Source organism: Eptatretus burgeri, chromosome 14, assembly GCF_056783735.1.
Source record: "Eptatretus burgeri isolate ZD-2024b chromosome 14, Ebu_testis_v1, whole genome shotgun sequence".
Lineage (NCBI taxonomy): Eukaryota > Metazoa > Chordata > Myxini > Myxiniformes > Myxinidae > Eptatretus > Eptatretus burgeri.
The window spans coordinates 64,728,615-64,800,703 of NC_140974.1; the positions used below are offsets into that span (position 1 = coordinate 64,728,615).

At 47.1% G+C, this 72,089-nt stretch overlaps 1 protein-coding gene, 1 non-coding gene and 1 pseudogene across 5 annotated transcripts; all 3 read right to left on the minus strand.

Annotated features, from left to right (window-relative positions):
* Positions 1-580: 580 nt before the first annotated feature.
* LOC147013433 (uncharacterized) lies at positions 581-22,988 on the minus strand. Of its 4 annotated transcripts, XM_085855265.1 has the most exons (3): positions 22,872-22,890; positions 22,349-22,497; positions 581-4,005 (listed from the first exon to the last, which is right to left on the minus strand). In XM_085855265.1, the coding sequence occupies exon 3, from the start codon at positions 3,888-3,890 to the stop codon at positions 3,426-3,428; it is 465 nt and encodes a 154-aa protein (XP_085711391.1). In that variant the 5' UTR covers positions 3,891-4,005; positions 22,349-22,497; positions 22,872-22,890; the 3' UTR covers positions 581-3,425. The 4 variants fall into 4 exon arrangements, with proteins under 4 accessions (XP_085711391.1, XP_085711389.1, XP_085711390.1 ...); XM_085855263.1 differs by lacking the exon at positions 22,349-22,497 and having other exon boundaries at positions 22,872-22,988; XM_085855264.1 differs by lacking the exons at positions 22,349-22,497; positions 22,872-22,890 and adding an exon at positions 22,297-22,319.
* A 2,652-nt stretch (positions 22,989-25,640) lies between these two features.
* Positions 25,641-25,817, minus strand: LOC147013434 (U2 spliceosomal RNA; annotated as a pseudogene).
* Positions 25,818-29,433: 3,616 nt separating this feature from the next.
* On the minus strand, positions 29,434-29,630 carry LOC147013435 (U2 spliceosomal RNA). Its single transcript, XR_015051448.1, has one exon. It is a non-coding gene; the product is annotated as a U2 spliceosomal RNA (small nuclear RNA).
* Positions 29,631-72,089: the final 42,459 nt, after the last annotated feature.

Consider the following 72,089-nt stretch of genomic DNA (forward strand, 5'->3'; position numbering starts at 1 on the left):
TGGGCGACATGCCGCGATTTGAGTAACGTGGCCGTTCGCATGCCGGCAGGCGCGAATTCGTAACTATATATATATATATATACAGGCGGTTGCAAAAGTAGGTATACAGTAAGGATTATACCAGTATTACCAGTATTATAATAGTGGTGCTAGGATTCATTTAATACTAGAATTCATTTGATTCATTAAAATCATTATTACCATTTTTAATATTTTTATTTTCGTAATTTTTTCTATAATACATCTTTTGTTTTTTTTTCTTTGTTTTGTGTGCACGTTTTGTTTTTCATTACTGTATACCTACTTTTGCAGCCCCCTGTGTATATATATATATATATATATATATATATATATATATATATATATATATATGTATGTATGTATGTATGTATATATGTATATATGTATGCATATATACATATATATGTATGTATATATGTATATATGTATGCATATATATATATATATGTAATATATATGTATGTATGTATATATGTATGTATATATATATATATATATATATATATATATATATATATATATATATATATATATATATATATATATATATATATATATATATATATATATGTATGTATATATATATATATATTTAGGGAAAATGTACCATGAAGCAGACACTGTACAACTTCAGTGAGCTGTTTCGTTAATTTGAGTGGAGGGAGCTCTGGCTTACCATGGGGAGGATCTGATTGGCTGTGAAAAAGCATGTGATGTAAATATGCATTTCACAACCAATCAGGGATCCACAAAACAAGAGTAGGCTGCCTCCACAAAAACAAATAGAGAATTCAGTATGATTTGTTACTTTAATGGTGTATTTGTCTTATGAGGGTCTTAAGTAAAATATAAAAACAATGGATGAATGATTATGAAACTGGTTACCGTATTTTTCAGCCTATAGGTCGATGAGGTGGACAAGTCGAATTGGCTAATTTTCCATTTTCTTTCCTTCATTAATAAATAAGTGGATTTGGAGTACAAGACAAAACAGAATGGACTATGGGAGTGAGAAAAACTGTCGTTACAGAGCAATTTCGACGTTAATTTCTCCATGATGCTCACAACGCATCACTGCCTACGGTATTTCCAGGGTCATGATATTAATGAGCCGTTTGTGCATATTCGTTGAATTACTTTGTCAGATGACATTTCGGATAAATTAGGAATGTAAGTAGTTTTTCAATATACTTTTAATCGTATCTAGATACGCTATCTAATACATAATCAGAATTTTTGTACATAATTAGCACTAGCTCATAGGACAATACATTTTTTCCAGTCCCGAACACATTTCTCGCTGACCCCGTATTTCCTGTGCGGAGCCATATCCCCACCACTTTCCTCTGCGAACCGAAAAATTTCCAACTTGAAAGCTGCCTTGTACAGCTTGCGTGACTTTACGGGAGGCGTTTTGAGATGAGGTAGGATTGATGGATACATGTTATTAGGATTGAAAGGGATGGATCAAACGTAAGTGGTGACTGCGTACTTGCTCAGTATTGATTGGATAATATCACAGGCATCAGTGAGTGATTAACATTGAATTGCTCACCTAATTGTCAAACGTTCCAGGCAATGATTTCTGTCGTGTTTCAAATTAACAATTACACAATTTATTTCAGAAAATATCACACTTTGTAATTGTTTTTCATTTCTGCAAATCAACGTCGTCATCCTTAGATAAGTCGATTCTGAGTATAAATCGAGGCTTGGACTTCTGGGAGGGGGACGTGCATCGATTATTGATCGAAATATAACTGGGTCCCTGATTTGCTGGAAAAAAAACAAACAAACACATGAAGTCACCAGCCGCCATCTTGGTTCTCAACACAACTGCAAGGGCGGCATGCACAATGCTGTCATTCATTGTTTCGTTGTATATTTCTTAAGTGAACATCAATTATTATTCAAAGGGAGAATGCAACACGATTCTGGTATTAAAATATGTTTGCATTGTTTATAATGGAACTTTTGGTCGGTGGCGAGTCCCAATATAGCAGCCGCATGGCCTCGTCAGCAAACGCACTCTCATTGACCGGTAGTTCCTCCATATTATTGTAGAGCTCAGTGGTATTGACTTGTACGGCGAAAAATACGGTAATTTGGTGTTTTTGGGTTTGAGTTAATTTTTTTATTATTATACAAGGAACTTCGACTCAGGAGTAGGCCATTCGGTCCATCATGTCTTCGTATTTCTACCAATATCCATATTCTATTGGATGGAGAATAGAACCCTTCTACGCCAATGATTCTAGGTACCTATCTTATTCCATTTGGAACTTGTGTACCGTTTCTGCTGCCATACCTTTCCAGGAAAACCATTCCATGCATTGACTACTCTTTGAGTGAAAGGTCCTAAACTCTCCTCCTCCTCCTCTTCACTTTTAAGCAATCATCCCAAGTCCTATCACTGTCTTATGATGAAAAATCTTCTGTACTTTGTCTATACTCTTCATTTCCTGAAACATCTCCGTCATATATCCTCGTAATCACCTCCTTCAAAATGTATAAAGCCCTCTCTCCTTCAGATTGGTCTAGCTAGCATCGGAATCCTTATCGCTGCTTTGAAGAGGAGAGCTACGACGACATGAATTTTAACTTTGTTTCAGTCAGATTAAAATGTCCCTTCATCATCGAACCTTTGACCTTTTATTGTATGCATATCTGCTTGTTTCTTCCGTGGACACAAACCCACCAATGTGTACCATTTTGGAAGTCCTCTTGCATCCAGCATACTGGCGAATGCCATCGTTTATTAAGTTGCCTTGCATGTGTGCAAATGTATTATGGAACCCACATCAATGTAGCCTTACAACATTCATCGTGGACCGTATCGGTCGAACAACAACTTCGAATGTGCACTATTCAAAATAGTGCTGCACCCTTAGGCTGGGCTCAGCACAGTACATTTCTAGGTTCATGTCGAAACCGATGAAACATCTTGGTACCGTTCAATATCACAGGCCTATACTCAAAGGTGGGTGTAATGATCGTGTCGTAACAAAAGCTTACGACGACCAGTATGACGGCTGTTTTTGGCCTCATTTTTACTGAAACTATAAGACATTGGAATGATACTAAACCAGCCTCATGTCCATTTTATAGGCCAAAAACATCGGTGCATTTACGTTTCGGCAATGCAAATGTAGCTACCGTAAAGGGAACGGGCAGTGATGGAAAGGGAAAATGGATGAGGAAAAGGAAAAATGAATAATATATCATGAAATGAAAGCAGAGATATAATCAGATAAGTGGATAGTGAACAAAACAGCACAGCCAACCACAAAACGTCAGTTTCAGAAAGACAAAGAATGCAGACACAGAGGCACTGAAAGATAGAGTCAAACATGGAAAGACAGGGTGCTGGCAAACATTCCTTTTGGTTTTTTATTTATTTATTTTTATTTTTTCCTCAATGCGACGGCCACTCCTACGGCGACTGCGAGCAAAGCCACTGTAAGGCCACCACAAATGAGTAGCAGGCCTGCTCCGGGCTTACCCTTGCCGTCATCGCATTTTCCCCAGAACCCGTGGCTCTTTTCTGAAGTTTCAGCGTCCCTTTGTTCCTCGGTTCCCGAAGCGTCTCGAGCTCGACCTGGGGATCCCGATCCGCTTTTCCCGAAGGGTTTTCCACGTTTTGTGGCCTTCTCTCGGACCTCGGGCTCTCCTTTTGAGAAGCGAGTTTGAATGACAGCCTCACTTGCAGAGCGCTGCCGCTGTCCGGGCTTGCCCAGTAACTCTTGAGGAGCTTGTGTGTAGGCCTCGGGATCAACCTTGCTTCTTGAGACGGTCCCAACTGGCACACTTGGGATCTCCTCCTTCTTCACGTGAACTATATCCGAGTTGAAGCTGTTTTCACTTGCCATTTTCGTGTCTTGCACGATGTTTGCGTACACCCGATCCACAAGATATGTTCTTCAGATTTAAATATATATTCTTCCAATAAGCTGTCTGCTTCAGAATGCTTGTTTGAAAGACTTTCTGTGGAGAGAAAAGCAATTATAGTCATAAGAATGGAACATTTCTCCAGAACATAGCAAAGCGGTGCACGTGTCTACATTTCAAGTCTGAAACGACAGCCCCTCTGATTTCTCGCTGATCTATACACTATAAATGGATGAAGTGTGGGTGTGTGTGTGTGTGTGTGTGTGTGTGTGTGTGTGTGTGTGTGTGTGTGTGTGTGTGGCATGTTTTTTTTTGTGGAGTTCTACTGGAGCTTTCTAATGTAGAAAGTGACACACCGAAATGATCGTCATTATCTCTTGAGTTGATGAGGCTAATTAACCACAAATAACCCGGAATAATTTCCATGTTTTAAACACACGACATGTTCAGGTGTATCGAGCAGCTCAATTGGTCCTTCCGTAGCATGGCATTCTAATTACAAAATAAATAACAAAAATAATGATAACATTGTAACAAAGCATACATTAATTAATATGAATAATAATAACAACAATACCAAGAATAGTAGCATCATATGGTAATAATAATAATAATGAATTTATAATCCCCACACTGACCCAAGCACATCTGGGGTTGCTGAAAGGCAAGCTAATGCTCAGGCAGTACAGCTGGCGGGTATGCAACAAGGCTGTGAAGACCAATAAAAATTTGGTCCATCGGATCAACGGGCCCACTAGTTACTAAATGGTGTGTATGTATGTATATGTATGTGTGAAGAAGAAGAGCAGGAATTAGAGCTTAATGTAGCAGTTCAAACAGCCTGGTGTTGGTTTAGTGGTTTTGGTGGTGGCTTGGGATCCTTGGGTCCTGAGTTAATACACCAGGAGGTTGACTCAGCCTGTCATCCTTCTGAGGTTGGCAAAATGAGTACCTGTGTACTGGTAAGGGGGACACTGCATCAGCGGCATAGCTGCGTCCCAACTAATGATGCAACCAGCAGCCACAGGCTGCATGAGAGAGAGAGAGAGAGAGATAGAGAGATAGAGATATTCAGATTCAAACGATAACATTTAGTATTCTACGACAACTGGAACCCCTACACAGGACCCAGAAGGAGTACACAGACAACAACACCTACTTGTTATAAAATATCCTTTTTTTTCAGGTGTTTCACTTCATTCTCCATCCTCATTGAGATTCATAGTTAGACATACAATATGTTTGTGAAGTTCAACATGTCTTTTGAATCATTATCTCAATGAAACAATGAGTATGGATACCTCGTGTTAATGAAAATAGACAGAACCTTAAAGTTGATATTAATAACAGGCGTAATGGATGAAATCGACAAGACGTTGATCGAGGAATGCAAAACACAATGGCAGGCAAGGAGAAGCAGATGTTTCTGGTGTTAACCCTTCGTTGGAGCGACAAAAGGTTCCGATGAAGGGTTAACATCCTTTGTTGCCTCCGACGATGTTAGGTTCTCCTTGCTTCCCACGGTGGTTTGCATACCTTGATCAACGTCCCGTTGATCCCATCCATCGCTTTCCCTGTCCACCAACGTAGAAGGACACTTGCCTTCATAAAGACTACTTTTCCATTCTACATTGAACATGCATAGTTAAAATGAACATGAGAGGTGCCAACCATAATCACCCTTACCACGACATGTACAACCACCTACAGGTGCCCGTACACATTGAAGCGACACCACAAAGACACTACAGTGACATCTTCCAAAACATCCTCCAATGAACAACAGAAACTACAAAAAAAACATGTCCACACCCACATCACCCGAAGCACAATGAACAAACTAGGCCCAAACAGTATCCTGGGCAGTAAATCCCCACACATCCATGACACAGACCAACTACTCTCCAGGTCCGATCGTGTTCATCTTGCACGCTTCCACTCTGGACACCACCCACAGAGCTCTTGCACTACAACCACAGACTCGATGACGCTGCTGACGACACCTGCAATCTGTGCGAGGTCACCCCACACACACACACAACAAAACACATGATGGAAGACTGCGCGGTCCTGGCTCCACTTGGACAAGAGCACAACATCATGGATGTGAGGGATCTCTGGGTCGCTCTTAGGAGATCGATCAGCTGTCTCTGTGCCAATGGCTTGTTCAAGCAGAACTGACAAAACAACAACAACAATGAACATGCATACATAGTTCAGGCTGAACATTTGTTCTGTTCCTTTTATTATAAATGGATTTAGGAATTCGGAAAACAAGGAAAAGGGGTTCAGGTCATCAAGTTGTAGGGTGCACTATTGATGGATATATGACTTGAACGCCTGCGATCTACTACCTGGAAAGAGGTTGTCCTTTTGCTGGCAATTTGTCCTATTATTTATTTTTCTTCCTCATTGGCAAATTCGAACAAGACAGCTCAAATATCATAACCAGCTTGGGCAGGAAAACGGAAAAGGATATTTTTGTTGTCTTGCGGTGGGGGGGGGGGGGCATCCGGACCCCTTGGGAACCTCCCCGTCTCAGATCTGTGTATGGTTTACGGCATACTCTCTCCGGAGCGTTGGTGTTCCCCAAAAAGTCACTTGGCAGAGGAAACTTACAATGGTTGTTTTTGCCATTGTTCTTTTCAACTGGTAGTCAGGTCAGGTCAGGTATGGGAGCATGTGCCAGAACAGCACGTCGCTGCGTCCACTTTCCACCGGTACTCCAGGGGCCTCCGTCTGGCCATCCCCCAGGCAGATGCCAGGCCCATCCCCATCTCCTTGAGATGATCAACCTGTTGCAACCATGAGGCACGTGGTCGACCCACTGGCCTCCTCCAATCATGAGACTCCCTCGCTGAGAGAATCTGGTGAGCAGGATCAGAGTCAGGAAAACGAGCCACATGTCCATACAGCCGCAACTGATGCTCACGGACTATGCAGGTAACAAATCTCATCCGAGTCTCTCTCAGCAACCGCTCGTTGGACACAAAATCCGACCAGCGATAGCCAAGGATTCTCCGAAGAGACCTGGTACCAAAGGAATTAAGTCTCCGTCTCAGATCCTTGGTCAGAGTCCAAGTCTCGCACCCATAGAGCAAGACTGGAAGTACCAAGGACCTGAAGACTCGGACTTTCGTCCTCCCGCACAGGTACCGGCAGCGCCACACCCCATGATCCAGTGAATCCATGACTCCCCAGGCCCGACCCAGACGTCTATTGACCTCTGACTCGCAGCCAGCAGAGACATGAATATCACTGCCAAGGTAAGTGAATCTCTCCACAATCTCAACATCCTCACCACAAACAGACACAGACAGGACAGCAGCATCCAAGATGTCACCGAAAGCCTGGATCTTAGTTTTGACCCAAGAAACCCGTAATCCCAGCGGCTCCGACTCCTCATTCAGCACCTCGAGGGCCCCCAAGAGGATATCTAAAGTCTCCGCAAAGATGACTGCATCATCTGCAAAGTCAAGGTCCGAGATCTTGACATTCCCAAATGACGCACCGCAACTTGATCTCTCCGACATCCTCCCGAGAATCCAGTCCGTACAAGTGCTGAAAAGTGTGGGGGCAAGTACACATCCCTGACGAACTCCAGTAACAACTGGAAATAAGTCAGAGGCGGTACCACCACACTTCACAGCACTCTCAGTACCAGAGTAGAGTTCAGACATCAGATCGATCAGTTTTGGTGGCACCCCACGAAGACCAAGAATCCTCCAGAGGACATCCCGATTCACTGAATCGAACGCTTTACAGAGATCAACATAGGCTGCAAGCAGCCCCTGCCGAAACTCTCGTCTGCGTTCGGTGAGGACACGAAGTGCAAGGATACGGTCAATCGTTGACCTCTTTGGTGTAAAGTCTGACTGCTCTGGACGCTGGTGCTCAAGCAGATGGTGGCGAACCCTATCGAGAATTATCCGAGCAAAGACCTTGCCCGGCACTGAGAGCAGCGTCACCCCTCGGTAGTTGTTGCAGTCTTGGCGATCACCCTTCCCTTTCCAGAGAGGGACAACAAGGCCCCTCTTCCAGTCAGTTGGGATGATGCCTGTGTTCCAGGCAGAGCACAAAACTGCATGCAACGACACGAGTGCAGCATTTCCACCAGCCTTGAGAAGTTCGGCATGGATGCCACAGATCCCTGGAGCTTTGCCCCGTTTCAACTGGTTCACCGCAGCCCGTGTTTCCACAAGCGTAGGTGGACCACAGTTGATTCGAGGGTCAGCAACAGGGATTGTAACACCCTTGACGTCCAACTCGACAGTTGGGGGATCAGCCTGGTACAACCGCTCAAAGTAACCGGCCCAGCGGGCCTTCACTTCAGACTCCTCTGTCAAGAGCCTACCACTCTCTGCTCGAACTGTAGTGCTCCGAGGGATGGGCTTGGATGAACGTAATGCGCGAATTCCCCTGTAAGCGGGACGAGAATCACCTGTCCACAGGTGATGCTCTACCCCCTCACAGATTCCTCGCACATAGGCCTCCTTGTCCACCCTCAGTGCACGTACAGTTTTACGCCTCAGCTCCCTGAACAGCTCAGCTCTGACATTCAGCCTGGCCCTGCGACTCTGGTCAATGGTATCCAGTGTCCCTTGAGAGACAAAATTCTTCTTTGCCCTGCGGTGAGCTCCAAGGCATCCACCGGCAACATCAAGGACGGTGGTCTTGAAGGCGCTCCACAACTCTTCAGGACCCCCCAAAGCACCCAGCCCCCCCAAGTGTCCACTCAGCCTGTTCGCAAACTCCTCAGCTACTCTCTCATCCCTGAGCTTGGCAACATCCAGCCTCGGCTGGGATGGTACCATTCTCCAGGATTTAAGGTGCAGCTTTAGAGTTGCTACAACAAGCCTGTGGTCAGTATTGAGGAACTGAGCACTCTGGTAGACCCTGCAGTTCTGGATCATCCTCCAACGACCGTCAATGAGGACATGGTCAATCTCCTTTGCCACACCACCAGCGTTGGAATACCAAGTCCAGCGATGAGCTTGTGGGCGCTGAAACCATGAACCAGCCACCCTAAGTCCATGACTTCTTGCAAAGTCAAGGAACTTAGTGCCATTCTGGTTCATAGTTCCTGACCCATGGGGACCAACACACACCTCATAACCATCCCTATCAGTTCCAGTCGATGCATTGAAATCCCCCAAGACTAGAAGTGTATCTCGTCTGGGGCACTGATCAACCACAGACTCGAGTGTGGCGTAGAATGCATCCTTCACGGTGAGATCACTCGCCTCAGTCGGAGCATAAACAGAGACCAGGGAAATGACACCTAAGGAGTGACGAATCCTTAATCTCATAATACGCTCGTTGACCGGTGTTACCTCAATTATCATTGGGGTCAGCTTATTGGACACAGCTACAGCAACTCCTTGGGTATGGTAACCATCAGAGCGACCAGACCAATAGTAGGTGTAACCACCCACCATGATCTCGCCGCAATCCGGTCTCTGAACCTCAGAGAGAGCTGCAATCCCGATGTCCAAACGCTTGAGCTCAGATGATAACAGAGACAGGTGATCATCCTCTCTTAGGGATAGGACATTCCAGGCACCCACCCGAAGGGATCGCCTCAGGTTAACCCAAGGAGACCGCCGTCTGGTGGACGACACCTCAGCACCACTCCGACACACTCTCCCGCAATCTGACCCAGGGATGTTACCCCGTGGTTTCCCTCCGATCAAAGATTGGGGGTCCCGAAGGCTTTGCCCCAATCCCGTCATCCGGTGAGCTGCCCTGCGAAGGGAAGCTGCACAGGAGGTACTCCCACGGAGTGGGTTTTCAGATTTTTTTGCGTTTTTGCGTTTTGCGGAATGAAGGGTTTTACGGTGGCCGGAGTGCAAATCCTGCCACCAACCTCCTAATAAGAAGTGACCCAACTGCAGGAGGACGTCCGCAGACACAGTTGGGCACTAGATATGGATGGCCGTTGGCTCACAAGGAGCTCCTCCGCCCTTTGACAGGTTTTGTTTTTAATCCTGCTGGGTGTCCATATCCAAACACCCTCCTCACCAGAAAACCTGGTGGGGGAGACGGTTTAGTCGCCGACAACCCGACCATGGAACAGGTTAGTACAGGTTTACATGGTACCTGTAGCAGGTCACAGATCGAACCTGACCTGACATGCAACTGGTAGTCAGGGTAGGAATTTGGCCACGGTACAGGTCTCTACCTGCAAATCACCTGTGTGACAGGTTTATAGTCGGGTCAGGAATCAAACCCATGCTGGACCGCTCAATGGCACGTCTGTGATCTCTGAGATGCCCCACCAGACCCGTTTAGACCATTTCTCAATGGAATTTAATGGTTCACTCTATTTATTTATTTATTTATTTCGTATGCAGAGGTCAAAGCTCTTATTTCCTCTCTTTTTCACACCAATGCCGTCATGGCTCCAACATTCAAAGCAACATCGACACAGCCGGAGCGTAAGAGAAAAATCAGTCTAAATTGAGCAAAAGCAGCTTTTGTACTCTCAGCAGCAGGATCATCTCCATGATCATCAAAATGATTTACAGAAAGAAAGGAAAAAAAAAAAACCCAGACTTTAAACAAGGCACTTCCTCCATTTCAAATAGATTATTTCCTCCCGAGCGGCTTGCTTTCATCGCGGGGAGAATGCCGCCGAGGCCACAAATATGTTCCTTCTGATAACTTTGGATTTAAAAAAAAAATAAACCCTTAGTGCTGTTCTGGTCGGTTCTAACATATATATATATATAGATGGTAAATTTTCTTAAATCACAACCTGACTTGATATTTTACCCAATTTGGCTCTCATTGTTTAACAAAACCTTTTTGAGGTTAGAGAGTGGTTTAAAAAAAAAAATGTGGTTCAAGGTAATAAAATACCTACTTTCTCCTTTTCGATTTGAGGGATGTTGTACAACCTGGCTTTTTTTTAATTTAATGCCATCTTTGTTTCCTATAAAGGGGGTTAAGAATCAACCAAGATGTATGGACTGGTGATATAGACCGCAGAGGATGTGCGGCAGGAGGAGCATGAACGAGTCAGACGAGGTCATTCCCTTGAGACTCTCATTTTACAGAAGCTAATTGAAACTAAACCCTTGGAATTTAATGCTGCTGCCTTCAGCTTGATTAGAAACCACCACCGATGGAATACCTATCGGTGCAGTGTTCTCACTATTCGATCTTCAATTTGGCAATTAATATCAAGTTCACAATAAAGACTGCAGTAGAAAAGGGGGCTAACAGGAGGGCTTGAGGTACGCACACTCTCCACTAAGCTGTCCAGCTTGGGTTTGAATCCCGATCCTGCTATAAACTGGTATTTCATCCAGGTATTTCACATGATGGGTGATCCATCAATGCGTGCGTCCTCCCTAGGATGAACGTTAAAATGGACGCCCCCATCTGATAGCGCGAGTTGGTGGACGTTGAAGATCCCACGGTGTCCTTCACAAAGAGTAAGCAAGATATCACTGGCATCATAAAGAAATTACAAATTCCTGCCCGAACTATGACTGGGAAGGTAATGGCAAACCACCCAGCATCAACGCAACCCAATCGATAACATAAATATTACAAATAGTAATAGATAGTGAAGGGATTAAAATTACACAGGAAGTAAATCAGAGCTGAAATCTCGGTTTAAATTTTGTGTTTGTGTTTGTGTTGAAAAAAAAAAATCCACATTTTGAGAGAAGATTCTCTTAAATTGCATCCACCTATCCCCTCCCCCACCCTTAATTTCCTCCTCTCCCCCTCCCCCACACCCCACTTCTCTCTTTCAAAAGATGTGACATCAGTTGTACCTCCATGGTACACCGAATCCCTGTGATTCCATATTTCTTTGCGGTAGTCCTCCATTTAAATATCCATGAAGCAGGAGATCATGTTACCCGAAACTGAATTTCACGATCTGGATAAGTAAACAGAATTTTTGGATTACTTAACAAATCACTGATAACAAGGGGTGTTCAAAAAACACTCCATACAAGGGGTATTGAACTGAGGACATACTCACAAGAGTCCAAGAAACACAAAAATACAAGGAAAAGGTGTCGTTACCTCCATCATTGAAGTTGGACAGAGGTTACGCTTTCACTGTCTTTATCTGTCTTTTTGTTTGTGTCTGTGAGCACGACATGTCAAAAACAATTACGGACGGATTTGGATGAAACTTGATTTGTTTGGCAGGTTGGGTTTGTGAAATGAACAAATTGTTTCGATTTCAGTGAAAGTCCAGATCCGTATGAAAATCTCTCAAAGCCGCGTCCCCTCACGAGTCGGAACGAGATTTTCCGGAGCCACGCCGCTCACCGTGTTGGGCGAGCGGGCCTCCCACGCTGCTTCCCCCTAGTGCAGGTCACTATGTAACGTTGCATTTTTTTTGCTACATTCTTGGAACCAATATTTTTTTTTAACATCCTTATACCCTAAACTGCAAAATTGGGGTTGGTTCCATTTTTTGTTCAGTAACCTCTATGGTGGCCATCTTAAATTTCAAAATGGCCACCATTTCAGCACGTTTTTTTGCAACATCTCAGCTACCGGAACAAGCAAGACTGTTTTATATGTCCAAATCCATATTTCTTGGGACACATAATGCAATAAATTTTCCAGTTGTACCAATGTCATCATAACATTATTATTATTTAATAATCTTCATCTGAGTCTTATTCCAGTTGCTGATATCGATAATTTAGTGTTGGCGCAGTCTTCATCAGCTTCAGCTTCACTACAGATAGGACAGGAACCGTCGTACCATCTATGGCATCTGACAAGCCCAACTTGTAACAGTCTGCAACAACTGGATTCATTACAAGGTCTTGGTTCCAAATAAATGTTTGCATGTGAGCTGTGAGTAAATGCTGGTGCCATGCACCAGTAGTTTGGTGGGGGGGAGGGATCTTGTCTATACCCTGATTAGCAAACTGGTTCTTGAAATTTTCCACCTTAGCCCTCCAGCTGTTTTTGTGGAGTCAGTTTTGGTATTCATCATCTGGCACAGAAACTGCTCATATCCCGAGGTGACACCTGTGGACGGTGTCTCCTCGGTTCCGAGTTGGGCAAATGCAGTGATTACAGCCGGTGTCGCTTCGTTGAAAAATCTTGAAAGCAGTCTTTTTACCTTCACCTCATACATGTCCACATGTACCGCATCTTGTTGGACTGTGAAATCCAGGAAGGGCTGTCATAACAAGAACAAACACATCTGTGTCCATCCATCCATCCATCCATTGGGACCATACTCTGTGCAGAGCGTTGGTGTTGCCAAAACAGTCCCCTTGGCCTATTGGGCACAATCCTGGACAGGTCACCACTCCGACACAGTATACCAGCAAGCTGTAACTCATTTTGCCGACCTCAGAAGGATGACAGGCCGAGTTAACCCCACCTAGTATTAATTGAACAACTGAGCGGGATTTGAAGTTAGGACCCAAGGATCCCAAGCCCGTCACCCTAACCATTAAGCCAACACCAGGCACCACATCTGTGTCTTGTGTCATGATGTGTACACTCTTTCCTGTTGCATAGAACATTATGAGTATGTCAGCTTCCTTATGTGTGCTGATGCCTGTCAATGGTTGAGAATCTTCCATGTTGCTTTGTTCATGCAAACATGTCACTGAAACCATTGGTATCTTTAGCTGAATGGCTTTGTCTGCCAGGTAGAAAAAGTGAGGGAGTCTTTTGTTTCATTGTTGGCCAGGAATACCTTCAAGTCAGTAATAGGCATTGTATCAACAACATGGAAAGCAGTTGCTGTTGGTGGGAGCCTTTGGCTGGCGACGTCTGGTGATATCTTTGATAGAGTTATGTCTGCTATGATTGTCAAACTCAGACAATCACCTTCGTAGTCCTTGCATCTGGATTATATGGTCCTTGCAAAGGCCTCTCCCAGTTCTTTGCAGGTTTTGCGTGACATTGAAGACATGAGTTCAGAACCACTGACATGCCATCAATAATGAAGGAGGTGTTTCTACAATCGACAAGACGTCCCTTCTCTATCAAGTTCATCTTCATCACGAACTGCAACGTCTTCAAGGACATGTCCGAGTTCACTCTTGCCGACATGAGGAATAAGGGAGCCATCATCGTTCATCAGAGTGGAATTGATTACTGTGAATTCGGGATTTGAAACCACATCTTCGAGGTCAATTGGGTGACTGGACTTGGCTATCATCAGCATTCCAGCAAACAGCCAAATTCGTAGACTATCAGTTCAACATGTCCTCTCACATCCTTCAACTTGATGGTTTTGCATGCATCCTCCTCGTTGAGAAACGTGACTTTCGTCATGCAGTCCCATCGGGTTGGACTTCGACAAATGTGATGTTCAACAAAGGATTCCATTGCTTGCTGTCCACGATCTTCCATTTTCACTATGTCCTTTTCAATACGCTCAGGCATCACCTGTTTTGCCATCAAATTGTACAGCCGAGGTGACATGTCAGCAAATGGATTAGAGTGCTGTAACACTGCCAACCGATGTTTCACACTCTTCTCCCGGTGGGGAAATTTGGTTGACGTCAAATGATGGTGACAAGCACTGCATGTTGCTGATATGCCAGTCATCTTGTCTATTTTTTCTCTCTCTCTCTCTCTCTCTCTCTCTCTCTCTCTCTCTCTCTCTCTCTCTCTCTCTCTCTCTCTCTCTCTCTCTCTCTCTCTCTCTCTCTCTCTCTCTCTCTCTCTCTCTCTCTCTCTCTCTCTCTCTCTCTCTCTCTCTCTCTCTCTCTCTCTCTCTCTCTCTCTCTCTCTCTCTCTCTCTCTCTCTCTCTCTCTCTCTCTCTCTCTCTCTCTCTCTCTCTCTCTCTCTCTCTCTCTCTCTCTCTGTCTCTGTCTCTCTCTCTCTCTCTCTCTCTCTCTCTCTCTCTCCTTTCCTTGATCATCCCCGGTGCCTGTGAATGGGATGTCATTCTTCGTCGGAGCAAAATCACCGACCAATAGTCTGTTCCAGGTGATCGGATCTGTGCCCTTGGTGTTGAAATCTCTTGCAACTTTACATGCCAAGTATAGGAACAGATTGGGCAGCCAGAGTGAACGTGTGAAGTCAAGTAGTGCCATCACTTGTTCCATGTACATCCGTGCCCATCGATACATTGGGAATTTGCTGTGACGCTTGTCAAACTCGGCTGGCTGTTCTTCCAAGTTCAACTGTTCAATTGCCATGAGAAGATGTTGATGGGCTTCCTGAATGCCTTCCTCTCATTTGCATGCTTCTGACAATCCATCCATGTTTGTTGGACAATGCTTCAGAAATTACAGTCGTTTATTTTAGGAATTCTGTAAATCAGATAAAAGAATATTTCTCATGTCCGGTAATAACCTCGACTTGAGCTTGAATGGCACGGTTGATGCGATTCCCATTCTGTATCCGATAGACTGTAAACAATATATGAATTATATTTTCAAGGCCATAATTGCAGGGATGGCTAATGAAAGGTGACACTCACATTATTTAAGAAGTTGATAATGAAAAGTTAATAATGAGCCACGGTGGACATTTTAATATCCAACTTAACACCAGTAAAGGATTCTTCGTCGATCTGACAAAATTATAACTTCTTTTATTGGATTCTCCGTACCAAAAAGATGTTGTGGTCGCAGAAAAGAAAAATCACAATTTCATGTGGTCTCGCTGGGTACAAAGATCTACAAAAGGTAAACAACCCCATGCAGCCATTTTGAAATTCAAGATGGCCACGACAGGGGATTTTTTATATTTTTTTTTACTGGAACCAACCCAAGTTCTGCTATTTAAGGTTCCCATCGTGTACAGCCTTTTTTGGCTGCTGATTGCAGCATTGGTTAGGTGTGCGGCTATGCCATTGATGCAGTGCCCCAGCACCAGTACACTGATGCTCATTTCGCCGACCTCGGAAGGATGACAGGCTGAATCAACCCCCTGGTGTTAATTCAGTGGAAAAAAAACAGGGCTCAAATTCAGGACCCTAAGATCCAAAGCCACCACCCGAACCGACGAAGCCGACGCCGGGCTGCTATTTAAGGTATAACGATGAATAAACATTGGTTCTAAGAATGCAGCAAAAAATTCCACAACATCAAAAATCGCTACGTGCTGGAGCAAAGGGAAGATGGGGCCACGAGAGAAGGAGAGGAGATTGGGACCGTACTCTGGCAAGAGCGTTGGTGCTGCTTAAGCAGTCTCCATGGCTATTGGTCACAATCCTGGACGGGTCGCCACTCCGACACAGTATACCAGCAAGCTGACACTCATTTTGCCGACCTCGGAAGGATGACAGGCCGAGTTAACCCCACCTGGTATTAATTCAACAGCTGAGCGGGATTTGAACTCAGGACCCTAGGATCCCAACCCCACCACCCGAACCATTAAGGCAACACCAGGCATATGAGAGGGCCACGAGAGGGATGTGAATTGAACTATCAATCAGAGAGCCAATAACCTTGACGGAAGTTGTTGAAGGTGCAAACGGGGTGCGTAGAGGTCCCCACCCTTTGTCTTTCACACTCTACATTCTTTTCCCCTCCACCCAACCTATGTGCATTTTTCTTCAGGTATCTGGATCCAATTCGTGTAAAGGTGTCGAGTGATTGTTAAAAGTTACCCGGGGCGGAATGTTCGTGAAGTTTTGGGGGAAAGGGGAAAAGTATATATTCCTGTAGATATCTTTGAATTGCTAGTGCTGCCCATGTCTGATTTTTCCCGCCATTTTTGAGTCCTAATTTTGACGCTATTTTTCTCTGAATTTCCTCGTTGCCATTCCTCCTGTCGTTTTCCGCTTATTCGCCTGTGTAATAAATTGATGAAACCGTCGACTCGTGTCCTGACTTTTCCTGCTCATGGTTCATCTGGGTTAACGGGAGTAGAAAAGATCATGGTTTTGGATGGAAAAATGAACAGCCGTCTTGACGAGCTGCAGGGAAGAATGAGGTTTTAGAGAATGTGGAAGTTGACTCCACAGGTGGGGGAAAAAAAAAAAAAAGAGGAACAAATGAGCGGAGGTGAGCAGTGATCCTGGATTTAGGTCGTTTCAGCAGAAGGGGGTTGATGGTGGACCGTGTGAGTCATGCAGAAACTTGGGGAAAACAAAGCACGGAAAGAGCAGAAAGGAGGCGGAAGAAGACGGAGAGATCACCGACCCGTGTGCGATGGTGTCGTGTTAGACCCATGGACTCAACTTGATCGTGGGAGATTCCAATAATCTTGAAGGTCTTGGAAGGTGTGAAGCTGAAAGTCCATCTTTTATGAACTATAACTACATTCTTATCATTAACCTAATCAAACTTAATGTCCACACCATTTTATAATTAACACGTTTCCAGGAAATTTGGTCAAAGTAGCAGCACACTATACCTTCTTATATCCCAGGGAAGGTGGTGGTGTTTTAATGTCCACGACCAGTTTAAATACATCAGATTTGGTCAGAATTATCTCTCATTATTGGAGGCCATGCCTTGATAATATGTAATACATGCTGTCGGCATCAGGACAACGATATTTGATCGCACGAGTGAACAACATCCCTCGACCACCACCCCACCCGAACTTTCACAAGCATTGGTGAATTTGAGGCGAATCCAGAGCGGACATGTTTCCAGGTAATAGTTTGTAGGGAATTGTTGTTTTTTACAGATAAGATAGCACAACGATGTGTAATTGTCATATGACACGCTCACCCAAATTCTATTGGGTCCGGGTGGTTGAATTCCAAATTGAGCTCAAACTTAAACTCTACATCTTGGAATCGGTTGACAACCGATTAATGACATGGCGAGGAAGTTCTGGTTGCTCAAATGCAATTTGGAATTCAGCGGTTTATAATTATCCACCATGTTTCCTGTGATAAAATGTCATCGCGTGGTCAGCTATTATGGTTCAACGAAAAGAAGGTAGTCACGTGGGAGGCAGCCTCCTCCGGAAAGGATGTAAACTATTCCCAAAGGTGTTTACAGCCCAAAGATGGCAAAATTAAATATGTTCTACGCAGGGCTTCGTCGAGCGGTTGTCGCAGACCCGCGGACCGGTGGGGTTATCCCCGCACTGTTTGTCAAACAAAATTACAATGATTTAACTTTCCAGAGACCCCGAATGAACCCGATTGTTCGTTTGACGGAATGGTGGCAACACAAGGTCCACCGTCAGTTCCAAAATCAATAATTTCGCCGATATGATACCGATGTTCCACCGAGGTGCCACACACAACCACTCGCATGACTCGGATGTGTCATGACTAGTCATGACTCGCATGACTAGTCAAAGGATGTGCCGGCATCAGGTGGGTCGGTGATGTCAGCAGAACATGTGGAAAGCGGGGAGAAGATGGAGCATGCGAAGGTAGTCCGGTGAAGACACCTCCGGAGCGAAGGAGCCGCCTCGGTATCCTTCAGCTTCTTCCTCCCTTCTCCCCCAAACAACTGAACAGGACCTTTCACCAATCTCTACCACAAGTCTTCCACTAATCTCTGCCTCGCAGACTTCAATAAATCATTGAATTTGCTAGTAAATACACTCTTCAACTGAAACCATTTTTTTTTCCTCCAACTGTAACAAATATCTATATTTACCTCCAGGTGGTATCTCGCAATATGATCACCTTATAACATAGAGGATGGTGTAAGCAAATTGTAGAGATTATACTGATGGTACTCACACGAAAGAGGAATGAATCCCGATTCCTCTCGGACCCTTGGATGAATACCACCACCCGACACCAACAAATGGTAGTATCGATACTTTCCATGCGGTCTTCATGTTGTTACGGTGTTGGGTAAATGAGTTGTTACCTTGTAGAAACGTACAAAGCTGGTGGTTGGCATCTACATATTACATATGCAAAAAAGTTTGCGTTGGTGGGGGTAAGGGTGTGGCGAGAAAGGGGGGGAAAATAAAGAGATTTTTAAGAGAAAACAAGTGGTGGAGTGGGGATGGGACAGAACAAAAAAACAAAAGAGGAGTGGGGGGGGAGGAGGTTTTGTGGGAAGGAGAAGGTGAAAGAAATGGATATCAGAGCAGGGTGGGGGATGGACAGCAAGAAGAGGGTGGTTATGGGTAAAAAGTATAAATATTGCTTGAGTAATACAGAGGTGGGCCCTCCCATAGTGGTGTATATATATATATATATATATATATATATATATATATATATATATATATAGATATATATATATATATATATATATATATATATATATATATATATATATATATATATATATATATGAGCCTGGTGTTGGCGCAGTGGTTACGGCAGCGGCTTGGGATCCAAGAGGTCCTGAGTTCAAACCCTGTTGGGCCACTGAATTAATACACCAGGGGGTTGACTCAGCCTGTCATCCTTCCGAGGTCGGCGAAATGAGTACCAGTGTACTGGGCCGGTGTATACCCTGGTTAAAATAGGTGTACCATATCCCTGTGTCGTAAGAGGCGACCAGGGTTGCGTCAGGAAGGGCATCCGGCGTAAAACATGTGCCAAATCACTATGCGGATCATACGGATGATCCGCTGTGGCGACCCTGAACGGGAGCAGCCGAAGGAAGAAGAAGAAGAAATATATATATACATATATACATATATATATATATATATATATATATATATATATACATATATACATATATATATGCTGTCTTCAGAGTTTAACAGCTGAATACGCGAATCTCTCCAGTGCTATGGTTCCCGTTCTTGAAGGCAGGCAAGATTTCATCAAAAAGTGGATTTATTACAGAGAAAATGGGGGAAGCCATGAACATGGCCACACTGCAGTGATCACAATTGAATAAATAAATTACAAGCAACGAGCCCCAAAACCATGACGACCTTAATTTCACCTTATTGTATTCATTTGGGGGGTAATACGAGACTCAGAAGGGGTTTCACAAGACAAAGACGCTGTCCTGTGCAGCACTACTCGTGGACGTGGTGTGGGTCTGTCGTCCAACACGGACTCGCTCTCCACTCTGTCTGGGCGTTGGATTCACTTGGGTGTGCAGTGGTTCAGTGCAGTTCTTGGTTGTGCTACACCTTGTTTACCTTCCCTCAGGGCTCTCAAGCCCATACACCAACAACAAACTCGGAACTCGTAACCAGTAGCAGTGCCAGCAGCCGCAACAACAACAACCAACCACCTTGCATCAGCCGCAGAAAGCAACCACACATCTCTATCTCTATCTCTATCTCTCCACAAATTGTTTCACACATTGTTTGTACTCTTTTGAAGTTCCCCAAAGCCCATTGAATCACGCTGTGGGGCGTGCTCATTGGGCCTCACAGACAGACAGACAGATCTCCATATATGAGCTGGTTCTGAGCCTGCTTGGTGACTTCACTCTGACCCTGCAATCACACCGTGGGCCACATTCATTGGATGTCACAGTCAGCCAGATCTACATACATGGCCAGGTTTTGGTCTGTTTGGTGGCTTTGTGCTGACCCTGCAATCACACCATGGACAGCGCTCATTGGCCGTCATGGGGAGGAAAATTGCCATTTTAACACAGACAGAAGAGAAAGGGAAAGATTTTATATTGTGGGGAGAGGAAAAGGCATGGAGACCAGAGCTTCCTTAACACATGCTCAACACGTTTTATCATCACAGGAATTACACCACACTTACCGTGATGACATCTATCTATAATTCCAGCAGTGTGTGTGTGTGTGTGTGTGTGTGTGTGTGTGTGTGTGTGTGTGTGTGTGTGTGTGTGTGTGTGTGTGTGTCTGTGTCTGTGACCGCTGTTTCTCGACAACCACTGGTCCGATCTAATTGAAACTTGCTAACTACATTGCTGGGGACCTGACGATGTGCCTTTTCAAGGTTTGATATTAATCGGACAAGTGCTTCCCAAGTTATGGCCATTTATTTATCAACCAATGACAGGACACATTGCTGCGGCCATTTATTTACCAACCAATGACAGCACACATTGCTGAGTGGGCGTGGCCGATGGGGAAAGGGAACCTCAGCCACGTTCACCATTAGGGGTTACAATATACGGACTTCGTGTATTTGAATAATTTTCGATTACTTATGCGCATTTATAGATAAACACAATGCCCCAAGTTATGATCGTTTTCATATTAGACGGTGCATACATTTCGGTAACATCAGAGTGCTGGTATGCTCCGAAACAGGAAGGATTTTTTTCTCTCTCTCTTCTCTTCTCTTTGTGTTTTTCCTTGCGACGACATTGCGAAAAGGCAAAATACGTTGGCACTAATTGAATAATTGGCCATTAAAACTAAATTGCAAATAATCGTAACTGCGATATCCAAACTTCCGGACCACGCATGTACAGGCACGCCAGAGCGAAGAAACAGCCCCTGTGTGGTTGTTGTTTCTTGCTCACAGTTTGAAAGTTTTTTTATTTTTATTTTTTACGGGCACGTACTAGTATTATAAAATAACTATTCCTACCCCCTAAACAATATATATATATATATATATATATATATATATATATATATATATATATATATATATATATATATATATATCAGACACATCTCCTGACCTTAATGTTGAGCATCACCGGATTATGTCTCACACGGTAAAACCACATAATCTGCACAGAAAAACTATCAGTCTGCCACCCAGACGATTGTTTCTGCTAATGCAAACCATTCAACCTGAAGGCACGTGATGTGATCGGTGGGAAAATCGAAACATGCGGAGTGTGACGAGCACTCCGCCTATCTGAGCACGAGCACTGCGTCCAATGGGGATCAGGGGAGTGCTCGTCACACTCTGCATGTTTCAATTACATATATATATATATATATATATATATATATATATATATATATATATATATATATATATATATATATATATTGATCTAGATTCTGCACCTCGAAGTACACACACTCACCTCCAAGTTGTCTAACCTGGGTTTGAATCTTGACCAAGCTATAAAGTGGTATATCATCCAGGTATTTCACATGCGGGGTGATCCATCAATGTGTGCGTCCTCCCTCGGATGAACGTTAAAATGGACGCCCCATCTGCTTGCGTGAGTTGGTGGACGTTGAATATCCTGCGGTGTCCTTCGCAAAGAGCAAGCAAGCTATCACTGGCATCATAAAGAAATTACAAATTCCTGTCCTAACTATTGCTGAGAGAGCGATGGCAAGCTGCCCAACATGACCCTTTGTCTTGGCCAAGAAAATGCTTTGGCGGAACGATTATGGTACATCAGTCATTTATATATTTATATATTTATATATTTTGTTCCCCCATTTTCTTACGGGGACGGCCAGGAACGTTTTTCTGTGTTCTTTTTTTCTTTTCGCCCCAGTCTTTCACGAAGTGACTGGCCAGGCCCGCCACGAATGTTGATGGCAGTAATTTGTAATTTGTTCAGGGTAGCCACGATAAATTGTCCTACTCTTTTCGAAAGACACCGTGGGGGTATTTAACATTCACCAACCGGTCCTGCAGCTGAACGTCCCCCCGACGGTCGACGCACATCGATGCCTCACCCCGTATGCGAAACACCAGGATATAGTTGGGTCGGGATTCGAACCCAGACAACACAGCTCAGCGGTGAGTACGGATACCTCCCTGCAATGTCAGCAGCACCCTGTCGTTGACCGTTTTTCTTTTTCAATTTCGCAACAATTTTTGTAGACTGTAACAAAAGTCACGTGACAACACTTAATGACAATAGGATAAAAACAAAAATCACCTTTTTTCAGCAAGAGCAAAAACACATTTGTTATGAATTGCAGTAAATTGCAAAGATTTCCTGCAAATTGCAACATTGTAGAGGACAACAAACGACCGTCTTCCTCCCACCAAATGATAATCCAAAAGAGCAAAATTAGCCCCAAATGCCATGACATGGTTAATTGGTGCTGCTATAATAAACGATTTCGTTTTTAACTATCTCATCATGACATAAAATACAATTTAACAAGACGTGCTTTCATTATAGTTCGTATTAATACTCAACACAAGACTGCGAGCAATCCATTGTACAGAGGAATGTAATGGGAGGCTCACCAGTCTGGAGCACCGCTCACGTCCAGCGAACCAGACCAACGCTTTTGCTGCTCTGCGGGATTTTAAAATTGGACATTCCGCTCACGTCCCGACTCTTCTTCTTCTTCTTCTTCTTCTTCTTCTTCTTCTTCCAAGCCACTCCCTCCCAATCTCGCATCCTGTGATCATGTGTCTCTCTCTCTCTCCCCCTCCCCCCACCCCCGACGTTCCACGTCCCTAACCTCCCCACTTTCTCCAGGCATGACTTCAACGTACATCCTCCTCTCTTCTCTCCATCCAATCCTCTCGCATTTTATTCTCCCTCCTTTTCTTGAACATCCCTTATTACCTCATCATGTTCCTCTTTTTTAAAAAAAAAATCATATGAACTCCTTCTTCGTTATATTAATCTCCATGAGCAGAGCTGCAGTGCCTCCTTTTTAAAAAAAAAAATAAATAAACAATCCCATCATTTATCTCATTTTGACAGCAAATGTTAGTTTTTATTGTTTTGTTTCCACAACCTCGGACGATTCTGACACAATGAAATGATGAAATATTTTGCTTCACTTATCATTTTCAATGGGGTGTGACCACTACCACCGCCACCCCCTCCTCCGGTTAGCAACCCCTGTTTCGGACACGTTTTATATACAGTATATCTATATAAATATGAATATATATATATATATATATATATATATATATATATATATATATATATATATATATATTGTTACGAATTCGCGCCCACCGGCATGCGAATGACCGCTTTTCACTAATAGTAGCCGCTCGGCCACCGGACGGACAATTCAGTCGTGACCTTCCGGAACAACGCAGGAACCCTCTCATGGGTGGGTCTTCAACCCCACCACGGCCTTGCCAATTTTCTACCCGCGCAAAATAGGGTCAATCGCCGAATATCGATATACCTAAGTACCTGCGTGGGTAGCCTACCGGGAGACCGTACCTCGACGCAGGTCGGCTTGGACACGAACCGCTCAAGCGGTCCTTTGCGTTCTGCAGTGATAACCGAGCGGGGATTATCGCCCAACCTCGCCGGATCCGATTCTATTTAACGGGTATTTAAAACCCAACTAATATTCCGAGATGCAATATGGCGTTCCAACGGGGGAAAAAGACACGACGAACGGGTAACATTCACACAAGCACATTTATTTTACACAGCACACTCCACCAGGCTGAATAGGTTACGACATTACGTCTTGTATGCCCCTGATAGAGCAGATAGGCACCAGACCGTAGCCAAAATCGAATCGGCTTGTTATTGTCATCTAACTAACTCATCCACAACTCTTTAATATATCGTATTTAGCACGATCTCTCAATGGTGAAAGATCACTTTAAAAATTATTAACCTCTGCCATCTTCGAAGATGGATGGAGGTTACTGTTTTCACCCCTTTCTGTTTGTTTGTTTGTTTGTTTGTGAACAGTATTACGGAAAAACTCCGACAGATTTCGACGAAACTTGGTGGGGGGGGGGGTTAGGTATGGTCCAAGGATCATGCCATTAAATTTTGGACTTGGTCCTCCCCCCCAAAAAAAATTGTTTGAGAAATTTTTTTTGCATTTCTACATGTTTTAAGTGATTTCCAACCCCCCCCCAAAAAAATTGTTACCCCCCCCCAAAAAAAATTGTTAGAGAATTTTTTTTTTTGCATTTCTACATGTTTAAAGTGATTTCCTCCCCCCACAAATTAAAAATATATAATTTTTTTTTTGCATTTCTACATGTTTTAAGTGATTTCCAACCCCCCCCAAAAAAAATTACCCCCCACAAAAAATTGTTAGAGAATTTTTTTTGCATTTCTACATGTTTTAAGTGATTTCCAACCCCCCAAAAAAAAATTGTTACCCCCCCCAAAAAAAATTGTTAGAGAATTTTTTTTTGCATTTTACATATTTTAAGTGATTTACAACCCCCCCCCCAAAAAAAAATTTTCAGAAAAAAATGTTTTTTTTGCATTTTTACATGTTTTAAGTGATTTCCAACCCCCCCCCCCAAAAAAATTGTTACCCCCCCCAAAAGGGATTTTTTTTTGCATTTCTGCATGTTTTCAGTGATTTCCAACCCCCCCCCCAGAAAAAAATTGTTAGAGAAAAATTAAAATTTTTGCAACTTTTTTTTAAACAAAATTCCGATTTTTTTTGCATTTTTACATGTTTTAAGTGATTTCCAACCCCCCCACCCCAAAAAAAATGTTGGAGAAAAGAACTACAACTCTGTCAGCACTGTTGACATCATATTTAATGAATAAGATATAAGGTTCACTTGGGTGACCCAGCAGTATTGGCGGCGGAAGTTTTGCACTCTCCCGAGTGCTCCCCCTCGAGTTGAACTTGTGACTGCATTCACCCGTACTCAAGCTCCACCAGGCTGAATAGGTTACGACATTACGTTTTGTATGCCGCTGATAGAGCAGATACGCACCAGACCGTAGCCAAAATCGAATCGGCTTGTTATTGTCATCTAACTAACTCATCCACAACTCTTTAAAATATCATTTTTAGCATGATCTCTCAATGGTGAAAGATCACTTTAAAAGTTATTGGATACCGATGTGCTCCTCACCAAAACGGAATCATTTCAACCTTGTCAAAACACACAACCTGTCCAACCAAATTTCATCTGAATCTATCCACATTTTAAGATATCGTGTTCACAGACAAATGTGAAAACAACCTCAACACACCTTCGGTGGCAGAGATAATGAAACTTTGATTAAATTTTAAACAAAACCTGGTTGTTCTTTTCTTTGTTTATAATAAGAGGTGCACTGATCCTGGAGATAATGCAATACCAGGACAATGCGTCGAACAGACAGAGCAAGCTCGTAATCTGACTCCTCCAAACAAAAATATGTTTAATAGAGAAGTCCCACGATGTGAGACATATTGGCTATTAAACCAATAAGAACAGATTTATTAAAAATTTATAAAAGACCAAAATTAAGAAGTTAAAAAAGAATAGACACTGAGGATAAAATTCCTCCACACCGTTAGAATCAAGAAGAGAATAGAAATAGGCCCCTGGGGGAATGTCAAAATAAAAAGAAAACAACCCCCAAGGACCAATTAAGGGCACCAAGCCATAAAAAGAAAAGGGGACCAGTCCAGAAATGGAAATTTGCGCTTCTCGTCCGTTTGGCAAGATCCATTCACTTAGACAAACATAGAAACCATGCACACCATACAAAAAAAGGGGGGAGGGAGGAAGGAGGGGAGGAAGGGAAATAGGGAAGTACCAACCTCAAGCCAATGGCCCTTCCATCGAGCCAGACAGGAACTTATCCACGTCCGACTCAACGGGAACACAGTGGATCGTCCGGTGGACGACCGACAAGAGCTGCTGCGTGGCAATGCCGCGTAAGGAAAGGTCGCTGGAGGACAGCATCCGCACCGTCTGAACGACAGTTTGGATGTCTGCCTCCGACCCCGGGTGTTGAAGCCCTAATCCGCCAACGTCCCGGCCCGCGAAAATATAATTATTAGAAGCGCGGACCGGAAGCTGGCAGATCTCCTTCGCCGCACTGACCACCGCAGATACCAGCCTATTAACTTGTTTCTTGGTCGTCTCTCCCGCGCGCAACGCGAAAGAGAGGCAGGGCTGGACAAAGGTCTGAATTGCATCCAAGTTATGCCATGGTGCTAGCAATTATTGTTTAATTTTGAGGACGTCCGCCATCATGTTGGTAACCAATGAGCAGACGTCCTCATCATCTCTATACACACCGATGGGGGTCCCGAGGTAGCGATAGTGCTCCTCGCTACTCAGAGCTGGCATGGTTCGACCCTGAATCGAGAATAACACATCACCGACCCTGACCCCCCCACGACCGAAAAGTGACAGAGAGGCACACTTAGCAGGCTTAAACTCCAGCTGCAACACATCAGCATTGACAGAGGCCACTTCAAGAAGGGTCGAAAGACCCTCCCTGGTCCTACTCAGGACAACCAGGTCATCAGCATATGCCAATATAGACACCTGTTGCCCATGAATTTTGACGCCGTGACCTCCGGCCGCAGCAGAAGCCTGCACCGCGCGCACAATCAATTCGATCGTGAGGTTGAACAGGATCGGCGATATGGGGCATCCCTGCTTCACCCCTGACAATATAGGGACCTCGCTAGTCGGGCCATCGTCCGTATTAAAGGTAGTGGAGGCACCAGTGTAAACATCCAGAAGCAGGTCCATCAGCTCCGCAGACGCGCCCATCGTGTCCAGTGCGGCAAAAATAGCTCCATGTGGAACACTCCCAAACGCATTCCGAAGGTCCAGCCAGGCAATAAAAACATTCTTCTGATTCCGCCTGGCGTCCTTCATTATGGTGTTTAGCAAAAAGGAGTGCTCGAAGCAGCCTTCACTGGGCCGAGAGCACTTCTGGGCCTCGCTCAGCATTGAATGCCGGAGCGCCCAGCTGCGAAGCCGATCAGCCAGAACCGCTATAAACAGTTTATAGAGGCAACTCTGGAGGGCAATCGGCCGAAAATTTTCTGGGTCCCCGGTGTCCCCTTTCTTGTGGATCAGGACCGTGGTGGCCTGCTTCCATGAAGCAGGGATACGGAGCGAGCGCAGACATCGGTTAAAAATTTCCAATGTCACACGACACGCCCCATCCATTCGCTTCAGGTGCTGGTACTCAACACGGTCCGGTCCCGGGGCAGAGTTACTCATGCGCCCAAGTCGGGCAGAGATCTCTCTCTGACCAACGGGCGCACTTAACGCTGCCCCCTCCGCACGAGCCTCGTCAGTGGATGACACATGTTTGGAGAACTCCCGGGAAATGACCGCTGGGTCGACATTCTTGGCGGAGAACACCCGGGAGAAAAAAGCCTCCACGGGTTCCCTCCCACCAGAATATCTATCCTCAGCTTTCCCGAGGACCACCCTAAAGGCACGCTTTCTGCTGTGCCTGTACAGCTTCTGAAGGCGACTGGCCTCCTGGGGGTCATACCCCGGCCCGGGAGCACCCGCCATATCCGGACGGTCAGGTCGAGGACGACTTAGGTGCGTGGGGGCGTCTGCACTGCGTCCACCACGCCGCGGTCGGCAACGGTCAACCAGGGCATTGGCAAACGCATCGCAGACCTTTTCAAACTCCTCCCACGACACCGCGTTCCTCAGCTGACCAACCCAATACTCAGGAAAGCTAGGGCCAGCATCAACACCTGGGGGAGGGGAGACAGGCCGTGGAGCCGGGGGAGCGTCGCGCCGGGGCGGGGGAACTCGACACCGGTCGGCAACCGAAGCGGGCGGAGCCACAACCTCAGTCGCACCCGCGGGCTCAAGCCCCCCCGCCCCCCCCCCGATGGATGGAGGTTACTGTTTTCACCCCTTTCTGTTTGTTTGTTTGTTTGTGAACAGTATTACGGAAAAACTCCTCGACAGATTTCGACGAAACTTGGTGGGGGGGGGGGTAGGTATGGTCCAAGGATCATGCCATTAAATTTTGGACTTGGTCCAAATTGGACTTGGTCCCCCCCCCAAAAAAAATTGTTTGAGAAAATTTTTTTTTTTTTTTTTGCATTTCTACATGTTTTAAGTGATTTCCACCCCCCAAAAAGTTTTTTTGTCCCCCCCCAAAAATTAAAAATATAGAATTTTTTTTTTTGCATTTCTACATGTTTTAAGTGATTTCCAACCCCCCACCCAAAAAAATTACCCCCCCACAAAAAATTGTTAGAGAATTTTTTTGCATTTCTACATGTTTTTAGTGATTTCCAACCCCCCCAAAAAATTGTTACCCCCCCCAAAAAAAATTGTTAGAGAATATTTTTTTTTGCATTTCTACATATTTTAAGTGATTTCCAACCCCACCCCCAAAAAAAAAAAATTGTTTGAGAAAAAAATGTTTTTTTTTGCATTTTTACATGTTTTAAGTGATTTCCAACCCCCCCCAAAAAAAATTGTTACCCCCCCCAAAAGAAAAAAAATTATTTTTTGCATTTCTACATGTTTTCAGTGATTTCCAACCCCCCCCCCCAAAAAAAAATGTTGGAGAAAAGAACGACAACTCTGTCAGCACTGTTGACATCATATTTAATGAATAAGATATAAGGTTCACTTGGGTGACCCAGCAGTATTGGCGGCGGAAGTTTTGCACTCTCCCGAGTGCTCCCCCTCGAGTTGAACTTGTGACTGCATTCACCCGTACTCAAGCTCCACCAGGCTGAATAGGTTACGACATTACGTTTTGTATGCCGCTGATAGAGCAGATACGCACCAGACCGTAGCCAAAATCGAATCGGCTTGTTATTGTCATCTAACTAACTCATCCACAACTCTTTAAAATATCATTTTTAGCATGATCTCTCAATGGTGAAAGATCACTTTAAAAGTTATTGGATACCGATGTGCTCCTCACCAAAACGGAATCATTTCAACCTTGTCAAAACACACAACCTGTCCAACCAAATTTCATCTGAATCTATCCACATTTTAAGATATCGTGTTCACAGACAAATGTGAAAACAACCTCAACACACCTTCGGTGGCAGAGATAATTATACTTTGATTAAATTTTAAACAAAACCTGGTTGTTCTTTTCTTTGTTTATAATAAGAGGTGCACTGATCCTGGAGATAATGCAATACCAGGACAATGCGTGGAACAGACAGAGCAAGCTCGTAATCTGACTCCTCCAAACAAAAATATGTTTAATAGATAAGTCCCACGATGTGAGACATATTGGCTATTAAACCAATAAGAACAGATACTACAACGATTTTTTATTAAAGTAAAAACCAGCAAAACAAATGTCTCAAACCTTCACATCAAAAGTAGTAAACATGTTTAGGCATACAACCAAAGGGAATCACAACATGCCTCTCAAATCATTATACAAAAACATTTCTTTCTTGAATAAAGAAAGGACAAAATTCAAGGAAAAATGGTGCATCCCAAAGCATGCTGAAACCCTCGCTTTCCATAGAGCCATTTTTACACAATTTAAAATTCTCCAAAAATTCATCCGTTGGGGTTTACAATCTTCGCCAAAGGGACCAAACAAAATCATGTCCCAACTTAAGGAAAATTTGACCTTCAATTTGCACAAAAAATTAACTAACACGTCGTTCCAAACTAGGGAGGCAAACACACAATCCCACCAAAAATGTTGGACCGACTCAGACATGTCACAACCAATATAAGGACATTTATCCGTAGAGGCATGCCCTCTTACCCCTTGCACCACCCGACAAGGCAATAGCTTGCATACTGCCAACCAGGCAAGATCACTCTGGGCCCCAGTGAGGACCTTGGAGGACACATTCTGCCACACCATCAGAGTTCTCTGTGAATGAAGCCCGCTTATGGGAAAAACAACATCAGCTTCCGTCTGTTTCATCAAGGTTCTGTAGCACCAATTAGGCACCTCTCTGAACCTGACCCCACGAATGACCTCTTTCAACACTGAATAGGGGTACCCTGGATCCCACACGTAGGGCCTATCCAGACGGACCCTCTTACCTCGAACCTGGTTTAACACAGGTAATACGTATAACTCGATGGCGGAAGAAAAACACCCAGTCCCTTCGTAACCAATGACATATGGCGAGGCACGAAGTCCAACGTTAAACTGTCTACGAGATCGGGGCAACCTCCTCCACCTTGCAACTGACCCGCACCGAGCTGGAGACGGGAAGGACGATAAAACCAAGGTTTGCACATGAACCGATAAACTAGGTTTTTTAACTTACATGCGACCCTATCAGAGGGAGGAAAAACCTCCGATAGGAATCTCAGCATCGGAAAAATCTGCCCTTTAATAATGGAACACCTTTCAGCCGATGACAGAACTCTCTGCCCCCAGTTGCGAAACAAGCTTTCAACTAAAATTAACCTACTCTCCCAATTCTTAGCAACACAGCCATCTGACCCCACCCACACCCCCAACACCCGAATGCAGTCATCAACAACCCTAAGCCTTTGATGGGGGACTCTCGCCCATGACTCTCCACCCACCACCAACAGGTTTGATTTCCCAAAATTTACCCGCAAACCGCTGACAGTGCTAAATTCCTCACAAGCCCGCATAGCCCCCTCGAGTTCCCCACTCTGAGAAACACAGACAACTACATCATCCATGTAGGCTAAACAGGGGACCCTACAACCCCTGAACCAGGCACCAACAACCCATTAATACAAGCCGAAAACCTGTAAATCAAAGGCTCTAAGGCCAAAACAAACAACAACGGGGATAGTGGACAGCCCTGTCGGACTCCCCGGGAAATCTCGAAGGGGCGAGACAACCACCCATTAATACTAACCCGACCAACCGAAGAGGTATACAGGGATTTAATCAGTCGAACAACTCCTACACCAAATCCCCATTCCCGTAAAACGCAAAACAAATAATCCCGAGAAAGCGAGTCGAACGCCTTAACAATGTCTAGGCTGAGGAACGCAGCTGACTGCCCCCTACTTCGAGCTGACGTAATCAGATCCCGAAGAACAATCAGCACGTCTGTAGCCCGGCGACCTTTCACCCCACACCTCTGAAAGGTGCCTAGCCGATCCCCCAGAGCCGCCTGGAGCTTCCCCAACACAACCTTAGCGAGAATCTTATAGTCCCCATTAAGCAATGAGATGGGTCTCCAATTGTTCAAACTAAAGGGGTCCCCACTCTTTGGTACCAGGCTAATATTACACTGCGCCCAAGATGCCGGACACGCACCCGACCGAAGGACTTCATTGAAAAGATCAACTAATGGGTCCTTAAGATCCTCCCAAAAGTAACGGTAGAGTTCAAGGGGCAGCCCATCTGGGCCCGGAGCAGACCCACTCTTACCGTCACAGATCACCTGCTCCACCTCCTCAACTGAGAAGTCTGTAAGAGGCTCCCCATTGACTAACCCATGTTTCCAACCAGACAGAAAACCCTCTCTCGAGTCCTTATCAGAGTCCCCAGGACCCTGAAAAAGGTTAACGAAATGCCTCACAACCACGGCCTCCATATCGGACCAAGACTCGCACAAGACCCCGTCGTTGACAAGGCCCTTCATACAAACCTTCTTCTTAACTAGTTTCTGGAAGAAAGGGAGGAACATACCTCCTCCCTCTCTTTTGGCAGCCCACTACGAAATTGAACTCGTTGGAATTGAAGGGAGAAGAATTTCCCAATTTGTTGTTTCAAAGACTTTATCTCCTCCCCGACATCAAACCCGTATGCCTGAAGCCGACATAATCTCTGCAGACAGGCCGACTTGGCCTTAAAAGACTTGGCGGCCTTAAAGCTAGCCCTCCGAGCCAGCCTCTGGAATATCTCTTTAAGTCTGGCTTTTACCTCATCCCACCATTCCCCCACCGAATTGAAGAGAGGGATCAAATCCTTCCAGGCCTTAAGTCTGGTAACAATCAATTCCCTTATCTCTGGATTCCCCAACAAGGATGTATTTAACCTCCAAACACCTTTCCCAACAAACAAAAAATTACCAAAGGAAAAAACAGCTTTAAGAAGACAGTGGTCTGAAAAGCTGTTCCACAACCTTTGGACACCAACCGTTGTAACTTCTTTCGGGACAAAAATATAATCCAGCCTTGACCTCTGAGACCCCCCTGCATTAGACCAAGTGAAACCTGGATCCCGGCTGCAGAAATCCCGAAAGACATCCTTAAGCATGAAGGTATCCAGCAAGTCCGACACACCTTTGGCCGACGCGCGGCTCGAAGGTTCCTCCAAAGAGATGTTAAGGTCTCCCCCCACAATCAACAGTTTATGCGTACAGAGCCAAGGTTTGACCCGGTCCAACAATGTCTTCTTCTCCCAAGGCTGATGAGGGAGATACATATTCACCAACCGGAAGTGCTTCCCTTGGACCACAGCATCAACTACACAAACCCTCCCTGGCTCAATGACAACCACCTTCACCACCTTCCATGCGAATCTATTCCCAAAGAGAATACCAACACCATCATTCTTGTTTTTATCGCTACCGGAGAACTTACACAAGCCCCCCCATTCCCGCTCCCATTGCTGGAAATCACAAGTCCCTGGTAAAAAACATTCCTGTAAAAACAGAATATCTAAATTCAAAGTTTTGAGTTCGGCAAAAACCCGCTGACACCTACTACCCCCCAGAATACTTCTCACATTCACTGAACCCACTCTTAATTCAACCCTCTTCATCTGAGAGGAACCGTTTTTGTAGTGGAACCGTTTTTACAGCAACCTTCCGGGTTTTCTTGAACCGAATCCCTTTATGATCCCTCTGGGCTCCAAACCCCAACCCAGACGAGTCTCTGGACCCCGATTTACCCGAAGAAACCGAGGGAGAGCTTTGGCTCTTTTCCCCTTACGCTGTACAAACCTCAGAGGGTCACCCCCACCACCTCCCAATCCGGCTCGGCCATAACTTCCTCCCCCACTGCCCTCCCATCAGTCTCCATTACCACAGGTTCCTCACTACTCCCCTCCTGCCCCGGCTTTGAGGAAGCTTCCTCTTCCAGCGAAATACTACACTTATTCGCTTTCAACGCTTCCCTCTCTCCTAATTGAAAGACCTGAGCCTCCTCGCTCCCATCTTGAACCATCCCCTTTTCAACCACCCTCTCATCTTGAGCCGGTCTCTGCTCCACCACCTTCCCATCCGGAGCAGGACCCTGGTCCCCCACCCTTCCCATAGGGCCTGGACCCTGATCGACCTCCCCTCTCTCAAGCCCCACCCCCTTTCCACCCTCCCTGGAATCCTGGGAACGCCAGGAACCTCGTGATTTCTCTCTTTTTAAGGCATTAGAGAAAGATTTCGGGCAACCCCTGAAGACGTGCCCTGCTTCCCCGCACAAATTACAAGAGACGCTCTCAACACATTCGCGAACGACATGCCCAGCCTGCCCACAACGAGGACAGCGAGGATTTGGGCAGCTTGCACCGAGGTGACCAGCCTCATTGCACTTGTTACATTTACGGAGTTGCCCTGGGTAAAAAACGAAACCCCTAAAGGGGCCAATACTGAGCCGATTAGGGATGTGCAGAAAACTGCCAGGTTTGCTTGGGTCGTCCCGCAGCTGCACCTTCACTCTCCTCGCCCCATTTTTTATCCCCAAGGCGTTCGTCAACCGATCGGATGGCCCAAGTGGTTTGCAGAACCGGCTTAGCCACAAAAGAATATCTTCATCCTTTACAGATTCAATGTACATTTGGATAGTCACATTAACCACCCCCCTTTCACACAAACTCTCCACCGCAAAGGAGGAAAGAGGTCTTCTGTCCTTGGCCTTCTCCCACTTTTCCCAAAAGGATAGATAGATGACAATGTTCATAAACACCACATCAAAACATTTCCCCCCTGGCAAGGCAAACACATAATCCAACTGACCGGGCGAGAATCCCAACCCCTGAATTAACACTAGGTTACAAAATCTCAGCTGGTCCATTTCGAAATCTTCGTTTATGGAGAAGCGAACTGCATTCCGACGGGAAGTATTCGCGGGCTGGAACCATTGTGCACCGCCCGGCCCCCGAGCCCCGTCAACCGCAGCCGAACCACCCTCCACCGCTCGCTGGGCAACCACAGGCTTCGGACGCTCTTTGACCTTACTCAAGCGGGCCCCGACATCTGAATCTCGATCGTTAACAGCAGAAGCGCCGCTCCTCGCCTCGGGAGCAGGCACCTCCGAAGGCTTGTTTGGGAGACCGTTCCCAGCCGCGATAGCAGGCACCTCCGAAGGCTTGTTTGGGAGACCGTTCCCAGCCTCGGGAGCAGGCACCTCCGAAGGCTTGTTTGGGAGTGAAACCTTTGACCGACCGTCGATCGGAGTATCTGCAGAAGTCTTCCAAGAGGAACTTGAAACCAATTCTTGTAAACGAACACCGGACGGGCCGGCCACAACTGGCTCCGAGGAGGAGGTCTCCACGCCATTTCCTCCCCCAGAAGGGACCGCCCCCACCTCCATGCTCCACCAATCCTCGGCCGATCCTCGCTCAGACCACTCCCTTGATTTCTCCTCAGCAGTAGTTATTTTGTCTGAGTGATGGCCCAACACTGCCGAAGACTCACCGTCCAAGGACTCGAACACTTCGTCAAAAACTGCTGCAAGCCCAGCTGGCAACACCGACTTGTCCGCTGCAGCCACTGCCGTTGGAGAGGTAAAACATACCTCGTTCTCCATCAGCAACTCCGGCCACTTGATCTTAGCCTTGAGAGGCCGAGAAGCGATAACTTTAAACAATCCCGAAAATGAGGGTCAATGAGAACACCCCGCGTCACTTCATTGGGGAGTTTAAATAAAAAATGTTTTTTTTTTTAACCCAAAAACGTTCTTTTTTACAAAATAATTTGTTGTTTTAGAGAACGCATTTCGAGTTATATTATGAAGTTTACATATTAAGTTATATCTTTTAACGTTGTGCAATTTCTATTCAAAAGCTCCAATTTGCAGCTCCATCGTTAAAAGAGGGAGGAGCTAATGCAGGAAATTTAACCATCTTCAAACAATGAGGGGTATTTGTCAAAAATAGTGATGAACATCATTGTGATGAACATCATTGTTCATTGTGATGAACATCACAAACAATCGATTTGATCACAAGGCCAATCAAGTTTGTTGGATTCAAGCCAATGACACCCAAATAGTGCAGGCCAATTTCCCTGTATAAACCACAAGAGTAGTTTCCGTGACACATCATTACAGGTGACCTTCACATCCGCACTACCAAACACAGGTATCAGTTCATTTGAATAAGTTTGCAACTTGGCGTTCACAGGTCTGAGTACTGGCCTCGTCTCTTGGCAAAGCAATATTTTGAACGTTTCAGAGCTCATGATTGACTGGCTGGCCCGGGCTTGGTATCTCGCTCCATATCCATGGCAGTCATCAGCTTGATATCTCATCAGAGCAATGGGTTTGCTCTTGCCCGACAAACTGAGCAAATCACACTCCTCAGAAGCAGTGGGTGCTCCTTCACCACCGGTCACTAGTAGAGCCAAATTGATTATGTGGTGAGTCGTACAATGTTGGGTAGTCTGACATATCTTGCATAGATGGAAGATGTCTGACAACACATATTGCATGAATGAGCAGGTTTTCCACAGGCTTTCCACTGTAAGGCTCACTTGGCTGCGCCCGGATGCGTTTGACGGTTGCGGAGTAGTGGCTGAAACACGAATCCTATCCAGGTTCCTCCTGATGAATGTCTCTGCTCTTTACTTCTTCGGGTTCTTTCTTGGTCTTCTGTTTGATTATGACAGGAGCAACATTTGAAACACACAGGTGGGGGTAAGTGACTGCCACCACAACCACAATGCCAGCATGATTTACCTGTTGGAGAAGCGGACGATCCATTGCTCTGCTTCAACTCAGCGAAAAAGCTCATCCTGTGAACTGAGTTGTTGTTTTGAGCAGATCAGTGAAATTGAGATTTACTCGGTTTCTCAGCTGTCGATGATGAGTTCAGTTTGTTGACATCAAACAAATCCGACTGGAAGTTCCGCTCCCTGCTGGTGATAACCCACAGCCCTTCATCAGGAGTCATAGAGGCACTCGCGATCGACACAGCTTTAGTCAGATCGAGATCGGGAACGGCCACCAACAATTTCCAGAGAATTGTTTCCTTGTTGACGCCAATAACGAAAAAAATCCCTCAGCATCTCATCCAAAGTGGCCCCAAATTCTCAATGTTCAGCCAACCGGTGAAGGTCAGCAACAAACTCGGACACCGACTGACTTACCTTCCTTCCTCCCATGAGTGCAGAACTTGTATCGGGACACGATTTTCCAGGGTTTCGGCTTGTAGTGATTGACCACAATCTTGACCAGTTAATCGTAGGTTTTGTCCTTTGGTTTATCGGGGGACACGAGGTCCTTCATCAGGGCATACGTTGTGTTTCCACACACTGCGAGCAGAACGGTCCGGCGACGAACAGCATCTTCTGCCTCCATCATCTTGTTCCTGATGAAGTATTGTTCCAAATGAGCAGCAAAATATTGCCAGTCCTCATCTGGTTGGTACTCCAACAGAATCCCAATGGACACCATCGTGAGCAATGCCAAATATGAGCAAAGCGCCAAACTCATCGCCAATGTTGACGTATCCGCGGGATTAAGGGAGTGAAAGGCAAGACAACATTCAAGTATGAGCTCCACATTTATTCCACAGGGGTCACACACTGCGCATCGAGGTAACCAAGGTAAAATGGCATCTTGGCCGCCATTTTGGATTTCCCCATGATCTATTGGATCAGTGATCATGTGCGTCGGCTTTAAAATGATGCACAAGTCCTACCAGCACTCCTGAATGTTTCAGCTACATATTTGTTTTCATTCTGACTCTAAGGTGTAAAGTATGGGAGATTGTGTTTTTCCTGTCATCACAGGTAAGATCGGGTTAAAGTCTTTTGATCATCAATTTATTTGGTTCTTGTTACCTCGACAACGAATTGATGCATTGTTCCACGACCACAGGTGAACAATTGTGTCAGTTTTGAACGGAAATTGTCCAAGATCTATGACATGTACAATGCTGTTGTTCTACCGAGGATTTGGCATTTTGTGGGACGCCGCCATCTTGGATTGACCCACTCTTGGACACGAAGCTGCCACTTTGAGATTGCCAACAAATATTTTTTGTACCCTACAGGTGATAAGAAAAACATCCTTAGGCTTTGCCCCTCAAGATTGTCCCAAAATGTCAAATTTGGGGTCCAACCTCATGGACTATGGAGGGAGTGGGACAGACACGGCTCAAGGTTCAATGAGGCAGATTAGAGAATGTAATCTGAGCCAATGGATAATGATTTTAAAAAAAAAATTCTCAGGCTCAGCTTTCACCACGAAGCCACGTGGGACATGAGCAAGAATGAAGGAGTTAAATGGACAGAGAAAGCGAAAAATAGATATTTAGTGTCGCAGGAATTGTAATCACAGTGCAGCCATCTTTGTTTATTCTTGAAACACTCCCGTCTCTCCCCCAGTTTTACCTTACAACCTCATGTTTGTATGTGTGCCCATTTCTGTTGACCTCGGCCATTCCCATGCAGGACCAGGAGAGGCGATTGTAATCAGTGTGTGTGTGTGTGTGTGTGTGTGTGTGTGTTTGTGTGTGTGTGTGTGTGTGTGTGTGTGTGTGTGTGTGTGTGTGTGTGTGTGTGTGTGTGTGTGTGTGTGTGTGTGTCAGTGGGTGTGTGAGTCCACATCTATCGATATGAACATAGATCGTTCATTCCCAGATCCGCTGCAGCGTTTACACCGTAAGGAGGCGATGCATCGTTCAATGTACCGTCCTGTTACTTTGTTTCAGTCGAACCCTAACATCCTCTGGCATTTCACTCCGACTCCTCAATTTTAGTTTCATTGCAAAAAGTTTAATTTATCGAAAGTGAACATAATTGGATGAATTGTTTCAAATCACGAGGACCGGGCAACAAAGGAAAACACAGCAGTGTACACTTACACATACAACCAACTAACTACGTGTGTGTGTGTGTGTGTGTGTGTGTGTGTGTGTATGTGTGTGTGTGTGTGTGTGTGTGTGTGTGTGTGTGTGTGTGTGTGTGTTTGTGTGTGTGTGTGTGTGTGTGTGTGTGTGTGTGTGTGTGTGTGTGTGTGTGTGTGTGTGTGTGTGTGTGTGTGTGTGTGTGTGTGTGTGTCAGTGGGTGTGTGAGTCCACATCTATCGATATGAACATAGATCGTTCATTCCCAGATCCGCTGCAGCGTTTACACCGTAAGGAGGCGATGCAGCGTTCAATGTACCGTCCTGTTACTTTGTTTCAGTCGAACCCTAACATCCTCTGGCATTTCACTCCGACTCCTCAATTTTAGTTTCATTGCAAAAAGTTTAATTTATCGAAAGTGAACATAATTGGATGAATTGTTTCAAATCACGAGGACCGGGCAACAAAGGAAAACACAGCAGTGTACACTTACACATACAACCAACTAACTACGTGTGTGTGTGTGTGTGTGTGTGTGTGTGTGTGTGTGTGTGTGTGTGTGTGTGTGTGTGTGTGTGTGTGTGTGTGTGTGTGTGTGTGTGTGTGTGTGTACCCGTACGTGTATCGTATGTGTGTGTGTTATGTGTGTGTGTGTGTGTGTGTGTGTGTGTTTGTGTGTGTGTGTGTGTGTGTGTGTGTGTGTGTGTGTGTGTACCCGTACGTGTATCGTATGTGTGTGTGTTATGTGTGTGTGTGTGTGTGTGTGTGTGTGTGTTTGTGTTGTGCGTTGTGTGTGTGTGTGTGTGTGTGTGTACCCGTACGTGCATCGTATGTGTGTGTGTTATGTGTTTGTGTATGTGTGTGTGTTGTGTGTTGGGTAGTCGATATAGTCGAAAAAAAAAATTCCAATTTTTTTTTTTTGAGATTTGTTCTACCCTTATTATCAGTATTTAAAATGGCGATTTCAGTTAATACAATGGCGATTTCGATGAAACTTGGTTGGTAGGTTCATACCATGACCAAGTTGTGTGCAAATGAGAACCGTTGCTATGGACACCACCGTTGCCCAGCAACGGGACTTTGAAAATTTTTGTCTGTTGGGTAGTCGAACCAGTCGAAAATATATATATATTTTTGATCTACCCTTACCAGTATTTAGTCGACATGTTTGTCTGTCTGTCTGTCTGTCTGTCTGTTGGGTAGTCGATCTCGTCGAAAAATGTTTTTTTCAAAAAAAATTTTTGAAATTTGTTCTACCCTTATTATCAGAATTTCCGTCATGTTGGGGAGTCGATCCAGTCGAAAAAAAAATTTTTTTTTTTGAAATTTGTTCTACCCTTATCAGTTTTTCCGTCGATATGTTGGGGTAGTCGATCCAGTTTAAAAAAAACAATATTTTTTTTTAATTTTTGAAATCTGTTCTACCCTTATCAGTTTTTCCGTCGATATGTTTGTCTGCCCCTCTGTTCGATCCAGTGCTCCATTGAGACAATGGCGATTTCGATGAAACTTGGTTGGTAGGTTCATACCATGACCTAGTTGTGTGCAAATGAGAGCCGTTGCTATGGACACCACCGTTGCCTAGCAACGGGACTTTGAAATTTTGAAAAAACATAAAAAATCATTTTTTCGAAAATCAAAAATCGGGCCACGAGCGACTGTTAGCAGTACATTCAGCCATATTGTCAAAACTTTCCAGCCGGATCCTATGAAAACTGTCGGAGAAGATAGACTTTGAATGAACCCTGGTCGAAAACAATAAAAAAACGAAGTTCGTTATATCTCAGAGACTATGAGTCAGATATACATGAAACTGGTATGGTAGGTTCATGGTATGTCCTAGTTATGTGTGAGAAAGAACCGTTGCTATGGACCCCTCCGTTGCCTAGCAACGGCCGTAAAACCTCTAAATGTGGGGGTGTTTTAATGAAAAAACAATCTGCAGAATTAACCCTTGAAGGTAGAATCATGAATTTTCTTGTGCTTAATCCTCAGGTCATTCCCCATCGAACGGGTCCATCGCGTCAGCTTCTATTGGGTAGTGGACTACCCATGTCCGCCTACCGGCTTGTTTGTGTGTATATATATATATATATATATATATATATATATATATATATATATATATGTATATATATTGTTGCGGTATTCGCGCCCGCCGGCGTGCTGACGGCCACGTAACTCGAATCGCGGCACGTCGCCCACCGGACGGACAATCCAGTCGTGACCCTCTCGGACTAACGCCGGGAACCAGTCACGGGTGGACCTTTCGGTCTCACCGCGATCGAGCCAATCAGCCCCCGCGTGGGATAGGGTTGCTCGCCAAATTCGACCTACCTAAGTACCCACGCGGAGGGTAGACCGGGCGATCGCACCTCGCCGCAGGTCGACTTCGGACACGGGCCACTTAAGCGACCCGTTCCGTACTATCAGAATAACCGAGCGGTGTTATCGTCGACCTCGACGGTTCGATTAATTATCGGGCGTATTCAGCCCACTACCAACCCTTTACGTGAAGCAAGATGGGGATTCAATAGAGGAAAAGACGAAGCGAAGCGGGAAACAGTTCAACACAAAGCACATTTATTCGCGGCACACGGGAGCACACATATACAATTCCACCAAATGCACACAGAAAAGACACAATGTAATTTACACAAAAAGCAAATGTAAAAGCGAAAACACAATGCAGAGCTAATACCGACTACCGAGCACACGGCAACACTTATACAATTCTACTTCACAGACGGCGCCGACAACACATACCCAAAACCAAGGAAAAGAATACCCTCAAGGATGAGGCGGGCCTGAGGCCGAGACCGGGTCGCGCCTACCCGTCTGGTGATGAGACGCGGAGCGGCGATGGCGCCTCAACTCCGCGGGCCTCGCGGACAGTGTCTGGTAGGGGGTGGGAAAGGGGCCCCCTTGGTCGCACTATCTCAGCGCGGGGGGAAACAGGAGGGGGTTGCTGATGCTCGGGGTATAGAGGATTTTTATTATCCCGCGACGAGCGTCTCCACCTCGGCCAGGTCGCGCTGTCGGCCTCCCTGGGGTGCAGCTCCCGACGCGAGCACCCCCTCGTCTGGTGTCGCTGCCTTTCCACAGCTCCGTCCCCTCCGTTCCGACTCCAACGCACACGACGACCAGCTCCTTCTTGCCAACTCCACCGCCCGCGAAGTCTTGACTCTCTGTTTCCGACTCTCCTACTCTCCGCCTCTCGACTCCCTGGACTGACGAACACGGTCCTTTTATCAGCCCCGTAGCTTCGCCCTCTCATCTTTGACCCCCTCCCTTCGACCTTTCACCTCGCTCCCCATTGGCCCGAGAAAAAGTGGGCGTGAAGGCTTTTTGATCCATAAATTTGCATATATCGATCGCCCTGGGGGCGGGGCCAATTCGCCCCTCGCTCACCGATTGGACGGCAAAAAGTGGGCGTGTGTCGTTTTTGATCTGTTTTTGAAGCACAAAATCCGTGATTTTGTACACGCTGTTCGGCGCGCGCCCTGCACGAGTCCAACACCGGAACCCACAGCGGGGCAAGAACGGTGGCGATGCGACGGTTGCGAGGTGTGACGTGAAGGTCGTGGCGGTTGTGGTGAAGCGGCGTTGTGGTTGGTGGTTGATGTTGTGGTTGTGGTGGTAATCATGGCGGTTGGTCCAAATTAAAGATAGTAAAAGAAAAACGGCTATCCTGAAGAGTCGCAGCACGCATGAATGACATGTATTCCCACTAGACAACGGGTTTGGGCCTAACTACACATGTACTTACCGAGATACCTCACCTAAGGGACCTGAATGGTGGTTTGCGAATTTGGTAACCACAACAATATATATATGCGTGTGTGTGTGTGTGTGTGTGTGTGTGTGTGTGTGTGTGTGTGTGTGTGTGTGTGTGTGTGTGTGTGTGTGTGTGTGTGTGTGTGTGTGTGTGTGTGTGTGTGTGTGTGTGTGTGTGTGTGTGTGTGTGTGTGTGTGTCTTCCTCTCTTCTTCCCTCCTGCTCTCTCTCTGTGGCAATAAACCTTTTGTTCATAAAAACCTGTGCCTGGTCATTCGAGGTACAGGACTTTGCCATCAAGCGCGAGTGAATTGGTTTTAAAAATCCGGTAACGGGCCGATTGGTAAATTCACATTTAAAACATTCTTCGAGTTGATACCTCACAGTTATATCAGAACTTGTTGATTGGTCACACCGTCATGGAAAGTTTAACTCCAATATGGAGCCGTTCTAAAATTATTTCATGCTATTTTTTTTACGGAGGCTCGTACGGGCTTCATTAAACCTCACGAATAATTTTTATTCGACATATTATTATATATTTTCAGGGTCCCTCATCGTGAGTCACGCTCGACCCAAACAAAGCCAATGGAGATCTTACGCAACAAACCCAGACAGGGTATCATCAGGAGAGTCCTACAGGCCTAATGTGTTAGGCCCACCAGAAAACCAAGTTGGCGGCCATATCATTTTGTCTGGGTGCCATGGTGGCTGGAGTCAAGCAAGAGATGTGGATGTGGAAAGTGAGTGTAGGCAGCAATCCGACGACGACGACGACGACGACGACGACGACGACGACGACGACGACGACGACGACGACGACAGCAACAACCCCTTGCAGAACTGGCAAATGAAGATTTGAATGGAAATGGAAAAGGACATGAGATGGATGAGATAGCAATTCGAACCACAACCCTGTGGTACCTGGTTGGACAGATACAGGTAAGGCAATTCTCCACACAGGGAAAAGAGAGATAAAGGAATGTAGATGAGGAAGAAGCCTGGGGCTGCGAAACATTGACCAAGTGGGGATTCTTACAAGCTTAATTAAATATATTTGTAACTTTTTTGTTTCTACAAATTTTAAGAACAACTTTGTAAGCAGTTTGGCTTGATCCTCTTCTGCATGCCACCACAAAACATGTCGCTAAAATTGATTGCTGATTGGTATTTTTTTCTTTTTTTGTATGCATTGTCGAGGCTCGTATAAGAGCAACTAACACACAGAATATATATCAAGGAGAGCAGGAGACAAGACAGGTGGGAGAGAGAAGCACAAGACAGTGGGGAACAGAGACATTAGGAGATCTGTGGAAGGGAGAGGGATGGGGTGGGGTACATAGGGTAAACGAGATGGGCACGACAAGGACTTTCAGGTCCTTACATGACAGGGACTTTCAGGAAAGAAAGCAGGGAGTTTGAAGGAGGTGGGTTTGAGGTGGATAAATGAGGGTAGAAAATATCAAGGTTTTGGATGGGGGAAGATGTAAGGTGGTGGTGAACAGCTGGTTTGAAGATCTGGAGGGAGGAGTGAGATTGCAGAGAGTGGGAGTTTGTTACGGAGGGGGGGGGGAGTAAAATGAGAAACGAAAGAGTGAAGGTGAGCAGCGAGTCTTGATTTACCAGTTTCACCAGAAGGGGGTTACTGGTGGACCTTGAGCACCCTGGTGGAAATATAGGAAGGACAGAGCAGGGGGGCAGGGGGCAAGGCCGGAGAGGAGACGGTATAAGACAGAAAGACCATCGACCTGCCTGCGGTGAGAGACACAAAGACTCAATCCCATCGCAAGAGATACCAATGATCCTAAAAGCCTTGGTTTCCACAACATGAAGCTGAGCTATTATGAAGGAGCACCACTCCAGAGGGGAGAGCAATACTCCATCAGACTGCGGACAAAAGCTTTGTACGTTTTCAGGAGCTCAGATGGGCTGAGAAAGGACTTTGCACGATGGAGGATGCCCAGTTGACGACTAACTTTTCAGGCCAGCTTGGAGATATGGCTTTCTCAGGAAAGATGATGGCAGATAATGAGACCCAAAAGCTTGAATGAAAGGACTTCTTCAAGGGGATTGTTGAGAAAATACATGGGGGTGGGAGGGGAGGTGGTCCCAGACAGTCCTTTCGGAGAGACATAGTGAGAGTGTGAGATTTGTCAGTGTTGAAAGACATGTTCCACGTGTTGGACCAGTTTGTGATTTTATCCAGATCTGCAGTGAGCGAAGAAGCTGCTGCTTGCTGGTCTGAGGGATGACCGATGGTACGGCAGAGGGTGGAGTCATCAGCAAAGAGATAAAGAGGATTTTCCAGAGAGTCGGAGAGATCATCGATGAAAACCAGAAAAAGAACAGGGCCCAGAACGCTGTCTTATGGAACTCCAGCCTGGACAGGAAGAGGGGGTGATGGACAGCCATTAAGAGCCACGCGTTGACTGCAACAGGAGAGGAAGTCTGCAAGCCATGAGTGGAGAGCACCTTGGATACCAGGGAGAGAAGCGAAGGAGTCAGACATGTCTTGAAGGAGGAAAATTGCTGTTAAGCAGATCATGTCTATTTTGTCAGTGGCAACCTGTATGGAGAGATCAGTCAGGTTAGAGCGAAGACCCAGATGTTTGAGGTCCACACTGTTGAGGCAGAGGGAGGAGAGGAGGCTTTGGGTACAGGGGAGGGGAGGGGGAGGGGAGGGGGAGGGGAGGCCGTGGGAGGAGAGAAGGTTGGGAGAGTTGTTGAGAGCATGTCAGAGATTGCAGAAGAGTTAAGGGAGAGGGTCGGATGGGAGGAGGACAAAGGGCTAGGTGGTGATGGGATGAGGTGCAGTGGGGAGTAACAAGAGGGGGAAAAGTGGAGTAGGAGATTGGAGGAGGTGGAGGAATGAGCTGGAAGAGAGAAGGTTGGGGAAGGAGGAAGCTTTGTGGATGTGAGGGGCAGCTTTGAGAAAGGGGAGTGAGGTGTGAGATTTGAGGGAGAAGGCTAAGTGGCGAAAATTGAGGGAGAAAGGTGTGGGGAGAGTTTTTGAGAAAGGTGAGGGGAAGCTTGGAGGAGGAAGAGAGAGAAGTTTGCTTTGAAGAGGGAAGAGGTGGCTGATTTGAGAGGTCGGGGTGAGAGTCAAGCTTTGAGGGAGAGGGGAGATGATGAGAGCATGTACAGCCATGGGGGAGGAGGAAGAAGGGATGGGTGGCGGAGGATGGAGAAGGGATGGGTGGGGGAGGATGGAGAAAGGAGAGGTGGGGAAGGAGGGAGAAGGGATGGGTGGGGAAGGAGGAATAAAGGAGGGTTGGGGAAGGGGATTCAACCACTTTGACGTTTGGTGACGTCATTCTGACTCGCTCAGCATGGAAAGATGTAAATTTGTTGAACGTGGGCAGTGTGAGAATGCTTCACGAGATGGGATAATTAATGTGTCATTAAACCGCTTCTTTTACCAATGTATTTTAATTGTTAGACAAAATAAACTTGCTGCACAGCCCACAGGTGATTGTTCTGAGAGAGGACCTTTTCAGTTGTTTGAAAATATAATTAGAGATATAATCCTCTCTGGATCTGAGAACACGATCATGTGTATTATGTGAAATATATAAATTATCCTTCATGCTTACATCAGAAGCTGTATATTTACTACGTACTCAAATATGGGGGGTTCCCCCATCGTGCACGCTCTCACTTCTTTCTCCTTCATATCAAATCCTAATCTAATATTTTATTCTTTACCTTCTCTCCACACTCCCCTACCACCATCCTTCCTCCTATTTACTCAAATTTAATTTTATTGTTATTAGCACTCCCTGTGCATATTATGTAATGGATACGCATATGGCATCTGATTGAAAATTCCAACTTACCTGAGATTTTTTGCTCATGACATGTGTTGTATATAGTTATGGGGCATTGAAAAGGTTGTAGAAGGGTGTGTGTGTGTGTGTGTGTGTGTGTGTGTGTGTGTGTGTGTGTGTGTGTGTGTGTGTGTGTGTGTGTGTGTGTGTGTGTGTGTGTATGTGGGTGTGTCAATGAGGGGATGGTGACTTATGAGGGCAGTCAATGGTGAGTGGAGGCAGGATTTAGATGGCGTCAAATGCAGGAAGGAGTGATGGGTGTAGCTAGTGCAGACAGAAATGAGGGTGTAACGAGTGTATGTATACAGGAGTGAGGGGTAGGGAGTGCAGGCAGGAGTGAGGATGTAGCAAGTGCAGGCAGGAGTGAGGGTGTAGCAAGTGCAGGCAGGAGTGAGAGGGTAGCGAGTGCAGGCAGGAGTGAGGGGTAGCGAGTGCAGGCAGGAGTGAGGGGTAGCGAGTGCAGGCAGGAGTGAGGGGTAGCAAGTGCAGGCAGGAGTGAGGGTGTAGCGATTGCAGGCAGGAATGAAGGTGAAGCGAGTGCAGGCAGGAATGAAGGTGAAGCGAGTGCAGGCAGGAATGAGGGTGTCATGAGTGCAAGTAGTGGTGTGGGTGTAGTGAGTGCAGGCAGGAGTGAGGGTGTAGCAAGTGCAGGCAGGAGTGATGGGTAGTGAGTGCAGGCAGGAGTGAGAGTATAGCAAGTGTAGGCAGGAGTGAGGGTGTAGCGACTGCAGGCAGGAATGAAGGTGTAGCGAGTGCAGGCAGGAATGAGGGTGTCGTGAGTGCAAGCAGTGGTGAGGGTGTAGTGAGTGCAGGCAGGAATGATGGTGTAGCAAGTGCCGGCAGGAGTGAGGGTGTAGTGAGTTCAGGCAGTGGTGTGGGTGTTGTGCGTGCAGGTAGGAGTGAGGGACTGAGGGTGCTGCAATAAAGATTGGTCGGAATCATGTCTGGGAGACAGTTTTTGTAGGTGATGAGACAATTAAATACGTAGATTCTTCATTCTGCCAGAAGGATCATAGACATAGAGTTCTGTGCAGTTTTGAAGGAGTAGGAGTTAGGGACATTGAAGGAAGGATAAATGATATCGTACCGGGTCATGGTAGAAAGATATTGGTTGTGGTATACCTTGGAGAAAATGATGAAGGGAAAGTTCACTGAGGATTTAAAAAAATAGTTGCAGGATATTGGGTAAGTGGTTGAAAGCAACGGGTTGCGGGATAATGTTTTCTGGGATTCTCCCAAGATTATGAAATGGAATATAATTTATGAGCAGAGCATTAGATGTCCACCTATGGCTGAAGGAATGGTGTGAGAAGTAGGTTTTGGATTTAGGAGGCAGTGAGAACTGAACAAAGGGGACAGATGTGACGTCCTGCTTGCCCCCATCCAGTGGAAATCCAGCCCCCATTTCCGGAAAATAGCGTCCCTGTCCAAACATCTGACACCCATCTTTTAGATCACTTTACCATAATATCAGCTCAAAAATACAACCCAAGCTCGTTAATCTTTCAATTAACAAATTATGGCACTGCATGAAAATTACAACTGCACCTTCCTTGCTTTCACTGATGCAAATTGGTCTATGATGTGTTCAAAGTCAGTTTTTTTTCAGTTTCTTCTCTTTCTACACTCAGCAGAGTAAGATCACAGAGTCTACCTTGACCCATGGAGGCTCTCAAATAGGAAAGTATTAGTTTTAACTTGCTGAATGATCTCTCACAGCTGTCGATGGAAACTGTGATGTTTTGCATGATCTGAATAGCAATGCAAAGATCGGGGAAGACGCTCTCATCTCAATACTGAACAATAAATTGGAGAAGCTCTTCAGCTCTTGATATTCTCCTGTTGGACAGACTTGATAGCAACATTCTGCAATCCAAAATTTCTTCATACAGCTAGCTGCTGTCCATCAACATCAGAGCTGAACAATTCGCTCAAATTTTCACACTTCTTTTAAGATCGTCACTGTCTGAGCCGTAACACAGTCCCTCGACATTGAGAAGGAACCCAAATGCAGACGAGCGAACCTTTCGTCCATTTCTCCATGAAGACAGACGAGTGTTCCTTTCATGACTTTTTCCATTTCCTTCTTGGCTGTGAACCCAGCGTCTCTCGAGTTCTCATCAGCCACTCGTTTCTTTCGTCTCTGACGTGTTTCAACTTCAATATTCCATTCTTGACAGAGACCTAGTCCTGCTCAGTGGCGCCCAAGGTGTGTGCCATACCTGCCATACCTTAGGTACGCCACTGCTCCCACCCCCGCCCCCAGAAAAAGTTTAAAGTTTATTTCATTTTTATCACCTTGAGTGATATCCCTGAGCCTGCCACACTTTTCTCCTCACCATTGAAATTAAATTGTTACCTTAACAGATTAATTTAATCTGGTGTTGGTGTAGCACAGCCATCGAGCCCGGTGTCTTAGGCAGTTTTCTGGGTCGTCTGTCTCTAAATCCGGCCCTGGGTGTGTGTGCGTGTGTGCGTGTGTGTGCGTGTGTGTGTGTGTGTGTGTTCGCACATTGGAATATGTAAGGTTCACCTGTGTTGAACTATTCTTCTAGTTCCTTGAGCAGCTCTTGTGTATTCTCGTCATTCAACTTCAGAACCATCCATTTCATGCAAAACGATTATGTCTCGTTTTATGGATAATTATACCTGTTTATACATTGTTTATGCAGTGCATACCAACTGCCAAGATGGTGGATTAAAAGCGTCATGAGACATTGAAAAGGTGTTGATGAAACACTATTTAATACAGTTCAGTGTTTGTGGTTTTGAAGATTCGAGTTGAACACAGCTTCTCTGAAACACAAGAGTATGTTACAGGGCACAGGTGACCATGAAGAGGTGTTTGTTTTAGCTTCAAGCTGATGTGTTCTTCTTTTGTAAGATACACAAAGTAGGTGATAATCCTTCCGCACCTTGCGTTGAACAGAAGCCTGGTGTTGGCGCAGTGGTTAGGGCAGTGGCTTTGGACCCAAAAGGTCCTGAGTTCAAACCCCGTTGGGACACTGAATATATATATTGTTGTGGTTGACGAAATTCGCAAACCACCATTCAGGTCCCTTAGGTGAGATATCTCTAAGTATATGTGTAGTTCGGCCCAAACCCGTTGTTTAGAGGGAATAAATGTCATTCATGCGGGCTGCGACCCTTTTAGATAGCCGTTTCTCTTTTACTATCTTTATTTTGGACCAGCCGCCATTACTACCACCACCAACCACGTCTCAACAGCCATCACACAACAACCACCAACCGCAACGCCGCTTCACAACAACAGCCACGACCTTTACCGTCACCACTCGCCCTCGCAACCATCGCATCACCACCATTCCCACGCCGCTTGTGGGCACCGATACTGGACTCGTGCAGGGCGCGCACCGAGCAGGGGTGCAAAAGCGCCGGCCTTTCCGAAGAAAACGGATCAAAAATGACTCACGCCCACTTCTGTTCCGTCCTATCGGTGAGCGTGGGGCGATTTGGCCCCGCCTCCAGGGCGTTGGAGTGTGGTCGCTATATGCAAATTCATGGATCAAAAAGCATTCACGCCCACTTTTCCTCGGTCCAATGGGGAGCCAGTTAGAGGTGAAGGGTCGGAGGTAAAGGGTCAAAGGTGAAGGGGCGAAGCCACGGGGCATATAAGGGGCCGCGTTCGTCAGTCGAGGCAGTTGGGAGTTCGCGGAGCCAGTGAAGAGTTGGGACGAGTCAAGAGAGGAGACGGAGAGGGCGATTGGACGGAGCTGTGGAGAGGTGGCGGCGGCGAAGGCGGTCGAGGGGGGTGCTCGTGTCGGAGTCGGGAGCTGCGGAGGGAGAGGCCGGCGGCGCGACCGAGGTCGTGGTGGAGACGCTCGTCGCGGGACCCGAGACAGGGAGATATCCTCCATCCCCCGAGCATCAACAACCCCCTCCTGTTTCCCCCCGCGCTGAGATAGTGCGAGAAAGGGGCCCCGTCCCCACCCCATACCAGGCAGTCCCAGCGAGGCCCGCGGAGTCGGGGCGCCAGCGCCATTTCGCGGCTCATCACCAGACGGGTAGGCCCGACGCGGTCTCGGCCCCAGGCCCACCTCATCCTTGAGGGTGGTCCTTTTCTTTTGCTTTGGGTATATGTGTTGTCGGCGCCGTCTGTGAAGTAAAATTGTATAAGTGTTGCCGTGTGCTCGGTAGTCGGATAGCTCTGCATTGTCTTCTTCTTTTATATTTGCTTTTTGTGTAAATTGTGTTTCTTCTTCTATTACATTTGCTTTTGGTGTAATTGTATATGTGTGCTTTCCGTTCATCGCGAAATAAATGTGCTTCATGTTGAACTGTTTTCCCGTTTCGCTTCGTCTTTTCCTCTATTGAATCTCCATCTTACTTCACGTAAAGGGTTGGTCGTGGGCTAAAACGCCCGATAATTAATCGAACCGTCGAGGCCGACGATAACACCGCTCGGTTATCCCGATAGTACGGAACGGGTCGCTTAAAGTGGCCCGTGTCCGAAGTCGACCTGCGGCGAGGTGCGATCGCCCGGTCTACCCTCCGTGTGGGTACTTAGGTAGGTCGAATTTGGCGAGCAACCCTATCCCATGCGGGGGGCCGATTGGCACGATCGTGGTGAGGCTGAAAGGCCAACCCGTGACTAGTTCCCGGCGTTAGTCCGAGAGGGTCACGACTGGATTGTCCGTCCGGTGGGCGACGTGCCGCGATTCGAGTTACGTGGCCATTCGCACGCCGGCGGGCGCGAATCCGCAACACTGGTGTCAGGTCGTGCGATATAAACTCATCGCCCTCCTCGCGGCACTGGTATCGGAGAACGGGAAAACGGGCTCTCCTGTCTCCAGCTAAATTCACGGGAATCGGTCCAGGGGTGAGAGGAGCGACCCCCGATTCCCTCCAAATTACGAGCGAGCTAAATTAACGCTTTACGAGAAGCAAGATGGCGTCTCAAGGCGAGCGGGAGCCGGGGGTATTAGAAATGGATGTAGAATGTGTAGAATCCATGGCTCAGGATGAAATCCCCGAGCAGGAAATGTTGATTGTGCAGGAACATGAACTCCCCCAACTGAACCCAGAGCCCGAAAAAGGTGCGGCAGCGGCCGCGGTGTATGACACCTCCCCTCCCCCCCTCCGCCAAAACCCCCCGATCTTTGCCGAAACGGCTCACCCAAGCGCACCCGACATGGCCCAGCTATTTGCCATGCTGGCGGCAATGACAGCGAGGATGGATGCGAATACACAAAAGATGGATGCGAATACACAAAAGATGGATGCGAATACACAACAAATAAACGAAAAGATGGATACAAACACAAATGAAATGAAAAACGAAATGAAAGGCATGAACAAGCAAATGAACAAGCAAATGAACGGAATGGAAACAAACATGAAGGAAGAAATGAAAGAGCTGCGGGGTGAGACGCAGAACATGGGAATGAGCCTAAAAGGAAGCTTGGAAGAACTAAAAAACGAAATGAAAAAGGAAGTCGACACGATACGAGCGGAGGTGAGAAAAGAGAAAGTAAAAGGAGTGGGAGTCGCAATGGAAGAAAGTAAACAAGAGAGGGTAAACGAAATAAAGACGGTGGTGGGAAAAATAGACAAAGTAGGAAAAGGATTGGGAGAAGTAAAACAGGGACAAGACCAAATAAAGGAGGCAATAGGGAGGAACACGACGGCGATAGAGGAATTAAAAAGAGAACAAGGGAAAATAAAGGAGGGATTGGGAGCCGTGAAGGAGGACTGTGAGAAAAGACATCAGGAAATGACAGACAAAGTTGAAAACCTGCGAAAGGAGGTAAAAGCGGAGACACAGAAAGGATTAAAGAAGGTGGCGGAGGAATGTAGAAAGAGACATGAGGAGGTAATTAATGAAATGGAGCGGAAAGCCGGAGAAAAGACAGAGGAACTGGGGGAGCAGATAGGAAAAAACCGGGGCGAGACAGAAGAGCAGTTTAGGACAACGAGGGAGGAAATATCCAAGACAAATAAGATGGTGACACAGGTACAAGGGGAGGTAGAGCAAATAAGAGAGAAAGTCGGGGAACTGTCGTTAGGAACGATAGGGGAGGAAATAAATGGGGTAATAAAGGGGAAAATGGAGGAAATGGAGAGGAGACTGACGGATAGGGTGGAGGCCCGGTGTGAGAAGCAGGGTGGCCTCCTTCGGGAACAGGAGGAGAGGATATACTCCCTCGAGGCGGATCGTGCCCAGGTGGGGCCGGTGTCACAAGGCGGAGGAGGAGGCTTGCCCGATGCGGGGGTGAGCATGCCAAGCTTGGGGAGGGTAGAGGCCGCGGGGTCTTTTGGCCTAATGGGGGTACCCAGAATGACTGTTCCGGGGGGTGTGCAGAGTGCGAGTCCAATGGCTTGGGAGAGTAAGCGGGACGACGCGGGGCACGGACAGACACGGACAGGGGTGGTAGAGCCCCCGGGCAAATGGCTCGGACCCTGCGGGAGTGAGGCACCGTTGGGACTGGGGAGGTACACTCCTCCCGGAGTCCCTGGGGAACGGGAGGAGACCTCGAAAGAACCGAGGGTGCCGCTACCCCCGTACGATGGCAAGGCGGACTTGAGGGCATATATGGCCCAATTCCAGTGTGTTGCCAGAGGCAATGGCTGGAACGAGGTGCAGGGTGTGGCACAACTCACAGCGGCCCTGCGTGGCGTGGCTTTGGAAGTCCTGACCACGGTACCCAGTGAGGGGGCGACCCTGGAGGATCTCCATTCGGCCCTAAAAAACCGATTTGGCATGGACCAGCAGAGCGAGCTTGTTAAAGCTCAGCTCAACGGGTGCAAACGACGTCCCCAGGAATCACTGGGAGAATTGGCACATGACATTCGCCGCTTGGTGGGGATCGCACACACCAACATGCCACCAGAGTACTGGGAGGAGATTGCCCTGGACCATTTCCTTCGAGCAATAGGGGGCACCGATGTCGGAGCATTGCTCACCGTATGGCGCCCGGACAACCTCCAGAAGGCGGCTGATACTGCTGCCTGCTGGGAGGCAGCCAGAACGCCATTGGGAGGGGCTGGGCGCCACGCGGTGGCAGTCCGACAGGTGGACCCCGTGAACGACAGTGCGCTGGGAGCCGGGGCAACCCTAGGCGACCAAGCGCGAATGGAAAGGATGGTGCAGGGCATGTTCGACCGCCGGTTCGGGAGACCTGGGGAGAGGCGGTCGGGCCCAGGAAGGGCGGGAGATGGGCCATCGGGGGGTACCCCAATTCGGAATGGAGGGGGGTATAATTCGGCGTACTGGAGGCAAACACCTTACCAGAGGTGTTATAATTGTGGGGCAAGGGACCACCTGCAGCGGAGGTGCAACGCCCCGCGCAGGGAAAGGCCCCCGCGAAGAGAAGAGCCACGGCCCCCTAGACCACCAACTCCGCCCCGGGTCAATAGGGATAGCCAGGCCCAACCATCACCCCCCCACCAGTCCCCGGGAAACTAAGAAGTGCCGAACATGTAGGGCCGTGTTCGGCAGACTCAGACGGAGAAGAGCCCTCAGAACTGCGACAGGTCATCAGTTGTGGCCAAATTGGCAAAGGTAGCTTAACAATTCGGTGCAAGGTTGCCGGCGTAGGGGTAGACGCCGTTGTGGACACAGGAGCAAGCGCCACGATCATCAGCCCTGTGGTCCTTGATTCGAGTGTAGACGGTTGGGATGAGATCCACCGTCTGCAAAACCATAGTTTGCAGCTAGCTACCGGGGCAACGGCCCCTATCATAGGACGTGGTTTCGTGTCGTTTAAATTGGGCACCGTGAAAACCAAGATAGAGGTTTGGGTGGTGGAGGTGTACGACCCATGTCTAATAGGGTTGGATGTGTTGACGGCCGGTGGTTGTAAGATCGACTTGGGCCGGGGGGTCATGCAGTTGGGTGGTGAGGAGTTGCCGTTAGGGGGCGTGAGCACGGATGAGAGGGTGGAGCTGGAGGCTCCTGACTCCGTGGTCATTCCCCCGGGTGCCGAGGCGGTGGTCCCGGCCCGGTGGCGAGCACCCCCAACGTGGCAGGGCCCCTGCGGCCTGGCGGAACTACCGGCAGGGCCGTCAACCCCGGGCTTAGTCGTGGGCCGCACCCTGGTAAGTACCGACGGGCCAATAGCGCCCGTGCGGGTGATAAATGTTAGCACGGAACCACGCACTATCAGGAAGGGCACGAAGGTGGCAGATTGCACCCCAGTAAAAGAGGTCGCAGAGCTGAGGGACGATAACGTCGAGCTGGACCGGCCCCAGAGGGAGTCTCCAGACTCGATTAGGAATTGGCCCGGTCCCATTTGCGAGATGGTAAATCGGAGTAGTGTAGATTTGGAGGATGCCCAGCGGGAGGCCTTATACAAGCTGGTCGACCGACACATCGGGATCTTCTCCTTGTCACCCGAGGATATTGGACGTACGGGCCTGGTGCAACATCAGATCCACACCGATGGGGCCCGGCCTGTCCGTCAGCCTGCTCGAAGGCTCCCATGGAGCAAAAGAGAGGAGGCTGATGAGCAGGTTGAAAAGATGCTCAATGCAGGTGTCATCGAGCCCTCGGGAAGTCCTTGGATGTCACCAGTTGTGCTGGTTAAAAAGAAGGATGGGACCACGCGTTTCTGTGTGGACTATCGCCAGCTGAACAACGTGACACTCAAAGACTCCTATCCCCTGCCTAGAATTGACGATACCCTCGACGCCGTTGCAGGCTCTAAATGGTTCTCAACTTTGGACCTCAAGAGTGGGTATTGGCAGGTGGAGATGGATAAGACGGGGAAGGAGAAAACGGCATTTTCCACAGGGAAGGGACTGTATCAGTTCACTGTGATGCCGTTCGGTTTGTGTAACGCCCCCGCCACCTTTGAGAGACTGATGGAGCGTGTACTAGGTGGCATGCCGTGGCGGTCATGCCTGGTGTATCTGGATGACGTCCTGGTACACGCTAAAACAATCACCCAGGAGATAGCCAACTTGGACCAGGTGTTTGGGCACCTCAGGCAGGCAGGGCTGAAATTGAGCCCAGAGAAATGCACTTTGTTCGCGACAGAGGTGGCCTATCTCGGACACGTGATAGGCCGCGAGGGGGTGAAGACCGACCCCGGAAAAATTACAGCGGTAGAGGAGTGGCCCGTACCTACAACTGTCAAACAGGTACGGGGCTTTTTGGGACTTTGCTCCTACTACCGGCGTTTCGTGGCAAACTTTGCGGAGATAGCCAGGCCCCTTCACCGGTTGACGGAGAAGGGGTTGAGATTTAATTGGACGGAGGAGTGCCAGGAGGCCTTCCTCAAATTAAAGGGGTGTTTGACATCCACACCCGTTTTAGCGTACCCCACCGATGACGGGATGTATACCCTGGACACGGATGCAAGCCAGGAAGGATTGGGAGCAGTCTTGTCTCAGACACAGGGGGGCGTGGAAAGAGTGATCGCGTATTACAGTCGGGCCATGAGTAGGCCCGAACGAAATTATTGCGTAACTCGCAAGGAGCTATTGGCTATGCTGTCTGCCGTGAGCCATTTCCACCCGTACTTGTACGGGAGGAAATTTTTGGTTCGAACTGACCATTCCTCCTTACAATGGCTCTTACGGTTCAAGGAACCGGAAGGCCAAATTGCAAGGTGGTTGGAAAAATTGCAGCAGTACGATTTCAGTGTGGTCCATAGAGCCGGTAAGGCTCATGGGAATGCCGATGCGCTCTCTCGACGCCCCTGTCTGAGGGAAAACTGCAAATATTGTACGAGACATGAGGAGAGGGACCAATTGGCAGACGCCTCCCCGAAACTCCCAGTCCGTGCGGCCCGGGTGGTAGGCCCAACTTTGCCACTAACCGCGGGAGAGGAATTTGGTGGATTGGCATGGAGCACGGCCCAGCGGGAAGACCCCGTGCTCGGGCCAGTGTACAAATGGGTCCAGGAAAACAGGAGGCCCAGTGGGGAGGAAATCGCCCCATTCGGGGCGCGAACAAAGGCATACTGGGCTCATTGGAGGACCCTAGAAATGAGGGACAACATCTTATATCGCAAGTGGGTGGAGATTCCTTCTGAACAAACTTCTTGGCTGGTGATAGTCCCTGATGGGTTTAAGACCCAAATTTTGAAACAGGTGCACGGTACCCGTGCCGGCGGCCATTTGGGCAGGACCAAAACAAAATCTCGGGCCCGCCGGCAGTTCTATTGGGTTAACATGGGGCGCGATGTACAGGACTGGTGTCGAGCATGCGACGCCTGTACTGCGAAAAAGGGACCGCCACAGAGGATGAGGGCCCCACTCCAACTACATCAGGTTGGGGCTCCCCTTGAGCGAGTGGCCATGGACATTTTGGGACCACTGCCCCCCACTCGCCAGGGTAATAAGTACACCCTCGTAATTATGGACTATTTCACCAAATGGCCAGAAGCCTTTGCCCTTCCCAGCCAGGAAGCAGGAGTTGTGGCCAAGGCCTTCGTAGAAGGATTTACATGCCGGTATGGGATTCTGCAGGAGCTGCACACGGACCAGGGACGAAATTTTGAGAGTGAATTACTAAAAGAGGTGTGCAGGCTCCTGGAAATTCGAAAGACACGGGCAACGCCCCTGAGACCACAGTCTGATGGCATGGTGGAGAGGTTCAACAGGACCCTGGTCCAACAGTTGGCCCTCTTCACCGCCACTAACCAGGAGGACTGGGACGAACACCTTCCGTACCTCCTGATGGTCTATCGCGCGTCCCAGCACGGGTCTACCGCATGTAGTCCGGCGCTGTTGATGTATGGACGGGAGCTGAGAAGCCCCGTCGATTTATTGTGTGGTCCGACGCCTGAGCGGCTTGATAGGCCCCCGGGGGAGGGCTATGCCCGTCGGTTGGAGGAAGGCTTGGAGAAGGTCCACGCCTTCGCACGACACCAGCTCCAACAGGCGGGCATAAAGATGAAGCGCAGGTACGACCACCGGAGCCAGGTGAGCAAATACCCACTGGGGGCGAAGATTTGGTTCTTTAACCCCCGGCGGAGGAAGGGCAGATGCCCGAAGCTCACCTCACCTTGGCAGGGCCCGGGGGTCGTCCTGGCGCAAGTCAGTGACGTGGTCCTAAAAATTAAAATGGGACCACGAGCCCTCCCCCAGATCGTCCACGCGGACCGCCTGAGGCCCTACAAGGGCGACCTTACGCCCTCATGGATATGTCTTGCCGGAGGAGTCGGTGCTGGAACAGCCGCTCCCGCAGAGGCGCAAGGCTCTCAGAGCCTTGCAACGAGTTCACGAGCCCAGTAGGAAGGGAAGAAATCCCCCCTGGGAAATTGATTAATGGGATTATTTGGAGACTGTGACAGACTTGTGGATGTGTAGTGGGGACGTAGCTTAGCTACGTAGGTTAAAAGGAACGTGCTACTAGTTTAAGGGACGACGTGGGAGCACGAGTTAGTTAGGGGATGCAGATAGAAGGATGGCAGAGTTCAGCGGTGAGTGTGTTGAAGAGTTGTTGGTGAGTGAAGTGGAAGCATGTGTTTGGTGAGTGAGTGAGGCCAGCGGGTCTGTGTGAGTGGAGCGATTGGGGAATGCATGGTGCGATGAGTGATTGGGGGAAGGAGTGACTCCCGCCCAAGGGACCCCGGGGTCAGTGGAGAGTGAGTTAGGGGGTTAGTCAAATTTACAAAATGGAGGTTGTTTTGTTGTTGGTGGGTGTGTAGGCTCGAAACCCGTTTGGAGGGGTGCAGGAGCCCTGTTGACGGGCTTGGGAGCGTGGCTGCGAAAGGTGAGTATCGCTGAGTGGGTACCCCGGGCACCAGGCTAGTCGGCCGTGGTAGGCCAAGGGCCCATGGGGGGCCGGGATAGCGTAGTGGGCACGGGTGCGCCTGCTTGGTGCGGGGGCCCGGGGCGCCATTAGCCACGTGGGCAGTGTTGTGGGCATGGGTGACCCTCGGAAAGGGACCTGGGAAGCCAGCCTGCCACGTGTGCGTTTCAGGGGAGGTGCCATGGGGGGCACTCCCCGGTGTTTAGGGAGCTGGTAGGCTCGGAGGCAGTGTAGTGCCCGGGGGTGCCATAGCGGGAGAATCGGCAGAGGGTCGTGCCTGCCAAAGGGAGCCACGTGTCCCAGCCATGAGACCGTGTGAGGGCACGGAGAGAAAATTTGGGGGCGAGGCCCGAAATTGTGAGGACACCAACACAGGCGACGGGAATCTGGGTTGTTAGAACCAATAGTTTAAGCGAGAGGCGCTTGTTGAAAGCCCCGGGGTAGTTTAACAGTTAAATGGTTAGGGTAGATTAGGAGATGTACCCCTCCGCACCATCCATCCCCTCGCTCTCGTTGTGGGCCGCTGGACCCACTTTGGTTATAGATCGCTGAACTCTGGGGAGGCCATTCTGAGGCTTGAGTTGGGCCTCGACACAGGACCTTAGCTCTCCCTTACTCCCCTCCGGGAAGGGAACGTAGGGGTTGGGAGTAGGCTAGGTGACAGGATAGGTTAGCCGAACAAGGACAGTACAGGGGGTTAGGGGACGATTTATAGTGGGGAAGTAAAAAAAAAAAAAAAAAAATTGGGGCTAAATTGGGGTTTGACAAATTAAGGGAGTGGGTATGTACAGTGACAGGCAAAGGCGATAGGTGGGAGGGAGACAGGTAGGTAGGTCCGAGCCCGCCTTCTGAGTGGCCAGCACCACTGCACTCCCTCCACCAACCTCCACTGAACGGCAAAAGCTGGCCAGCTTCATCTGCTGGCTGCGTTGCTGCAAGGCAAAGGCCGGCCCACTTCATCGGCAGCTGTTGTTTTGCTGCAAGGCCTGTGCCGGCTGGATCGGCTGCAGCTGCTGTGCTGCAAGGCCTGTACCGGCCGGATCGTCTGCAGCTGTTTTCTTAGCGCCGGCAATTTTATTTAAGTCGTCCGTGTGAGTGAGTTTGTTTAGGTAGTTACTCAGCCCTCAGGTTATTTATTTTGGGGACACGAATACCATGAATGTCGCACTCAGGGATCCGTAGGTAAAATGTACTAGGGGAAAACTACACATGATGGCACACGAAAATTTGACGACTCGGGACGAGTCTGTAAAAAGGGGAGGGGGTAGTGTTGTGGTTGACGAAATTCGCAAACCACCATTCAGGTCCCTTAGGTGAGATATCTCTGCAAGTATATGTGTAGTTAGGCCCAAACCCGTTGTTTAGAGGGAATAAATGTCATTCATGCGGGCTGGGACCCTTTTAGATAGCCGTTTTTCTTTTACTATCTTTATTTTGGACCAGCCGCCATTACTACCACCACCAACCACGTCTCAACAGCCATCACACAACAACCACCAACCGCAACGCCGCTTCACAACAACAGCCACGACCTTTACCGTCACCACTCGCCCTGGCAACCATCGCATCACCACCATTCCCACGCCGCTTGTGGGCACCGATACTGGACTCGTGCAGGGCGCGCACCGAGCAGGGGTAAAAAAGCGCCGGCCTTTCCGAAGAAAACGGATCAAAAACGACTCGCGCCCACTTCTGTTCCGTCCTATCGGTGAGCGTGGGGTGATTTGGCCCCGCCTCAAGGCGTTGGAGTGTGGTCGCTATATGCAAATTCATGGATCAAAAAGCATTCACGCCCACTTTTCCTCGGTCCAATGGGGAGCCAGTTAGAGGTGAAGGGTCGGAGGTAAAGGGTCAAAGGTGAAGGGGCGAAGCCACGGGGCATATAAGGGGCCGCGTTCGTCAGTCGAGGCAGTTGGGAGTTCGCGGAGCCAGTGAAGAGTTGGGACGAGTCAAGAGAGGAGACGGAGAGGGCGATTGGATGGAGCTGTGGAGAGGTGGCGGCGGCGAAGGCGGTCGAGGGGGGTGCTCGTGTCGGAGTCGGGAGCTGCGGAGGGAGAGGCCGGCGGCGCGACCGAGGTAGTGGTGGAGACGCTCGTCGCGGGACCCGAGACAGGGAGATATCCTCCATCCCCCGAGCATCAACAACCCCCTCCTGTTTCCCCCCGCGCTGAGATAGTGCGAGAAAGGGGCCCCGTCCCCACCCCATACCAGGCAGTCCCAGCGAGGCCCGCGGAGTCGGGGCGCCAGCCCCATTTCGCGGCTCATCACCAGACGGGTAGGCCCGACGCGGTCTCGGCCCCAGGCCCGCCTCATCCTTAAGGGTGGTCCTTTTCTTTTGCTTTGGGTATATGTGTTGTCGGCGCCGTCTGTGAAGTAAAATTGCATAAGTGTTGCCGTGTGCTCGGTAGTCGGATAGCTCTGCATTGTCTTCTTCTTTTATATTTGCTTTTTGTGTAAATTGTGTTTCTTCTTCTATTACATTTGCTTTTGGTGTAATTGTATATGTGTGCTTTCCGTTCATCGTGAAATAAATGTGCTTCATGTTGAACTGTTTTCCCATTTCGCTTCGGCTTTTCCTCTATTGAATCTCCATCTTACTTCACGTAAAGGGTTGGTCGTGGGCTAAAACGCTCGATAATTAATCGAACCGTCGAGGCCGACGATAACACCGCTCGGTTATCCCGATAGTACGGAACGGGTCGCTTAAAGTGGCCCGTGTCCGAAGTCGACCTGTGGCGAGGTGCGATCGCTCGGTCTACCCTCCGTGTGAGTACTTAGGTAGGTCGAATTTGGCGAGCAACCCTATCCCACGCGGGGGGCCGATTGGCACGATCGTGGTGAGGCCGAAAGGCCCACCCATGACTAGTTCCCGGCGTTAGTCCGAGAGGGTCACGACTGGATTGTCCGTCCGGTGGGCGACGTGCCGCGATTCGAGTTACGTGGCCGTTCGCACGCCGGCGGGCGCGAATCCGCAACAATATATATATATATATATATATATATATATATATATATATATATATATATATATATATATATATATATATATATATATATATATATATGTACATATAAACCAAATCGAAAACACCGGGGGTTGACTCAGCCTGTCATCCTTCCGAGGTCGGCGAAATGAGCACCAGTTGTACTGGGCCCGGTGTATGTATATATATATATATATATATATATATATATATATATATATATATATATATATATATATATATATATATATGTATATATATATATATATATATATATATATGTATATATATATATATATATATATATATATATATATATATATGTATATATGTATATATATATGTATATATATATATATATATATATATATATATATGTATGTATATGTATATATATATATATATATATATATATATATATATATATATATATATATATATGTATATATATATATATATATATATATATATATATATATATATTTATATATATCTGTGTGTCGTAAGAGGCGACCAGGGTTGCGTCTGGAAGGGCATCCGGCGTAAAAACCGATGCCAAATCATTATGCGGACAACAAAACGAATTTCCATACCGGATCGGTCGAGGCCTGGGTTACCAACGACCGCCACCGGTACCGGTGGTCAGCAGGGTACCAGTGGAAATTGTGCTACTGCTGGGCGAAGGAGGAGAAGGAGACGGGGAAGGCGAGTCCAGAGGCAGTGGGAGAGGGGGAAGGGTAGAAGTGTGGAGGTGAGAGTTGGAACTCAGAATGTTGGCACGATGACTGGCAAAGGGCGAGAGTTGGCTGATATGATGGAGAGAAGAAAGGTGGACATACTGTGTGTACAAGAGACCAAGTGGATGGGGAGTAAGGCAAGGAGCATTGGAGGTGGTTTCAAACTGTTCTACCATGGTGTGGATGGGAGGAGAAATGGTGCCAGGGTAATCCTGAAGGAAGATTATGTCAAGAGGGTATTGGAGGTGAGGAGAGTGTCTGACCGAGTGATGAGTGTGAAGTTGGAAATTGAAGGGGTGATGATGAATGTCATCAGTGCATATGCCCCACATATGGGGTGTGAGATGGAGTATAAAGAAGATTTCTGGAGTGAGTTACATGAAGTGGTGGAGAGTGTATCCAAGGATGAAAGAGTGGTGATTGGAGCAGATTTCAATGGGCATGTTGGGGAAGGGAATAAAGAGGATGAGGAGGTGATGGGGAGGTACGGTCTCAACAAGAGAAATGTGGAAGGGCAAATGGTGGTAGAGTTTGCAAAAAGAATGGAAATGGCAGTGGTAAATACGTATTTCAAGCAGAAGGAGGAACACAGGGTGACATACAAGAGTGGAGGAAAGTGCACACAGGTGGATTACATCTTAAGCAGGAGATGCAACCTGAAATAGATTAGTGACTGTAAGGTGGTGGCAGGGGAGAGTGTAGCTCGACAGCATCGATTGGTGGTCTGTAGGATGACTTTAGAGGTGAGGTTGAGGAAGAGAGTGAGGGCTGAACCAAGGACCAGATGGTGGAAGCTGAAGGAGGAAGACTGTTGCGTGAAATTTAGGGAGGAGGTGAGACAGGCGTTGCATGGTGGTAATATAAAGATGGGTGGGATGATTGGGCAACAACAGCAGAAGTTGTGAGGGAGATAGCTGGGAAGGTACTTGGTGTGACATCTGGACAGAGGAAGGAAGATAAGGAGACTTGGTGGTGGAATGAGGAAGTACAGGAAAGTATAAGGAAGAAGAGGTTGGCGAAAAAGAAGTGGGATAGCCAGAGAGATGAAGAAAGTAGGCAGCAGTACAAGGAGTGGCGGCGAAAAGCAAAAAGAGAGGTGGCAAAGGCCAAGGAAAAGGCATATGACGAGCTGTATGAGAAGTTGGATAGAAAAGAAGGGGAAAAAGGATTTATACCGATTGGCAAGACAGAGGGACCAAGCTGGGAAGGATGTGCTGCAGGTTAGGGTGATAAAGGACGCAAATGGGAATGTGCTGACGAGCGAGGAGAGTGTGTTGAGAAGGTGGATGGAGTACTTTGAGGAGCTGATGAATGAAGAAAATGAGAGAGAGAGAAGGTTGGAAGAGGTGGAGATAGTGAATCTGGAAGTGGGGTGGATCAGTAAGGATGAAGTGAGGACTGCTATGAAGAAGATGAAAAGTGGAAAGGCGGTTGGCCCAGATGGTATACCAGTGGAGGCATGGAAGTGCTTAGGAGAGATGGCAGTGGGGTTGTTAACCAGATTGTTTAATGAAGTCTTGGAAAGTGAGAGAATGCCGGAGGAGTGGAGATAAAGTGTACTGGTTCCGATTTTCAAGAACAAGGGTGATGTGCAGAGCTGTGGAAATTACAGAGGGATAAAGTTGTTAAGCCACACCATGAAGTTGTGGGAAAGAGTAGTGGAAGCTCGGTTGAGAAGAGAGGTGACGATTTGTGAGCATCAATATGGGTTTATGCCAGGAAAGAGCACCACTGATGCGATGTTTGCTTTGAGAATGTTGATGGAGAAGTATAGGGAAGGCCAGAAGGAGTTACATTGTGTGTTTGTGGATCTAGAGAAAGCTTATGATTGGGTGCCAAGAGAGGAGTTGTGGCATTGTATGAGGAAGTCAGGAGTGGTGGAGAAGTATGTGAGGATCGTGCAGGATATGTATGAGGACAGTGTGACAGCGGTGAGGTGTGCGGTAGGAATGACGGACCGGTTTAAGGTAAAAGTGGGATTGCACCAAGGATCGACTCTGAGCCCTTTCCTGTTTGCAATGGTGATGGACAGGTTGACGGACGAGATCAGACTGGAGTCCCCATGGACTATGATGTTCGCGGATGACATCTTGATCTGTAGGGAGAGTAGGGAGCAGGCTGAGGTGAGCCTCGAGAGGTGGAGGTACGCACTGGAGAGAAGGGGAATGATAGTCAGTCGGAGTAAGATGGAGTACATGTGCGTAAATGAGAGGGAGGGTGGTGGTATGGTGCGGTTGCAAGGAGTTGAGGTGAGGAAGGTGGATGGGTTTAAATACTTGGGATCAACTGTCCAAAGTAACGGAGAGTGTGGGAGAGAAGTGAAAAAGAGAGTGCAGGCAGGATGGAGTGGGTGGAGAAGAGTTGCAGGAGTGATTTGTGACAGAAGGGTAGCTGCAAGAGTGAAGGGGAAAGTATATAAGACGGTAGTGAGACCAGCTATGTTGTATGGTTTGGAGGCGGTGGCACTAACAAAAAGACAGGAAGCGGAGCTGGAGGTGGCAGAGTTAAAGATGCTGCGATTCTCGTTGGGAGTGACGAGGATGGATAGGATAAGAAATGAGTGTATTAGAGGGACAGCGCAGGAAGGATGGTTTGGAGACAAAGTGAGAGAGGCGAGATTGAGATGGTTTGGACATGTGCACAGGAGCGAAGCGTAGTATATCGGGAGAAGGATGTTGAAGATGGAGCCGCCAGGCAGGAGGAGAAGAGGAAGGCCAAAGAAGAGGTTCATGGATACGGTGAGGGCGGACATGCCGGTGGTTGGAGTGTCAATGGAAGATGTGGAGGATAGAGCGAAATGGAGACGGTTGATCCGCTGTGGCGACCCCTAACGGGAGCGAGCCGAAAGAAGAAGAAAACCTTGCGTTGAACAGTCATCTCTGACAGCTCATCGTGGAATGCATCGTTGAGCCATGATGAAATAATTTCGCATTTTTACGTTTGAAGTACATTGGGAGTAATGACAGGTGTGGGCCCATTTAAGGGCAGTACAGCGACGTTGGTTCATGATGAAAGGGAGATGGCAGGCTTATTAAGTTGTTAATTTGCTTTTTCGCATACAGTCGTGGCTGTATCAGGACACGACAGAACAAAAGAGACAGTCGAGAATGAGTGCAATACAAACAGCAGGGTTCAAGAACAAAATAGAGAGAGACTTCCACAAAAAATGGGTGTGGAGAGGAATGGGGAAGGGAAGCAGGAAGGGACTCGGCCTGGACAACATGGATACAGAGGCAAACTCTTAGGAAGGAAAAATTGGAAATTTTGAAGGAGGTGGGCTTGTGGAAGATGGGGGTTAACGAGAGTAGAAAAAAAATCATGGTTTTGGATTGGGGAAGATCTGAGATGGTGGTGAACAGCTGTCTTGAAGACCTGAGGGGAAGAATGAGATTGAAGAGGATGTGGAAATTTATTCCATTGGTGGGAAAAACGAGGAACTAATGAGTGTAGGTGAACAGTGATCCTGGATTTTGGGAGTTTAACCAGAAGGTAGTTGATGGTGGACCGTGTGTGCCTTGCAGAAACCTAGGGAGGACAAAGGAAGGAAAGTGCAGTGGGTGCAAGACCAGAAAGGAGGGGGTAGAAAACAGAGAGACGACCGACCTGTCTGTGATGTGAAAGTGATAGGTCCATCGACTCAGCTTCATCGCAGATTCCAATGATCATGAAGGACTTGGTTTCCATGGTGTCAAGCTGAGCAAGACGTGAGGCAGGAACGCCAGCCCAGAGGAGAGATCAGTTCTCCATGAAGTTGTGGATGAAGACCTTGTCGGTGGATAGGAGTTCAGGTGTACCAAGGAAGGACTTTGTACGACAGAGGATGCCTAGTCGGCGACTGGCTTTGGAGGCCAACTTTAAAATGTGCTTTTGTCCAAGATTGATCTTGGCTGATAGTGACACCAAGGAGTTTGAGTGACTGAACTTCCTCAAGAGGATTGTAAAAAAAAAACAAACAGAAGAAAGGAGGGTTTGCCAGACAGTCCTTTCAGAGAAGGGAGAGTGAGAGTGAGCGTGAGAGTGTGAGATTTCTCTGGATTGAAACACATATTCCAAGTGTTTTACCAGTTGGTGATTTTTTTCTCAAGGTCTACAGAGATGGAGGAGGCTGCTGCCTATCTGAAGAATGACAGATGGCACAGCCTTATAAATATTAGTACAGTGGAATGGCTGCACATGACGTTGCCTACAGCAACACATATAACTAGTGTTGGCCATCTTGGAATATGTAATCGCTACTGTGATGTCAACGATTGAGCAAGTTTTGTGCTGAAGATCCGAGCTGTTTTCCATCCAAAAACATCCAATTTGAGGGATAATGGCAGAAATATAAATCCTCACTCACATTGTGCACCACTCTTCATATTGGATAGTAACTCATGGAGTATTTGTGCCGAATGTCACTTGCAATTGTACGTGAAATACTTCCACGTGAATACTCCACTCGTGACCCATCGGATATCCACAGTGCTTCACAATGCTCGTTAATTTCTCCGTATATATATTTGATGGAAAAGCCATCAAACTGCGAATTAAATAATGTCCTAGTGGCTCTGACGGTCATTTCTGATTGCCAGTTTCAAAATAATCGGCCCAGTAATAAGGGAGAAGAGGAAAAACTGAAATGTTAATGTGACAAACTTCATTCCCCAAGTCAGTACTCAAACCTCAACCCTCAACTCCTTGCTCAAGCCACGTCCCCAAGTCAGTACTCAAACCTCAACCCTCAACTCCGTGCTCAAACCTCATTCCCCAACTCTCTACTCAAACCTCATTCCCCAACTCCGCACTCAAACCTCATTCCCCAACTCTGCACTCAAACCTCATTCCCCAACTTTCTACTCAAACCTCATTCCCCAACTTTCTACTCAAACCTCATTCCCCAACTCCGCACTCAAACCTCATTCCCCAACTCCACACTCAAACCTCATTCCCCAACTTTCTACTCAAACCTCATTCCCCAAATCAGTACTCAAACCTCAATCCCAACTCCATACTCAAACCTCGTTCCCCAGCTCCGTACTCAAACCTCATTGCCCAAGTCGGTACTCAAACCTCATTCCCCAACTCCGTACTCACACCTCAATCCCCATCTCCATACTGAAACCTCATTCCCCAAGTCAGTACTCAAACCTCAATCCCAACTCCATACTCAAACCTCGTTCCCCAACTCCGCACTCAAACCTCATTCCCCAAGTCAGTATTCAAACCTCATTCCCCAACTCTCTACTAAAACGTCATTCCCCAACTCCTTACTCAAACCTCATTGCCCAACTCCGTACTCAAACATCATTCCCCAACTCCGTACTCACACCTCAATCCCCATCTCCATACTGAAACCTCATTCCCCAAGTCAGTACTCAAACCTCAATCCCAACTCCATACTCAAACCTCGTTCCCCAACTCCGCACTCAAACCTCATTCCCCAAGTCAGTATTCAAACCTCATTCCCCAACTCTCTACTAAAACGTCATTCCCCAACTCCTTACTCAAACCTCATTGCCCAACTCCGTACTCAAACCTCATTCCCCAAGTCAGTACGCAAACCTCAATCCCCATCTCCATACTCAAACCTCATTTCCCAACTCTGCACTCAAACCTCATTCCCCAAGTCAGTACTCAAACCTCAATCCCAACTCCATACTCAAACCTCATTCCCCAAGTCAGTATTCAAACCTCATTCCCCAACTCCGCACTCAAACCTCATTCCCCAAGTCAGTACTCAAACCTCAATCCCAACTCCATACTCAAACCTCATTCCCCAAGTCAGTATTCAAACCTCATTACCCAACTCCGCACTCAAACTTCATTCCCCAAGTCAGTATTCAAACCTCATTCCCCAACTCCTTACTCAAACCTCATTCCCCAACTCCATACTCACACCTCAATCCCATCTCCATACTCAAACCTCGTTCCCAAATTCTGCACTCAACCCTCATTCCCCAACCCCACACTCAAACCTCATTCCCCAACTCTGCACTCAACCCTCATTCCCCAACTCCGCACTCAAACTTCATTCTCCAACTCTGCACTCAACCCTCATTCCCCAACTCTGCACTCAAACTTCATTCTCCAACTCTGCACTCAACCCTCATTCCCCAACTTTTCACTCAGACCTCATTCCCCAACTCTCTACTCAAACCTCATTCTCCAACTCTCTACTCAAACCTCATTCCCCAACTCTGCACTCAAACCTCATTCCCAACTCTCTACTGAAACCTCATTCCCCAACTCTGCACTCAAACCTCATGCCCTGATTCCACAATTAAACTTCACTTACGAACCCTCATTCACCACTCCGTCCCCCCCTCCCTCCTCCCAATTCTCAAACATACACAGGTCCATTCTTAAACACCCATTCTCATTCCACAATAAGGCCTACCTAGTGTTGTTGTGCATATATTGTGTGCAATAATTCACTAAGGCCAACCTCGTAATATTAATTAGCCAATGCCAACAGAGTCCCTCAAACATTTTTGAAATTTGCATGATGATTGTAGGAAACAAATGAGGGCCTGTGTTGGCAAAGGCTAGACATAATAGGAGTCCAACTAGTCATACTCGCTCAAACACCAACCATACTACCCACCATCACTCACAATCAATCAAATGCAATCACAGTCCTACCGGTTCCAACACAATCAGTAGTGTTGACAATAATAGCCGCTAGGCCTACCTGGTTGTTGGCCACTGACAAAGTAAGGCTGATTTACCTCGCTGAATAAATCATGCAAATCAAACTCATAACGGCTGAATACAGATCACCATAGAAATTATGAATAATCACTACTCACTTATGGAAGCTGAGACCGCGTTCTTTTGCCACGGTTTGGTAGTTTGTGCAATTAATCACAAGACATTCTACCCCACTGCTGCAACACAACTTCTTTGAAGGCACCACCATCATACATATTCCAATATGGCTGCCAGAAATTCTGTGCTAAACAATGGAATGCCCATTCTACTGTACAGTACTTATATTTCTATGGGCACAGCAGAGAATTGAGTCATCAGCAAATAGATAAAGGGGAAATTTGTGGAGTCAGAGAGATTGTTCATGAAGATTAGCAACAGGATTGGGCCCAGAACACTGCCTCAGGGCACTTCAGCCTAGATCGGGAGAGGAGATGAAAGGATTCCATTGAGAGCCACATGTTGGCAACGAACGTTGAGGAAGTCAGTTATCCAAGAGTGGAGTTGGCTTTGGATGCCATAGGCAGAGAGTTTGGAGAGCAAGGCAAGATGCCAGACTGTATCGAAAGCTCGAGATTCGTCAAAAGAGACGGCCCTGATCTCATGTTTGGCATCGAGGACTTCCATCAATTTTTGGGAGAGTAGGAGCAGCATTTCCAAGGGAGAGTGACCTTGTCTGAATCAAGATTGGTGATTTTAACCTCATTCCCTGAGAAATTTTCTGCAAGGCTCACTTGGCTGCCCCTCGATGGGTTTGAGGGTTGTGGAGTAGCGGCTGAACCCTGAATCCTATCCAGGTTCCTGCTGATGACTCCATCTTTGCTCTTTACTTCCTTGGGTTCCTTCTTGGTCTTCCGTTGCATTAGAGGAGGACATTGGAGAACAGGTATGATTTCATATCGACTGCAATGATGCATTTTATGACCTTGCTGATGATTTCAAGTCAGCTGATAGGTCTGTGCTTCAGGGGATCCGTTTTTGCACCTTTTTATGTAATGCAGTGATGTTGTCTGACTTACACGCAGATGGAAGATGACCTTGTACAAATGATAGGGTGAAAAGGGTAGATAGAGGATGTTTAAGAGCAGCAGAGCAGTTTTTTGGAAACTTGAGCTGATGCTGTCCAGTCCAGTTGAAGAATCAGAGTCGAGAGTTGCCAAAAACTTCTCCACATTCTCAGATGCAAAATACACAGGATCCATGAGCAGTTGGATGTGACTGGGAAGGATGGGTACTGAGAGTGAGGGGTAAGGGACACAAGATTTGGAAGCAAACACAGAGTTGAGGCATTCGGCCTTCTCAAGAGATGAGTTGACTGTGGTGTCATTTGAAGTGAGGGAAGGGATGTAAGGGGAGCATGCTCTGGAGACAGACTTAACAAGGCACCACCAGGTTTTGGAGGAGGGAGACAGGTTTGAAAGATCAATCTTGAGGTTGGACAGATATTGTTTTCTGGCTCTCCGAAGAGTGGACACACACTTGTTGCAGGCTTTATGGAATGCACCGAGATTGCCTTCGGTTGGATTTGCTTTCCAGGAAGAGAATGCAAGTTGTTTCAGAACAACTGCCTCACCACAGGATTCAGTGTACCATAGGTGGGAAGAAGGGTATGATAACTAAAGACGAGATGGGATGAATCTGTGCAAGAATCAATGAAAACAATTCTCGGTTGTGAATCCAGATCCCAATATTCACCAAAATCGAATCAAATCATCCTTGTCACATACCCAACCTGTCCACCAAGTTTAGTCCGAATCCGTCCTTAACTTTTTGAGATGTCCTGCTCACAGACGGACAAACAAACAAACAAGAAAGATGTAATGCAGAGCACGATACTTATGAAATCCCGAAAACAAATTTGATCTTAGAAATAATCAGTGGTTGAATTCAATGACCAAATATTAAAATCCTCTTCAACTTTCAAATCAATTGGATGAAAATTGACGATTTCAGAAATTTGGCCGATTTTCACCTTTTGACATTTCGACCTCAAAATGAATTGGTAGTTGAACTCAGTGACCTGATATGCAAACCCTGAACAAATCTCAAGTTAATCGGATGGAAATTAAGGATTTTAGCAAATTCACCTATGTTGTTGACCTGTGTTGACCTCAAATATAATTGGTGGTTGAATTCAATGGCCAAATGTGAAAATCCTGTTCAAATTTCACGTCAATCCGATGAAAATTGACGATTTTAGAAATGTGGCCTATGCTGACCTTTTCACCAATGTTGACCTCAAATAATTGGCTAGTTGAATTGACAGGATTGGGGCAAATCCTTCGGAACCCACAATCTTTGATGATAGGAGGGAAACCACGAGATAACCTTCCCGGGTCAGATTGCGGAAGTGTGTGCCGGGGTGGTGCGAAGGTGTCGTCCACCAGACGGCGGTCTCCTTGGGTTAACCTGAGGCGGTCCCTTTGGGTGGGTGCCTGGAATGTCCCATCCCGAAGAGAGGATGATCACCTGTCTCTGTTATCAACTGAGCTCAAGCGTTTGGACATCGGAATTGCAGCACTCTCTGAGGTCTGGAGACCGGATTGCGGTGAGATCATGGCGGGTGGTTACACCTACTATTGGTCTGGTCGCTCTGATCGTTACCATGCCCAAGGAGTTGCTGTCACTGTGTCCAATAAGCTGACTCCAATGATAATTGAGGTAACACCGGTCAACGAGCATATTATGAGACTCAGGATTCGTCACTCCTTAGGTGTCATTTCCCTGGTTTCTGTTTATGTTCCGACTGAGGCGAGTGATCTCACCGTGAAGGATGCATTCTACGCCACACTCGAGTCTGTGGATGGTCAGTGCCCCAGGCGAAATACTCTTCTGGTCTTGGGGGATTTCAACACATCGACTGGAACTGATGTTCATGGAACCAAGGGATGGTTATGAGATGTGTGTTGGTCCCCATGGGTCAGGAACTATGAACCAGAATAGTACTAAGTTCCTTGACTTTGCAAGATGCCATGGACTTAGGGTGGATGGTTCATGGTTTCAGCGCCCACAAGCTCATCGCTGGACTAGGTATTCCAACGCTGGCGGTGTGGCAAGGGAAATTGACCATGTGCTCATTGATGGTCAGTGGAGAATGATCCAGAACTGCAGGGTCTACCAAATTGCTCAATTCCTCAATACTGACCACAGATTGTTGTAGCAACTCTGAAGTTGCAGCTTAAATTGAAGAGAATGGTACCATCCCAGCCAAGGCGCTGCTGGTACCTGTGCAGGAGAATGAAAGTCCGAGTCTTTCGGTCCTTGGTGCTTCCAGTCTTGCTCTATGGATGTGGGACTTGGACTCTGACCAAGGATCTGAGACAGAGACTTAATTCCTTTGGTACCAGGTCTCTTCGGAGAATCCTTGGCTATCATTGGTCGGACTATGTGTCCAACGAGCGGTTGCCGAGAGACTCAAATGAGATTTGTTAGCTGCACAGTCCGTGAGCATCAGCTGCGGCTGTATGGACATGTGGCTCGTTTTCCTGATGCTGATCCTGCTCACCAGATTCTCTCAGCAAGGGAGTCTCGTGAGTGGAGGAGGCCAAGTGGCCGACCACGTGCCTCGTGGTTACAGCAAGTTGATCGCCATCTCACTGAGAGGGGGATGGACCAGGCATCTGCCTGGGGGATGGCCAGACGAAGACCCCTGGAGTACCGGCGGAATGTGGATGCAGCGACGTGCTGCTCCGGCGCATGCTCCCATACCTGACCTGACCTGAATGACCTGAATTGACCCGATAAGCAAATCCTCTTCAAATTTCAAGTCAATCAGATGAAAATTGAGGATTTTAGAAACTCCACCGAAGTTGTTGACCTTTGGTCTCTTTTGACCTTTTGGGCTTTGTTGACCTCAAAAATAATTGGTAGTTGAATTCACTAACCTGATGTGCAAATCCTCTTCAAATTTCAAGTCAATTGGATGAAAATTGATGATTTTAGAAATTCGACAAAGTTGAATGCACGAGGCAAGACGTGTGGAACATCATATACGTTTTACATTCAAACTTGGTTACATCACACTCCTCGTCTGGTTTTTATATATTTATAAACCACTACAGCAATTGATTCAGCAAATAGAATTACGTGAACACGAGAACTAGGGCAGC

What these genes read in the sequence shown, in the direction of transcription:
- LOC147013433 (XM_085855263.1), bottom strand. Translation starts at nt 3,890, where the DNA reads ATGGCAAGTGAAAACAGCTTCAACTCGGATATAGTTCACGTGAAGAAG.